Source organism: Tachysurus fulvidraco, chromosome 16, assembly GCF_022655615.1.
Source record: "Tachysurus fulvidraco isolate hzauxx_2018 chromosome 16, HZAU_PFXX_2.0, whole genome shotgun sequence".
NCBI classification, from domain to species: Eukaryota; Metazoa; Chordata; class Actinopteri; order Siluriformes; family Bagridae; genus Tachysurus; species Tachysurus fulvidraco.
In genome coordinates this window covers 6,589,109-6,661,197 of record NC_062533.1, presented here as the reverse complement: position 1 = coordinate 6,661,197, position 72,089 = coordinate 6,589,109, and the positions used below count along the sequence as shown (strand labels likewise).

The 72,089-nt window shown below is 37.0% G+C and overlaps 4 protein-coding genes and 1 long non-coding RNA gene across 5 annotated transcripts in view; 3 read left to right on the top strand and 2 right to left on the bottom strand.

The window, feature by feature from the left end:
- The first annotated feature begins 11,878 nt into the window (after nt 1-11,878).
- Nucleotides 11,879-14,937, top strand: si:dkey-5n18.1 (uncharacterized protein LOC570444 homolog). Its single transcript, XM_027179591.2, has 2 exons — nt 11,879-12,428; nt 14,601-14,937. Exons 1-2 carry the CDS (start codon nt 11,919-11,921, stop codon nt 14,778-14,780), a joined length of 690 nt encoding a protein of 229 aa, XP_027035392.1. The 5' UTR covers nt 11,879-11,918; the 3' UTR covers nt 14,781-14,937.
- Nucleotides 14,938-18,735: 3,798 nt separating this feature from the next.
- On the bottom strand, nt 18,736-32,453 carry dsc2l (desmocollin 2 like). The gene is made up of 16 exons (XM_027179590.2): nt 32,300-32,453; nt 29,106-29,196; nt 28,557-28,753; nt 28,347-28,451; nt 27,969-28,124; nt 27,659-27,803; nt 27,205-27,359; nt 26,729-26,863; nt 25,962-26,147; nt 24,425-24,672; nt 23,919-24,061; nt 22,885-23,106; nt 22,455-22,679; nt 21,338-21,453; nt 20,309-20,593; nt 18,736-19,993 (listed from the first exon to the last, which is right to left on the bottom strand). The coding sequence occupies exons 1-16, from the start codon at nt 32,339-32,341 to the stop codon at nt 19,793-19,795; spliced, it is 2,652 nt and encodes an 883-aa protein (XP_027035391.1). The 5' UTR covers nt 32,342-32,453; the 3' UTR covers nt 18,736-19,792.
- Nucleotides 32,454-36,449: 3,996 nt separating this feature from the next.
- LOC113664026 lies at nt 36,450-39,468 on the bottom strand. Its single transcript, XR_003445576.2, has 2 exons — nt 37,200-39,468; nt 36,450-36,733 (listed from the first exon to the last, which is right to left on the bottom strand). It is a non-coding gene; the product is annotated as an uncharacterized LOC113664026 (long non-coding RNA).
- A 2,930-nt stretch (nt 39,469-42,398) lies between these two features.
- dsg2.1 (desmoglein 2, tandem duplicate 1) lies at nt 42,399-54,315 on the top strand. The gene is made up of 14 exons (XM_027179604.2): nt 42,399-42,607; nt 45,710-45,838; nt 45,952-46,113; nt 46,210-46,351; nt 46,446-46,609; nt 46,774-46,908; nt 47,070-47,255; nt 47,380-47,747; nt 47,857-47,999; nt 49,023-49,247; nt 49,535-49,762; nt 49,990-50,117; nt 50,747-51,022; nt 51,757-54,315. The coding sequence occupies exons 1-14, from the start codon at nt 42,566-42,568 to the stop codon at nt 52,984-52,986; spliced, it is 3,558 nt and encodes a 1,185-aa protein (XP_027035405.1). The 5' UTR covers nt 42,399-42,565; the 3' UTR covers nt 52,987-54,315.
- Nucleotides 54,316-64,554: 10,239 nt separating this feature from the next.
- Nucleotides 64,555-72,089, top strand: part of si:ch73-74h11.1 (desmoglein-2) — a 10,851-nt gene continuing 3,316 nt past the window's right edge. Inside the window, exons 1-11 of the mRNA XM_027179554.2 lie at nt 64,555-64,685; nt 66,112-66,219; nt 67,439-67,597; nt 67,742-67,880; nt 68,424-68,593; nt 68,721-68,855; nt 69,088-69,273; nt 69,414-69,994; nt 70,117-70,259; nt 71,527-71,748; nt 71,904-72,089. The exon at nt 71,904-72,089 is cut by the window's right edge and continues 54 nt beyond it. Coding sequence (XP_027035355.2) covers nt 64,629-64,685; nt 66,112-66,219; nt 67,439-67,597; nt 67,742-67,880; nt 68,424-68,593; nt 68,721-68,855; nt 69,088-69,273; nt 69,414-69,994; nt 70,117-70,259; nt 71,527-71,748; nt 71,904-72,089 — 2,086 coding nt within the window. The 5' untranslated portion in view covers nt 64,555-64,628. The remainder of the gene's footprint in view (nt 64,686-66,111; nt 66,220-67,438; nt 67,598-67,741; nt 67,881-68,423; nt 68,594-68,720; nt 68,856-69,087; nt 69,274-69,413; nt 69,995-70,116; nt 70,260-71,526; nt 71,749-71,903) is intronic.

The following is a 72,089-nucleotide window of genomic DNA, read 5'->3' as shown; positions in this document are numbered from 1 at the left end:
AAAACAATGTAATGTAGCAATCGGTTACAAATATTCGATATTAACATACTTAAATTATGTTTATTAACACAAAACAATATACAATAAAAATGAATTAAATAATTATCAATTGTCAGACTGTTCCACGTCTTCATTAACAACATAGTGACATTCCAGGCATTACTTAATAGTTTCATTCGGTGTTAAACCTCCATATAGGTTTAACAACATTCTGAAGCAATTTATACAACTTCGAGCTATTAAGCTGATTAATCAACTTAAATTCACCTTCTTATTACTTAAAACAGATCAAATAAATGATAATAATAATAATAATAAACTGATCATTAATATTAGCACACCATTTGCTTGTATTGCATAAAACATAGAAGGTATTTCAAAGTATTTTTTTATTTAAACAAAGAAAATTACTGCGACGTCAATGTCATGGTTTTATCATTAATGTTTAGATTAATTACTTTTTTAAATTTACTCACAACATTTTTAACATTTCCTCTGTAAAGTCCATGACCAAGAGAACCAGTATCAGCCTGGATTAGGACCAAAGGCTATACAAGTAAATGTAAAAGTTCAGTGGGAGAATTTACATTTGATTAATGAGAAATTAAAGACAGTGCAAGTCTAATGTTTAAAATATAGTGCTGAACGTTAACTACAGCTGTAGTGCTGTAGTCAAGACTCCCATTGTCAAGTCTAAAAACCAGGCACAGGTCAAGTCTTTACTTTAACTTGTTGTCATTGTTGTTGTTTTTTGCATTTGCCCAATGCTTTCTAGAAGAAGGAATAACTTTTTAAAATTTACAATTTTGTGCATTCAAAGTGCTTTGTTCTTTTTGTATCATTGGAAACCAAGATCATATTTACCGAGACTAATGCCCAGAACCAAAAGAAGTCCGAGTACAAACTGCAATAAATCTGAGACAAATTAAATGAGTACAGAAAATGCCATGAGACTGGTCACTGTCTCAGATCATATGGGTGCAGCAGGTATTACTATACCCATTTCATTCTACCATTTTGAGTTTAGTAGTGTTATAATTTGAACAGGACCACATCAAGGCTGCTGTGTATCACGTGGGCTTCCACTGGATTGCTTGTGTGTTCCCACGAATGGTACACAAATCAGTCTGTGTTACTCTAGACAAATCAATTACTTAGCAGCAGACATGTCTCAGGTGAACTCAAGGATTCAGTATCAGAGACATTGCAATGTGAGGATTTATAGGTCTCAACAGATTATTTCTTATAGCACAATGACAAGTCAGAGGAACAAGAAGGTGTCTACAACAACATCCGGGGGAGTCTTCCATGGCTGATAATAACCTACCAATTGAGCCGCCACTTTCAACTCTAGTCTCAGAAGCATCTGGGGAATGGTCTAGTTCTCACCCTGTCAGTTTTCTAAAATAGCCATGGCAGCCGCTCTAAAATGGTGGAGTCTCAAATTAGGTGTAGTGCAGTGCAACTCTTAACAGTGAATGCACTCTTTTTCACTCTAACATTCTTATACGTTTTCCATGCCACAATGCGAGGACTTTACTGAAAGCTTTCAAGGGTTCAGGATTGTTAAAAAAAAAAAAAAGAGTGTCTCTGAACATTCCCTCTTTGCTATTAATCATTTTATCTAAATGATCTCTTACTCACCCTGTGAATCAGTATAGTGATGTTCCAGCTATGTATATCTTGCTATGCCTGGTATATGCCCAGTTCTTTTCTTGTGTTGTTATTTGTGACAGACAGCAGATGATCCTCAAATCAACAATTTTTTTTTAATGGAGGTAAGACACAGCAGTCTCTTTTCTATGCAGAGGCTGGTCCACTGGGTGACTTCTTCACACCTTAGTCTATAGATCATCTATGACAGCCTCTCTATAAGTAGTGTCTCTTCGTCGTTGGCCTTTAATGGTATGCTGCACCAGGAGGGCTTTGCTGCTACTAATTGGTGTCACCGTGCACAGTCTCAAACTCACCTTTCAGTGTAGTTGTTAGGTGAGACCTATTTTTCATTACAAACACAAATGTTATTCAGGTGCTTCACACTACCACTAGAGGTCAGGAGAGTTCAAACAGAACGATAGCTATGTATTTAACTGGTAAAATGAACCCCAGAAATCACCAAGGTTCCATTGCATTTGAAATATATTTCCTCAATTTTATTTATATATTTATTTATTTTATTTATATATTTATGTCTATTTCACAGGCAGCTTTAGAGAAATTCAGATGCAGGCTTAGATACTTAATGAGCAAGCCTGATGCAACAGTGACAAAGAAAAACTCCCTGGGACAATATGAGGAAGAAACTTTGAGAGCAACCAAACACATCCTCTTCAGGGTGAAAGTAGGATAGTGGGATTATAGAATATTACTCATATAAATGTATACCACAGTATCTAGTCAAACACTACTAGAAAACATGTTGAAAATATGTACAGTGTGAATATCAGTGTATTTATGATCACAGCAGAGATTTTAGATATAGTTTTTGTTAAGTGCGTTCTACAGTGATCTTCATGGTATCTAAAGTTTGACTGTCTATATTGTATTCAAATGTATACAGCAGAAGAAAATGTGAAGCATCAGGATGGGACAGATAGTTTAGAAGGGTATAGGGACTCAAGAGTAAAGGGCATCCAGGTCTAGCTATGACAACATACATAAAACATAGACCCAGAAGGTTACACAGGAATGGGAGCTTGGGACATAAATGCATCCCAATTTACCAAAACTCTCTCCTCACCCATTAACCCGGAGATCTGTAGCTTAACTAAAATGTTCTCTAAACCTATAGGATTTCACCCTAAACATCATTCTAGCCTGCACCTTTTGATTGAAGGGGATTTGGAGGATGATAATACAGTAACAGGTGATGTAGGCAACGTGGATTAGCCAATTAAGAGTTTTCTAGTCATTAATAGTATTACAATCAATTGTAATGCTCAGCTCAATTCTCAGACATATTCAGAGTATTGGAGCGTGCTTCACTAATTATTCTTGGATTGATTTAGTCATGTGTGTGTGTGTGTGTGTGTGTGTGTGTGTGTGTGTGTGTGTGTGTGTGTGTGTGTGTGTGTACAATTAGACAGCACTCCAGAGTCACCACAGTATTGCTCAACATCCTTGCTATCAAAGACACATAAATTGGATGTAGCACCATGATAATGGAAGAAAATATTGCTTGGTATAATTCATTTGCAAAAATTTAATTGGTATATTAAGGTCGTCTATTCCCAACCAGCAAGTGCATTGGCCCTGATAAGAGATTTTTCATTAAGTTTTCTTGTTTACAATGCAATCAGTTTAGCTGCCTATTGTCATACAGGAGAGGAGATGAAGACAGCAGGTGGCTGGTTAGACTCTTGTTTTTCATAGCCTCAGCTTGGTCACAGATAAACAAGGCCTTTTTAATCTAATGCCTTTTCTTATCATTTGTATATGCTAACATGCTGATTAAAGATGTTGGAGTTTGAAAAGATGCAGGTGCTGGTTTCAAGTTCATTTCTCGTTTCAGGTTTTCTTTTCATTTCTGAATTTAAGAGACCAACCATTTTAGTAAATTAAGCAGCCTTTTAAACTTTCAGAATTTGTTTTATTGATTCACTCACAGTCAGGGATCTGAGATTCAGCCCCATGAAATGCACAACAATTTGTGTTTGTAACATTATCTGGTAGCATTTGCACTTAGAATACTAATACAGAATACAAAAAAATTGGCACTCTTGGTTGTGTTTTCGGTGAATGATCAGCCATTAAGTGAAAGTGGCTTCAATTTATTTTCACTAAACTTTAATTTATAGGGTTTGGAATCACCAGCATGGCTGTGTTTTGGGATCATTCTGCTATTTTGTTAGAGTTAGTTTTTTTTTTATTTACATGCTACAATCACTGTCATGCACACTGTGAAAGGGTAATGAATCTGTTTTATTGTTGTTTTAGACAATCGTTATTGGTTAAATGCAAATTAAATGAGATGGGGTGGCATTGCGGGGAGAGAGACGCCAAGCAAAAGTATACAAATACAATTAGTTTGTAGTTTGTAGTAATGGTGAAGTAATGATCTGGCTATGTCACATCATTCACCAGTCGCATTCCAGACAATCTGTTTAGGTTTACATGCTGCCATTGGCAAACATGCTATGCCAAGCTAGAAATCTCCATAAGGGAGAAATGCAGCAGCACAATGAACATATTAATACCAAATGAGTGCCTAGTTTAATTTCAGTCTGAATATTGAGTAGAATTGAATTACTTGTGCCTCTTGTGTCACCACCTAATACCCTGTGGAGAAACATCTACAATGCTTATGAAGCAGAATAGAGTTATGTACTGTATAGGAAAGTGACATACACATAAATCTGTCCAGGATACAGATAGCCCTAGATTTGTTTGTTTGTTTGTTTGGTGCATTTGTGTATTTTTTTTTTGAGCCATTGCAGCTATGCTGTTGATGGAGAAGTGCTATAAATGTAAATGTCTTCATATGGGATATGAATAAATCAACATATAACAAATCACGTAACAGCAGCGCAATGAACAGGAAAAACCTGATCACAGTAAATGTGTCCATGATACAGCTGGATGTCTGGTTCTATTATTTCAGGAGCTTCTGGTCTCCCGTGATCGATATTGTGCAAAAAAAAAAGTATGTGAAAGTTCTGCTGACACAAATGCCTTGTCGATGAGAAAGATGAGAGAGGTCTCTTTACAACTGTGGTTAATAGAAAAGCATCTCTTGAATGCACAACACATCAAACCTGGAGGTTAATAAACTATACAGTCCAGACAAGGTTCCACTCCTATCTTCAGAGAACAAAAATCTGTGCTTTCTCAGACAGTGATGTTGCTTCGAACTTGTCCAGCTTTAGTGATTTTTTTTATTTTCCTTATTTCTCTTTTGCTGGAATGGATAGATGAATCCAGTGGCTGTAATTCACATGCTGGAGGTGTCCATGATAATTGAATGTTCTTATATTCAGAGAGCTTTGATTAACTTTATTATATTAAATGAGAATAAAGCCTCAAATGTCAAAAAAAATCTTCTCTGTCTTGCATAGTGGTGACTTCACTTTTGATAACACAGATTGCTCAGTAGACAACACTGCTAAATCACTATGAATGGGGACATTATTGTGCCTAAAGAAAGTTTATTAAGATTATTCTTACAGCTGTAGCATACAAGGCTAGAGTTCTTACTTAAAGTAAAACATATTAAACAAAACCATAGGGAAAGGTTTCATAGGTAAAGAAGTTAAGGAATTTTTATTATTATTATTATTATTTTGTTTTTTTAATAAAAGACAAAGACAACACTGCCACCCAGTGGACCTATGAGTGCTTCCCACGCACATATGTATGGTAACCATTTTAGACTAAGGGATTTGATTCCAAACAGGAGCCTTTAAAATAATATACCTGCTAAAAAAATAATCTCACGTTAACCCAGACTGACCATTTGACCAAAATCAGGGACTCAAGTTTAATCTTCAGTGGTTCCTTATTGGTTAAACAGTGAATTGAATCTGCCCTGCACAGATCCCTGCCTCCACTAATAATTAGCTAAAAAGCTGAATCAGGTGTTTGGTGAATTTGAAACCTTGAAAGAAGGTTGACAAAATAATGAAATCCTCGACTACTTTTAAGTATCTAATGAAGTGTAAGACAAGCTTTTTTCTCCAAAAAAAAACATGAATCATGTTTTGCTGAAGCCCTGAATGGACTATTCATCAAGAAGAACATCTTTAATGGATGAAGCATATCTTCTTTGAAGTCGCTGGCATTTCAGAACTTCGCATAAACGTTCAATTATATATCATTATAGTGAACGGAGAGTACATAAAAGGCATGTCTTTAATTCTGGTGTACATTAAACCACTCTTGAATCATTTTAGTGAGTTACTTATGAAATATTTTAACAAATGTCTTTCTGTCAGCAAAAGAACACATAAGCCACGAGGAAAGATTTTGAATAATATCAAATAACGCTAACAAAGCTAATTTTGCTCTATATGGGTGTGGACTTTATTATTTCCAAAGGATGTATTGTTGCAAGAACCTATTGGTAGCTATGGAAACAACAAACATTCAACGAATTAAAATATCCAATTAACTCAAAAATAGTTCTAATTATCTTCACTTGCTCTTAGCATAGTTAAATAGTCTGTTGCTTCATTGCCTAAGTTTTAATTTTGAAGACAGCAGCCATGAACTTTGTAAACCTGACATGAAACTTTATTATTAGAGTTTTTGGTAAAGTGCTATGTAAATGTTTGTATAAGTCAAATTGAGCTAAAAAAATCCTCACAAATTTCTGTAAAATATCTGTTAATATCCAGTCTCTCCTGGTGGCAGAGTGTTCTGGCTTTTCCTCTAATGTCAGTGCTGCTATTCTCAGTGAAAAGACCTGTCCAATCTATACAGTGAGATTTCTTTATATTTAACCCACAAATCTTTTTTTCTATTTTTTCTTTCATACTTGATTGATTTTTCTTTATTGCCATTATTACAAAACAAGTATTAAATATATAAAATACATTTGTGTGTAACAAGAAATATAAGTGATTTAAGCTTGACTGCATAATCTATGCATATTTGAAGCTAGTCATTTATTAGTTTATATTAGTGTTCTTTTGGGTAAATTTAGATACACTCAGTAACACAAGTAAAATACAAAAGTTTTAATGATTTTAATGAAAACCAAATATCCTGTCTAAATGCTCCTGTGAACGATTTGCAGATAAATTCCTCATTTGACTCGGTGGAATTATAACAAGATTTTTTTTTGTACACTTTTTACTTTAGACCAAGGCAAATTCAAAAGCTTTCTTGCTGAGCTGTTGGATTGCTGTATGTATTCTACTATTTACTACAGTACAACACTCCCTTCTTTCTTCAAAAAACAGTTCATCTGTTAATCTGTTATAATCTGACACAACCCGAGATTAGTTAATTGTTATTTGAAGGTGTGGCCATCGCACGCAAACTACATGAATGACAGCAAACATCAGAGTAGCCAAGGGTTTTCATGTCATGTGACCTCTAGATAAAACAGGAAGCGAGGTCTTTCTGTACTGAAATACATTTTGAAATACTTTACATACATCTTCTTTGAATAATGAACTCCTAATGAATAATGCATGGAAATAAAATATATTTAAAACATCTACTGCTTCGTGAGTAATTAGACAGTCTGGAAGTCATATCAGAAATGTCCTGAGGTCTAATTTGTTCTAATACAAAGAATAAAACTCTCAACATTTAAACTGAACCTGGACATTAAGCCAAGTTTTTCAGAAATGGCTACAATTCTGGAAAAGACTTGATCACATGATGTTATCGAACTAGATTGGGTTGCATTCACACACACATAAAGGAGGGATCTTGCTAGAGGTACATGATGAAGAGCAACATTGGTACTCTTCATCATTCTTCTTTTAATTACACCGTATTCTCTTTTTCCTCACCACTTCAATCTTATCTGCTCTCTTCTACTGTCCTCTCTCTATCTCTCTCTCTCTCTCTCTCTCTCTCTCTCTCTCTTATTACATACAGCCTGTATCTCTCTACTGCATGGTGTTAGAGAGATTTATGAAATGATCTTCCTCTCCTTACATGCACAAACATGAGCAAACATTTCTCTCATAGTCTCAAAGCAATAAAAATGGCTGGTCGTGCTGCTCTTTTAATAAGTCCCTTAGCCACTGTGAAACTGCTTATAAGAAGCAAAAATTATATGCAGTGTGTTTTTTTTTTCACTGCTTTCCCATGAAACAACAAAAATTGCTTGACTGAAAAGATTTCCCCTATAGATGGCCATAATTTTTTTAAACACTCTTAAAGATACAGTGTATAAAAGCTTTTGGTTATTGAAGAATCTCTAAAACATTATGTAGTGTGTAAGCTGCTTTGTGTTGACAATCTGTAAATCAATCATAGCAGTTCACATATAGAGCTGTCAGGTTTAAAATTTAGAAAACACCTCACAGTCCAGCTCAGACACATTCTGTAATAATGGGCCTGAAAGTAGGACGGCTAAAGACCTACCTCCAAACTGTCAGTATTACTTAGAACTATATCATTGATCAATTTTCTGTAGCACTTATACTATACAGGGTCACATGAAGCCTTGGAGCCTCTCATAGAGGACTCGGGGCACAAGGCAATGGGACTCCCTGGATGTTGTGGCAACCAATAGCAGAGCATGCGAACTCCACACACAGGGCAGAGGCAGGACTCGAACCAGCAAAACTTTAGGTGTGAGGCAAGCATGCAAACCTATAAATCACTGTGTAGCCCAGCACCAAATCAGTGTAAAAAAAAAAGAGTCTTTGAACCAGTAATAATGAGCCTCAGAGATATATTGAGCCCCATGAACAGCTCATAACATAAAGAAGCCTTTGTCCTTGAGTGTGAGGCTTGGGAATCAATGGTTGTTCCACCAGAGAGAGAGAGAGAGAGAGAGAGAGAGAGAGAGAGAGAGAGAGAGAGAGAGAGAGAGAGAGAGAGAGAGAGAGAGAGAGAGAGAGAGAGAGAGACAGAGAGAGAGACAGAGAGAGAGCTATGTTGTAACTTTATTATTTCATATCCATCAGATTTAAAAGCAAAGGCAAACAGCACAGTTGCTATCTCTGCAATCTACAGAAAGCTGCCAGCTCCTCTGACATTTCAACACACCTGGTATGATGGTGAGAATCTGTTCTTTTAAGTAAATTTAAAAATAAAAATTCACATAGAACCCACAGAGTTAATTGAACAGGGACAAGAAGCCAAAAAGGGATACTACAGTCATTGAAACCGGTGGTTTGCCCTAACTACAAGCAGCTCAGGATAGAGTTCTCTACAGAAACTTAATTCATATTTGCACTTGTGGTGGAAATTTCTAATCTAAAGATGTTCATAAAGCGTTGTCCTTCTATGCTTGTACCCTGTGTGTGGTCATGACCAGAGACTGACATTGTCATCAGTAGGTTTTGTTAAGATTATGACAAGGGCAGTAGGGACTGGGGACGAGTTGTCCATAAACAATGTGCAATAGGTCCTCTAGAAGACCTTGGCCTGGTCAGATTAGCTTGATCAGGAGATGAGCATGCGGTGATTTCAAGCCAATGATTGATGATGTTTTGCTTTTACATATTTTCTTTACTTGAGTTCTGTCTATAAAATCTTGATGTAATCAATGATCGGGGCCCTTCATCTCTCATGATATATGCGGAGTGTTGGGTCCTGCTGAGCACCAGTGTTATACTTTATTCTTTAAATCTCTCTAACCTCAGAACTTCCACAACACACTATAATGTCATTGATATTTAAGTGCATGCATGTATATTTAATTATTACATAAGGATAGAATAAGGAGTCTATGACACTTTCCCTCTCTACATAGGAAATGGTTATAATGACTTCTTCTTTCATGGTTTCAGCAATAACACTTACTCAGTAAAAGCTTCTCACCATAATGACTGGAACAATCTCAGTTTGTAAGAAAACTCACAGCTAGCTAAGCTGGCTATTTGCCTTGACTGATTAACCCTGACAAAATATTGGATCACACATAAGTCACAGTGTCATGACATTGCATTTCTAATCCTAATTACTTGCTTCGCACAGCCTTCTGATTAATCCCTATGGTGGAGGAGTGAGCACAATATGGCATGTTAGAAAATCTTCTTCCACATGTAGCTCACTAATCTGGCACTGTGTTTGCAACAGAAATTCTTCCAATTAGAAACAATATTAAAGTTCAAACAAAACCGAGGCTGGAAAACAAGCGTTTTGTTTGTTGTTTTTTTTAATTATTTACATTTCGCTTTATGTCTGTTTGCATGTAAACAAGGTGCATTTGAATCAGACTTTAAATTAAACAAAAACGATCCTCCGCTTATACAAAGACATTTATTTTCATGTGAACGACGTCTTTCTTTCTTTCTCTCTTAATATTTCTTTACTGCCATTAATACAAAAAAAAATTTTAGTTTGTTTGTTTTTTTAAATACATTTTTGTAACTAAAATAAATAATTCATTTAATCTTAATGGTATAATCCATACATTAATATTACATTTACGTTGTAAATATTATTTATGTATTATTTGTAGCCAATCAGTCAAGGATGCATTTAGTTACTTACAAAGTTTACATTAGTTAGTGTTAGTCTAGCCCCCCTTCCCCCCTTCCCCCCTCCACACACACACACACACACACACACACACACACACACACACACACACATATTGCAATTTTGTTCAAGATCACACAACAAAAATGTGTTTTTGGCCAAAAAAAATTTCCCCAAATCTTATTTTCACCAAATTCACAATACGCGTTTGGAAACTCAATAGTAACTTGGGAGGGAGATTAGTTTCATCCTATTATGCAAATACTCTGTTATAAATCACTGCAAAATAATTGATGATATTGTATTACAGTATAAAAAAGAATACCAGCTAAGATCTCAGCTCTCAAGCATGACCAAATCATATTAATCAAACCGCAATGTTAGCCTTCACTCCCTTAACACATCATGTGTACACATAGACACTTTCACTGAGTAAGATATGAAAGTTTTCTTTTTCTGAATTTCATTAAAATTTTTAAAGTTCTTGTGTTAAAGCTCATAGGAACAAATTACAAATACATTTGTTTGTATTCAGCGTAATAATTAAAACCCATTGTCGTCAAAGACGATATTTGACTCGATGGAAATAAAATAAGAAATTGAGCAAGACAAATATAAAATGTTCCTCCACATGCACTATATTCACATGCAATTAGAAAAAATCAAAATAGAGAGAATATTAAAGTGTAAATAAAACATGATGTGTAAGTTAAAAAATAATCGCTTTGTTTTGTTTTCTCATTTTCTCATTCCCTTTCGTTCTACATTTGTCTGCACGTAAGCAGACCACGTTGCATTGAGAGTGGTCATTTAATGCGTGAGTAATGTCTGACTATGAACTCGTACAAAAACGGATAATTAGACACAGTTTTCCACTTATCTATGGGTTGCCATTTTGCATCTGTGTGCACTTGGGTTAAAACTGATTTCTTTAAGTTTCTTAATGAGCCCCTGTGGGAGATTTTATGCACAGAGAGCAGCTTCTCTTCAGGCAAAATCCATTTATTCAAAACAGTTGGCCTGTAGTACTTCATTCTGGAAAAATGCTCTTTCAAAACACTGTTTAGAAGAAGGAAGCATTCATTACATAACCTTTAATTCATTTAAATAGTGGTTAACCTGGCAGCCATTAATTACAGAGGTGAAACCGAGGCAGATATTTTTTGTACTGTAGTTTGCAATTATTTGACACACTGAGACATCTGCTCTAATATACAAAAAGCACTGAAACAATATATGTGATGTTATACAGTATGTTGCATTTTTCAGAGGGTAAAAAAAAAAGAATCTTTAAACAAGTACACAGTGCTTATAGCTCATTTGGGACACAACATAAGAAAAATATAAGTGTGCGCCTGTGCGTTATTGCAATCAATTCATGTCATCATCAAGCATACATTTGGGGGATGTTTGATTTCAGTCTCATTTTCTATGAAATTCTGGAGCATTGTGGTTTTGCAATTTTTTTCTACCATGAGTGTCACTTGTTCCTACCAAAACCACAATGTCTACTGTTCAGAAATGTTCCCAAGTCAACTTTCTATATGCATCTGACCCTCAGTGATAATTCTATTTTAAGAACTGAATTGACCTAGAGTTAAAAGCTTCACAGAACCCTGAGTAAAATTTCAAAAATATTGTTTTTTGAAAGTCTGGTATTGCAAAATAAACCAGCATGTGATTTATGGGGAAGTTTCTCAACACCATTTTTGTTGATGCGAATAATCCAAAAATGTCACATCATGTGAATTTCTATTCCTCCAATCACTTAGTCCAAGCTGCAGCAGTATTCAGAGGTGCAGGGTTTAATGTTTTTTATTTTTCTGACATACTGTAGTAGGACCAACATGGCTGGGTTCAGATCACCAGTGTTGCTAACTGTAGTCATACTCACTTTTAGGACCTTGGAAGGGACAAGCCAGCCTGGATCCTGTAGGCTTGTGTGTGACCCTTTCCAAGGCCAGAGTGGAACACATGAGCTGGGGGCTAATGGTCTGGTCATCCCTCTGTCTTCTTCTGGACAGGGTCCTGTGGGTCCTGCAGGGCCACCAGGAAAAGCAGGACCTCCTGGCATGCCTGGTCCCAAAGGAGAGGGATGTTTCACAAAAAAACCAGTAGCCTTTTACGCAGCACTGAAGGAAGACTTTGGGAAAGAAGACATTCTGAAGTTCAGTACGGTGATGACAAACTTGGGCGGCCGCTACGATGCCTCTACTGGAACGTTCACCTGCAATGTAGCTGGTGTTTACTACTTCAGTTTCCACATAGTGAAGAACGGACTTAGCCTCAGAGCCGACCTGACGCTCAACGATCACCAGGTAGCCAACAGTTCTATTCTGTTTCCTACTTTGCAATGGATGTCATGCTATAATATTATTTCGGTTAGCTGATCAAATGCTCCTTGACACAATTTGCCTCCACACATCAGACAGGCACCCACTATTTCCATGTTTAAAAACCGACTAAAAATATGTTTTGATTCTCTGGCTTTTGTACAAGCATGGAATTATTATTGCTATTATTATACTATATTATATTATATTAATTATTTATTTATTTATTTCATTATCTGTTTTTTATGGTGCACAACACTTTGTGTCTTCTGTGGCTGTTTCTAAAATGCTTTATAAATAAAGTATTTTAAAAAAAAAGTGACGTGACATACGGCGACCCATACTTAGAATTTGATTTCTGCATTTAACCCATCCAAAGTGCGCACACACAGCAGTGAACACACACACACACCGTGAACACACACCCGGAGCAGTGGGCAGCCATTTATGCTGCGGCACCCGGGGAGCAGTTGGGGGGTTCGGTGCCTTGCTCAAGGGCACCTCAGTCGTGGCCGGCCCGAGACTCGAACCCACAACCTTTGGGTTACGAGTCAGACTCTCTAACCATTAGGCCACGACTGCCAATAACCTTATTATTAAGATATATTATTATACGTAATATTATTAAGTATTATTATTTAAAAAAAATTAAGTATTATTAAATTCCAAATATAGCAGAGTTATTCAAATAATAATAACAAATTAATGTTTTTAAAAAATAATTTTTAGAGTAATGGATTATTAATAAACATATACAATAACCCCTTCAAGAATAAGTGTGAATAATAAATAGAAATTCTTTATTTTTACTTAAAAGAAATACAAGAGATGTCTCTTAATCTAAAATCAGTAACAAACAACTTGAAGTTGACAACTTAAGGTGCGTCCCAAAAGCACATATTCGTGCATTAATCTACACCATTTTGTAGTATAAATAGTGAGTAGTGTGTTCACTACTGAATAAGAAGAAGAAGAAAAAGTGCACTTCAAGTACTTACATAGAGGCAGAAGGGCGGAGCTACCAGGTGCTGATTATTGCTAACTTTTAATTACCCATGTTGCAGTATATATTTTTCAGCATTTTGCAACAATTGTCAACACAAAAAGTCGCTGTATTCTGCTAAAGCTCGCAAGTGTTTGATGTCATTTGCCTTCAAGGAATTGTTTTTCACTAACGACTTCTGGTGATTAAGAGAATTGTAGGGTTCCATTTAACAATGCTCCCAGTTTACAATTCACACACTAAGTGATAGAGTACACAGTGCTTAGTGTAAGTGCATATTATGTCATTTGGGTTGCAGTTTAAAAGAAATTAATCCATGGGCGTAAATCCCGGGGGGGGACGGAGGGGACATGCCCCCCCCCCCCCCCCATCCGAGGATTGTCCCCCCGAAAGAAATTATTTGAAAAATATCGCACTCTCTATTGTGAAATATATATGTATATATACCTAAATAATTGTGTAAGTAGAAAAAAACCCCGCAAAACTGCATTTAGAAACAGTTGAGCCCCCCCTCCCCTTCCTCACAGTGGTTTGACCCACTGCCTGCTTTCCCAGTTCATCTCACCTACTCTGCACACACGAGTCAGGTGTGTGGCTGCGGCTCAGTTAATGTTCAACTCCATTAATTAGGGGATTTTATTCACTTTAAATAAAGCGATTCTCTTTAATGTAGTTGATGCATACTCATTAATAAATTAGTTACGGCAAAAATGCTGATTACCGATGTAAATTTCCATGAATCTGCTATATTAGCGATTAAAATATTACTTATCTAGTTAACGTTAGCTTGTTTACAATAGCGTGTTACATTGTGCACTGTAACTAACACGCCAAAGCCGTCGAGAAAAACTTTGAAAACAACCATAATGACGCAGTCTCCATGCTACAATAATAATGATAAAAGCAAAGTTTTTCACCGTATCTTTATAAGTACAATTAGACTGTATTATTTGTGTCCCCCTTCAGAAATTGCTCATGAGAAATTTTATTTTTATGGGACACCCCCCCATGAAATTTACGCCTATGAATGTAACTATAATAAATCTTCAATGAATGACTTGTTTGTTTGTTTGTTTGTGTGTGTGTGTGTGTGTGTGTGTGTGTGTGTGTGTGTGTGTGTGTGTGTGTGTGTGTGTGTGTGTGTGTGTGTGTAGATTGTGGCGAGTGCAGTGGCAGTAGACGCACTTCATACTGACACGGCCAGTAACAGTGCAGTGTTGGAACTGAAGGATGGCGATCGGGTGTATGTGCGTCTGAACAAGAGTCACAGCACGTTTAAAGACACGCAGAACCTCTTCAGCACCTTTTCAGGCCACTTGCTGTATGAGCTGTGAGACCCATGCTGTTACAGCTTCACCTGTACCAGCTTGATCTCTGAATCTGAAGCACATTCCACGCCTGTGTACAATTACCTCTGCTTTTGTGCTGAGAAGCATTCTATTAAGGACATTTTTCTTTTTCAATGAATAAAAGGAAAGTTCTGTTACCACATTCCAAGACTTTTTATTGCCATAGTAGAATCAGTTTTGCGATTAAGCTACAAGTCTTCGACCTTGTTTGGAACAGGACAGGAACAAACATCACACAAAGACGACGGGGAGAGAAATTTTACATACCTATATGTAATTGCTTCTAAAAGTTTGAAGCTCATGATCAGTTGTATATATTATACAACTATATAATCTATTGTAGATTATAGAACACGTATTTTGGGGAAATGCAAGAAGCACACGATGAAAAATACATCTACACAACGATAAAAGACGAGCCATGACTTCCTCAATAACCAATGCTCAGAGAGGAAGCAACACACACCACTACAGCTTCTGTTGCATTCTACTCCAAAGCGCACTACATATAGATTGCCTCTTAATAGTGTCATCAGTCTTTAAAGATAACAGCAGTTAAGTATGTATGTGCTCTTCTCTGCCTTAATGAGCTCCTCTGAGATTCATGACTTTACACTAAAATAGGGCTTGAACCTGTGTTAATGGAAAAAGCTTATTCATGATACCTCCTTACTCATCTCACCTCCTGACCCATGGCTGTTATCTAGCATACCATGCTCAGTCATTTCACTATGAGCTTTCGGCTAATTCTGGACATAAGGTATTTTTTAAAAAAACAGGACTAAAAAGGAGTTTTTCATCAGAAGATTTTCTTTATCTGTAAACTGCATTTAACTCTCACAGCTATTTGCCTTTTTTATTGCACAACAGGCTCAGTTAAACACCCAAAGAATGCTATCCATGGCAAAAGTCATTGAGAAAAAAAGTAAAACTATAACTATAATAGATGACATTAAAATAAATGGCTAAATGGTATTTATTAAGTAATACCTATTCATATAAACTTTATTTATTATAGTGTAGGTGGACTAAACATATATATGGGGACCACTAACAGGGAGCAGCTGGACAGCAACAATAACATGTTTTATCTAAACTAAAAAAAGTGAATATGGCTTTAACTTATTTTAAAACATTTGCCAGTATGGTTTAATTTTCAATTATTAACGTGCTCGTTTATTTCTAATTGTTTCTAAAGTAACTCATTATAACAAAGATGTGTATGGTGGAAGAGCTAAATCAGGGGTTGTCAACCTGTCACTCATCCGTGAATGCAACCATCCGTGTACTTACAATGAAACATCATATAAAATTAAATGTCATGTTTTTTTTACATATTTAATTGGTGGTTTGCAACTGTATTAGTAATAAATAGCCCAAAAAAACACATTCATTCTGACCAATTACAGTGTCACAGCTATTGCCGAGAAGCTACGTAGCTAGATAACGTTGTCTTCCTTTTTGTGCAGTCAATGTTTAGCAAGAAATAAGGCAATAATATATCATATCCATGCATAAGAGTAAAACAAATGTGGTTTTAAAGCGGCATCTGCTTGTTACTGTATGTCACCAAGCTTTAGTGCTGTCAAAAAGGAATTATTAGGAACACTGTCACACCTACCACTGGAAACTCAATGAGTCATTTCCACAGAGTGAAATACAAGAGAAAAGCATTCAAGAGTTCAAAATTGGTTTTGCAAGTCTGCACTTTTCATAAAACTGAGAGCTAAAGCTTTCAACGAGGCTTTACTCACTGTTAGCTGCTTCCTGACCAGGTTTAAGAAGCCCCTCACTTACGGTTTTAAAAGTAAAGACTGTACCGCTGACATCCTTCACAGACAATAAGTAATGAAGAGGGTGAAGTTATCCAAGGACATTTTGGATCAGATTCTCAAGGATTAACAAATGCTTTTTCACACATTTAAATAATTTAAGTGTTAATTCCTGTATTTTTGCACATGTACTGTAGAATATACAGCATGTACACCGGTCAGTGCTTCTTTTGTGTATTGTCTTGTAGTGTTTTTTTATTGTTTGTTTGCACTGTCTTTCATCCAGCACTGTTTGCACTAGGTTGCACAGATGCATTTTATGTGGCTAGGACTGCCTCCCCACACACAATGGAGGAAATGTCCTGCACCTGGTATTCACCTGTCCTTCCCCAGCTACAGACATGCCTGCTGAAGAGAACTTAGATCGGCAGACAGAACGTGGAAGAAATCACAACTGATGCAGATCTTGCTTCTTACTGTACGCTCCTGGCCAAGTTATATTCAGATGTGACTCCTGCCAAGACTTCCTTCTACAAGTAAAAGCTTGAAGCTTTTGCACAAGACCCTCAACCACCCAGCTCCACCTGCTTCATCCTCCCAGACTGCTGAAGACTTTTCTTATTTTTACACCGAGAAGATTGAGAAAATCTGTCAGACCTTCAGTTCTGCCTCAACTGCACCTACTTTCACAGCCAGGATTCCCCTACTCCTTCATTGTCACATTTCTAAACCGTAGCAGCAGAAGAGATCTTGCAACTCATCCAGTCTTTTAATCCTACCACCTGCCCACTGGATCCACTCCCTTCCTCTATGCTCCAGAACATCTCACAAGATCTTCTGGCCTTCACCATGATCATTAATGTATCCCTAACATCTGGCCATGTACCAACTACTTTCAAGAGAGCAAGAGTTATTCCTATCCTGAAGAAACCTGCTCTAGATCCATCAGATGTCAATAACTACAGACTGGTACCACTTCTCTCTTTTCTTTCAAAAATTCTTGAAGGCATTGTGTAAAATCAACTGTCTATCTCTCACAGAACATCCTCCAAGATCCCAAACAGTCTGCCCTTTAAAGCATCTACCAGCACTGCTCCACAGGTCCCACCTTCTCACAGGGTAAGAGGAAGGTGGGATGTGGTAGCGTAGGTGGGAAGTGCTAGCTCAGGGCATAAGGTGTTAGACTACCGATCAGAAGGTCATGAATCCCAGGTTCACGAAGCTGCAACTGCTGGGCCCCTGAGCAAGGCCCTTAACCCTCAATTACTCAGTTGTATAAACTGGAATAAAAATGTAAGTCACTCTGGATAAGGGTGTCTGCTAAATGGCAGAAATGTAATTGTAGGTAAGTATACAAGATTCTTCTTTCTGTTCTGTGCACCGAGGTGGAGGGATTTACTTCCCCTAGAGGACGGAACAGCTGAGTCACTGGCTTAAAACGATGGGTAAAGATCAACCTCTTCCTTAAACACTTGAACTAGCACTTTTCCTTTGTTATGTGCATGTTTAAAAAAAAAACTAAACAGTTTTAGGTTGATAGTATCCTGTCTGTAACCTAGTCAACCAGTGTTAATGTAGTCATCGACAGAGACAAGCACTTTTGTAGATCCCACTGGGTAAGAGCATCTGCCAAATGCCATAAATGTAAATGTAGAACTAACTTACTTTATGTCCTCTGTGTTGTTCTATGTAGCTCTGTTTTTGTTCTATGTAGCACCAGGGTCCCTGAGAAACGTCTCATTTCACAATGTACTATTTCAGCTATATTTGGTTAAAATGAAAATAAAAGCTTCTTAACTTGACTTGGTTCTGTACCTGTAGCTGCCTGTTGATATTTAAACTGTGGACTACGAACTTTTTTACTGTTAGTAAAGTAAAATGAGTTACTATATGATGGTTGTTTCTTTTAGCAGTAGTAGACTTTGTTTCAAATTGTGACTTCCATAGTGAACTTGTGTTCAGGATAAAGACCACCGATCTACATAATCTAAAACTTAAAAGGACAAGAAAAACACATATAATCATTCACATTCTCTGTAAGGAAATAGAAGGAGTCTCAGTCAGGGGTTTTTCTTCCACAAGACAGAAGACTTTCCATTTTTCCCATTTCTTGGGAAATTGACAGTCTGCATTTATTCACTTCAGCAGAAAAAAGTCAGAGGCAGATGTTTGAGCGACAGTTTATAGCTGATATATAAAGTCATAACAGGAACTAATGTATGTGCCACAACATCAAATGCAACCAAAAAAAAAAAAGATAAAAAGCACAGTGAGTCATTTATTAATAAATTAGAAATTGTAACTCTTGTATTTCAAAATGCATATTTTATGATTGTAAAGTTTCTGTAAAAAAAATAAAAATAAAAAAATAATAAAAAAGTTAGCACAAAAAAAAAAAGTTAGCCATTTAGCACAAAAACATGCTAACAAAGCATTAACGGCAGTAGTTTATAAAGAATAGTGGAATGAGTTTGGTTTAATAAATTCTGAATGTTTTACTTCATTCTTCAGACACAGAAACAACTCACAGAAACAAATATTTTGTCAAATATTTTGACAAAATATTAAATTAAATGGTATGAAGAACCCATCAGTATCTTGGTAATACTCAGAATCACCACAAAATGACAGGGTTCTGTTAGACACAAGCAAAATACCAGCACCAACTTCCCCTACCCTTCCCTCTGAAAGCTTTATATTTGTTACATTCATTAGAGTCTAATCATTAAAAGCAAGTTAGCTATAGTAGAAACTAAATGAAGAAATGCTTGTAGCCCATCAAAAATATAGCTGTTGCTGGTGCACATTAGGGCTTCACAGTCCCCACAGAAAGTTGTTTTATTACACAATAGGGAAATAATCATAAAAAAAAAATCCCTTGGCTTTGCAGTGCTTTGACAGGGAGATCAAGCTTACAGTAGAAGATACAGTAAACAGCAAACCAATCAAATATAAAAACACACACACACTCACAAACTCAAAAGAACAGTCCTTTTTCTGGTGTAGACTCCAGATAATAATACATGAGTTATAAATGATTGGGGACAGATTTCAGCTAATGTTCACAATATCCATCAATATCCATGGTACAGTGTCTTCATCGTCCCTTATTGTCCTCTTTGTCTTGGGGAAGACAGATAAGCTCTAATAACCAACTCCAAATGACATCAGGTCATTTCTCCTAGTTTCTTATCTTTAGCTTGTCCCATTTCACTGCCCTCCCCTTTATGATTTGCTTGTACATACATCAGCAAGCGTTTTGAATTTGGGTCCAAGCGTACTGAGGAAATCCACTGACTCGTCTCCATCGATGACACTACAGCACCCAACAGACCCTGCAGGAGAGCCCACTCCTTCAAACCCATAAGGCTTCAGGATATCGTCAGCATACCTCGCCTCTGCCTCATCGCGAAAGTATGTCAGTTTCTGCCACAAAGAAATGGAGTAGGCGCCAATGAAATGAAATGAAAGCAGACAAGAGCAACACCATTTAGGACAAAGATCTTCTTAAAGCAGCAAAAAAGTTTTAAAGTTAGCAGAGGAGAAAGAATAGGAAATGCAAAACCTACAAGGTTACCTCATGCATCAGGGCATTATAATTAATTAATTTACCTAAAGCAACCCCAGAGCACCATAACAAACAAGCAATAAACAGAGCTAAAGAAGATATATAAATTGTAGTGGTTATCTGTGTGTATTGAAGCGTTTGTGAGATGGAATAAAGTCACCACGTCCACTTACTTTATTGAGATGACTCCCATTTACCTGCCACCCATCCACTGCTGAGAGGGTGGCGTAATTCTTAAAGGAATTGCCATACATGGCTGTGCCATACTGTCCAGAAGAAAAGGTGTTGGTCATGAAGCCCTGAATGTTGTTATGGTACATGTTTTCTCCATAAATATGCTTCTGACCAAAGCCTGCTCCGCCCGAGCTCACTGTGGTCTGATGCTCCATGTAGCCTCCTCCTTTAGAGCTGTCCATTATATCTATCCCACTGGTAGGCAGCAGAATCAGTTCCTCTTTCTGTTCATGGTATGCAATTTTACATTATTAGAATAACATAATATAAAATATTCAAAAACACATCTTTACGCACACTATATGACCAGAGGTTTATAGGCACCTGGCCATAACTGCTTGTTGTAACTGCATGTGCTTGTTGAAAATCCCAATCTAGATTTAATCCCCCTTCCCCACTTGCATTCTTCTGGGAAGGTTTTCCACTAGATGTTGAAGTTTGGCTGTGAGGATTTGTGTTCATTCAGCTATAAGAGCATTAGTGAGATCGGACACTGATGATGAGTGAGAGGAAGTCTGGGGTTCAGTCTGTTCCAGGTCATCCCAAAGGTGTTAAGTGGGGTTGAGGTCAGGGCTCTCAAGTTCTTTAACACCAATTTAGACAAACCATGTCTTGGGGAACCGTGTTTAATGCACAGGTGCATTATCATACCGAAACATGTTTTCACCTCTTAGTTCCACTGAAAGGTGTACAAACTGTACAGCTACAGCATAATATGCATCCTTCGCTATTATGTGCTCCACATTTTGTGGCAAAGGTTTGGGTAAGAAACACAAATGAGTGTGATGGTCAGGTGTCCACTTATTTCTGGCCATATAGTGTATAAATTGTACTGTTAAAGGTTTTCTTATGAATTATGTGAGTAAGCAGTAAAACTCTTGTATCAGGCCCCATTTAGCCCTTTAACCAAACAGTTATAAAATGTTTATCTCCTGCCAGTAGGTTAGAGGCTTAAAATGTGTTCTCACCACTTCCTCCCCAGGAGCTTCTAAATTGGACTTGATTAGCATCCCACCAGAAAAATCATCTTCAGCCATAGCCAGTTTCTCTCCCTTTGTGCTGCACACAAATATGCATAGCAGACCTGTCCAACACAGAAAAGCCATTTATAATTAGCATATTAATAATTAATAATATTATGCCAGTCTTTGCACATTATTTTTAGAATTTCATATATATATATATATATATATATATATATATATATATATATATATATATATATATATATATATATATATATGGGGTATATGATCTTTTGATTCAACCTGAATGTGAACGAATAATCTATAAAAACATAAACATCGATTAGACTTCAGGCATAACACAACACTACAGTTTGCATGTTAAAGTGCCTTGCTTGAGACAATGGGCTCTCACGTGACAGACGAGAAAAGTTTTCAATTATATCCAGCTTTTTCCTGTGGGCACTGCTGTCAAAACAACGATCCCGCGGAAGTAGCAGTGCAGCATTGACTTGCTTGCTTTAATAGCAATAGGTGCTGTTTATGTTGTAATTCACATGTGTTAAAAAAAAAAATAAAACTATAAAGTAAAACTATAAATAAACTACTAGACTAATGCCATTATTACTACTACAAATAATATATATATATATATATATCCTTTTTTTATCCTTAATTTATTGACCTTTCACAGTATTGGGGCTAGTGTTTACAAGAGAGCTTTACGGTGTGACGTGATCAGGCTTTGACTTTTAAGTACACAAACTAATTTCCCACACAAGCAACTTTATTACTGTAAAGGCACTAGTAAGCTCTTGAGTAAGTGATCCACAGCCACTTTTTTAAATTGTCCTATCGTTCCTTAATTAAGGAAGGGACAGGTATGCTGATATCCTCCAAATCTTGCTATGAACGAAACAGAAATTACTCCCATCAATGCGACATGGGGTGTAGGAATAAAATGAATAAAGAAATATAACTGTAAAGCAGAAAAATACATCTAGATTGAAGGTTGTGATGAGCACCTATACAAGAAACTGGCACCAATGTCAATAAAGCATTGTGTTGGAAAGTGCTAAAGTGTTTGTAACCTATGGCACGGGCAGCAATTCATACTTACAGAGTAATGGAAGCAGCAGCAGGCCCAGCAGCATGGCGAGGATTCCCCACACTCCTAGTGCCGTGGACAACTTTTTAGGTGCACACAGTCCATCAGGTGTACAGTCACATAGTCGCACAATCAGAGTTTGCTCTTTCCCAAAACCCTGAAGGTCCTTCACTAGTATTGGGACTTGGTAGATATCGTTGGGCAAGTCCAAAGTTGGCTCCAGCACTACAGAGGTATCTAAAGAACAAAGAGGTGCTGCCTTAGAAAAGCACACATTAAACCATTTTTGGACTGACTTTCATTGTACAGTTTAAATCGGCTTCCCCAAAAAATCTTTCACTACACAAATATTTAACATTAACATTTTTTCTATTATAATTTTGAGATATCTGGAATGAACACAAGAAACCCCTTTAGAGGTCTCCTAGTCCTCTTGACATACCTTTTTGACCCTTTAGCCGCCATGACCCATCATTCGGTTTCACCAGTTCAAATAAAAATGGATAGGAGTATGGCTGCTGGTCAAGATCTGTAGCATTAATGACTACGGAGCTTTGACCAGCACCTTTGTTGCATATGGCCGGGGTTAAATTACTGATAACCGGGGTATTGTCATTCACATCCTCAATGAGGATCATTACCGTACCGGTACCAGACTTCTGACCTAGGAGTGGAGTGGAAAAGGAGTATTCAATACGTTGTGTCATAGCATATCATAAACTATTATGACCAACCTTTTGACTGTTCATGTACAGCTTATAATGGTATTTTGATGAGGGAATTGCTAAAATAGTCAGAACCAACCACACCTTATATTGTTCTTTTTAGCAGTTAATACTGGAACATACAGTCACTGAGCACCTTATTAGAAAAACTCCTACTGCACCTACACATTCATGCCTCTAATCAGCCAATCATGTGTCAGCAACACAGGGCATAAAATCCTGTAAATACAGGCTAGCAGTTTCGGGCAATGTCCATAACTTTGGGGAAACATGTGATCTTTGTGACATGATTGTTGGCACCAGACAGGGCTGGTCTAATTATTTGGGATTTCCATGCATAACAGTCTCTATGGTTTACTCAAAACTGTGCAATAAATTAAAAAGCATGTGTGCTGACAGAAAGATTACAGTAACTCGGATAACCACTATGTATAGTCATGGTGAGTAGAAAAGAGCCTTAACAAGTTTCAAAAATTTTCAGGAACTGCGTGACCCAATTGAATCAAAAGGACCATAATTCCAAAAGAATGTTTCCAACATCATGTGGACACCATGTAAGGCTGGTCAGTTAGCAAAGGGAGGCCCTTCCCAGGATTCTTATCATATTTCCAATAAAGTGCTTTGTGAGTGTATTTCGTAAAAACCTGGGCGGAGCCAAACTCCACAATTGTGGATGGCCTGATTCCTGACATTACACAGAATCTGCAATACAATGTGGTTGCATCAATAATTCTGTAATAGATATACTCACTCTTATCCACTGCTTTGACGGTGATGTTATATGTATTATTAACTACAAGAGGAGATTCTCTGTCGATGGTCATTACTGTCTTCAGCTCGCCAGTGTTGCTCACCACACTGATCCAGGAACCTGGGTCACTCAACTTGTAGTACCTGTCAGAGGAAGAATTTGGGGATTTTTTATGTCCACTTCCTGGACTGCACAATGGTTCATGATATCAATGTGTGAATTCTTGCCAAATGTGCAAGAATGGAAAACATAGAACAGGCACTCAATAAATGACTAAATTACAATATAACTAATAAAAGAAAAAAAACAAATACGTCTTAAGACGTAACACTATATAACTCAAAACACTCTTGGATTGTTTATTTTGCTCCATGCCTGAGTGACACTTCTGTGTTCTAATCTGCACACATGAGCAGTATCAAGAGGAAAAAGCACAATTCAAATGAACAGTGCATATGTGAAAGCACCCTAAGAATCCCATAAGTGCACCACAAAACTACCCTTACGTTATGTCCTTGCTGCTTTTGGTCTCTGGGTCAATGGCTGTGTAAACTCCGATTATAGTCCCGTTGGCTACGTTCTCTTTAACTTTAAGCTGGAGTATAGGTGCAGAGAATTCTGGTCCTTCATCCACATTTTCCACCATGATCTCTACAGGCACTTTCTGCCAGGTGGAGCTGGATCGGTCAAGAGGAGCCTCATTACGTGCCATCACCTCCAGGTTCACTGTCTGCTGTTTCTCATAATCCAGAGGCTGATTACCCGAAAAAAACGGAAGAGATCAAAAAGCAAAATTTAGGACAGAAGACCTATACAACAGAGCATGAATAATAAACATCTTAAACGTTTATGAGTATTTTATGTTTAATTTTTTTCTTTAAGATATACAGTATGCTGTTTTGCTGTTGTTCTAGATATGTTTTGAGTTTTATTTATTAAAACTTGGACACATTAAATAGCTAAAAAAAATTTTTTTAAAAATCTATCAGCTGTTATGCACTCTGATGGAATTCAACATGTATTAGCTTGCTGATATGGAGACAGGGTGTGACTGAGCCTAAGAAACACACAAACATGTCTGACAGGGAAGCATTTCACCAAGCTCTCTCACACCCTGCTTACCAACTGAGTCACAACACCGTAATTCTATTATAATTAATACATTCAGAGCCTTACAAAAGTCACTGCACTGTAGTATACTAGGGTTTCAGGACAAATTACACCAAGAGCAAAGAAACTACACCTTAATCGCATTACTAAGCTGGGATAAGGAAGGATTTCAAACAGGCTCATGTCAAGAACAAACAGTACTATAGAAAAACTATAGAAAAACCTCGGTCACATATAAAGAAATTCTGTTCATAAAAGAAGTTCGGAAAAGTTTCAAAATATTTAAACAGAATGCTAAAATAATTGGATTAAGTTTGTCGTTTGTGATGATAGCCAAGTTCAACCAACAAGTGCCTGCTGAAAGCTGATTGGCTGAAGAAAGCCAAGGTTTTTTGGGTGCCATTTCCTTAAATTCCTTAAATTAGAAATCCAATTCCATATTAATCAACATTACAACAACACTTCCAGCACTATTTCAGTTGAGATCCTGAGAAACAGCTCTGTCTCTTTTGATGACCACACACCAAACTTGGCATGGATTTCATGAACATGGATTTCAGTGTTTGATTCCGTGCAACCAATCATTCATTGGTTACAGATGTTTATGTAAACTAAGCTTTGACATGATAAGCTGTTTTGGCAAGCATTAGAATTGTTTACAAAATTCAACACCCATGTTTTTAAGAATTACTGACATCTGATGCCGTGCTATAGTTCCAGCATTAGGCTGATCATTTTCGTCTCTCATGACTGAGTATATCTTTCGACTAAGATTACTAAGCTTTATTGTTTGTAGGCCATAGAGTTTAGTCTGCATGATCCATTTTAGAGGAGGAGGAGGAGGAGAAAGTGGAGAAGAATGCTAAGTCAAAGCACATATGATCGCCCTTTGCCTTCAGAAATATAGTCCAAGCCTATTATCTGTCCTCTTACCTTTGTGACATAGAGCTGCCCTTCGTTTGTGACTGGATCCGTTTTAATCATGAAGTTGCCATTCTCGTTGCCCTTGGTGATTTCGTACACTGCTCTCCAGTTGGGGGTGTTTATCAAGTCCTTGTCGTTGACAGGGATCTTAGCAACCAACACATCTGCTTTGTTCTCTTGAACACCGCCTTTGTACTATAACACAGTAAATAATACTGTATTAGCCATATATAATATTGTGTAGTAATAATAGTACAGTAGTAGGACTTAATATAGTATTTAGGACATATGTTCTCAGAATTAATCTGGTAGCACAGATAAAAATGAGAAGCCGTGGACTTTGGTGAGTGTATCTTAAAAATAAGGCTGAGTCGTGGCCGTTTAAACAATAGAGTGACCTTTGCTCTACAGAAATCCTTTGTTTTAGCTGGACTTGAGGAAATGACTATTACATGCAAACTGTTATGTTAGATATTTTACACAAATGGCCATTTTAAAATCACAGATACACAATCATTACACAGTAGTATTTAATTTAAAAGCCCATATTGAGGAACACAACTTGTTTGGTCCTAACGGTCCAAAGCATAATATCTAACATGTAAATCCTATTGAAAATGTAAAGAATAATGTTGTTGTGTTATTCTCTAACAAAGCTACAATAAACCACACAAATGTTGAGCGAAAAAAGTTCAATTTGAACGGAAAATAATAAACAAGAAAAGAATACAATTGGGATACAATTAACATAAAAAACCTGACTGCAAAGAACTTACTGTGGTTTGTGTAAATGTGGGTGGATTATCATTGATATCCTTCAGAGACACCCTAACTACCCCTTTGCTGAAAAGACCATTAGATGCTCCACCCATGTCTCTGATCTCTACTCCAAGGAAGTATGTCTCTTGAGCCTGAAGACAAAAATTCACAATTTAATTTAGTTCCTTTATAATGTGCCTCATATGCTGTCATTCAAACAGACCACATGTAGAGAGACATTTTTCTAGAGGTGTCAAAGCACATAATTCATCTAGCTTCGAAATGCGTGTGTATTGAGGTTACTTGTTCATTATTTTTGCAATTATTTCCTTTTTTATTTCTGTTTATATATAATTTTGATTATTCTACTTTAGGATTCGTGTTTTTACACTTCAACCCAGATCTCTCCACAATATCTAAACAACCTTGCACACAAAAGGACGATTGCACACCTAGAACATACATCTGTATATAAGGGGTATTTATACAGTACCTCTCTGTCCAATACGTTAGTAGCGGCAGAGATAACTCCAGTGTAGGGGTCAATACGGAACAGGTGCGTGCCATTTTGTAGAGTGAACTTGATCTTGGTGTGAAGGGTGTTCGGTTCGTCTTTATCTGTTGCATTCACTGTGCCTACAACAGTGTCTTAAGATGGAACATAAAATAAAATTAATTCTTTAACTTGATACAGACCAATATAATATACCAGCTTCATAATCCTAGTTAAGATATTTGAGCATTGCATTCCTTTGTCCAAGATCTTCATGTAAAAAGCTGTCAAAATACACACTAGCTGATAGTGGCTCCTGGTGTCTAAAGGACATGAACTGTTGTCAGCAGTAATGATCACTTTCTTTCAAATTGTAAAAAAAATCAGCTTGATCTTAATGGGTAAAAACAGACAGACTTTGTGAGCTTTTGCAGGTTTTACAACCCTCACTTACTCATGGGACATTGCTCCTCAACAGTATAGTCCATAGGTCCAGAGAACTCTGGAGCATTGTCATTCTCATCCTCTATGATCACAATGATTGGAAGAGGATCATCAGTCTGCTTATTGGTCACGGTGTTGTAGGCATAGGCTGTAAACTGATGGAGAAGACTAAGGTACTTAGAGTACTTCTCTTTAATTTCATTAAAAGGTTAAGACATTTATGAATATGATTGTGTAATATATATATTTATTATTTAAATCATTTAAATCTGACCCAGTTTTGTGTTAAGAACAACTGAAGAAAAATATGGGTTACTTACATTAAACTTAGAGTACTCCTCACGGTCAATAGTTTTGTGGACTTTTAACATGCCAGTGTTTGGGATAACTGAAAACAGACCAACGGGAGAAAGAGTAACACCAGGTCCCTTTATCTCGTAATAAAGTGAGTAATTTACTGAGGTGTCCGATGCAATCTAGCATGAAAAAGAGATTAGAAACATTAGAAATACATCCAAATACAGTACAGAAATATATGAGAAAATAACAAAACACAATGTGATGCTGGATACAGGAAAGACAAAAGAAAAAGTCAGGTTCAACAAAGCTTGAGTGTCCAGCAAAATAATAAGAGAAATGCATTACTTACATTTATTTATACTAGAAAACCATCAGAGTGAAAAAACTGAGAGCCTTACCATCTCCATATTCCTTGGGAAAGGACCCTTCTCATTCTCCTTGACGCTGAAAGGTGGAGGACTCCATCTTCTTTTGGAGCGTTTGAGCACAGCATTTTTAGAGCCCTACAATCATAATCGACAGTGAAAATACTTCCACATTCTATCTGTGTGAGCAAGTGATTAATTAACCCTTTATTAAGAAGCATATTGTGTAATACTGTACATTACCTTGTCTGGAGAGGAGAGGCTGACATCAACAAACCACCTGTTACCACTGAGGTCCTTGACAGTTATCCAGAAATACAAGCCATCCTCTGGTACCTTGGTTGCAAGGACAGTCTGGATGGTGCCATCCATTTCTACTCTGAAAGCTGGGTCACTGGAAGTCAAACGCAGAGGCCCGTCGCCACAACCGTCCAAATTCACTACAGAACGAGCACAGTGTTATAACCAGGAGGTCTTAAAAGATCAACTGAAGCTTGCATTTACTGAATGAAAAAATTAGTTATTTACATTTACGGCATTTAGCAGACACCCTTATCCAGAGTGACTTACAACTGAGCAACTGGTGGTTAAGGGCCTTGCTCAGGGGCCCAGCAGTGGCAGCTTGGTGGACGTGGGGTTCGAACCCATGACCTTCCGATCAGTAGCCCAACACCTTAAACACTGAGCTACCACATCCCACTGAGCTACCACATCCCACTGAGCTACCACAGTTATGTATGGCCAATGAAATGTAGTGTGATGTAAAAGAAAATCGTTTAGAAAACTCTGTACCACGAGAAACAACATCTCCGGGCTCCAGGATCACAGGAACCTGTGCTTGGATATGCTTCTGGACAAACGACTCCACGCTATAACACAACAGCTGAGAAAAAAAAGAGAAAAGCATTGACTCAGGTCAAATTATGTCCTGCATGTTTCTGCTATAAACTGGAGCACAAACTGAACTGTGAAGCATCCAAAAAAGCTTTAGTAGCTTTTGTCTCCCTGATTAAATCAGAATTACTGCTTGTACTAATACTGTGTAAAAATCTATTAGCAAAACCTTAGTGTTTTTTCATGTAAAGAAGTGACTTACATATTTATATGAATGACTGACATGTGATGTGTCAGTGTTTTCATTTTTAAAATCTTTTTAAAGAAACAGAGTGTTGCCTTTTCCCAGCATTATAACCACATGCTAATAGCACATTTTTATCATTTTTTACTATTTACATGGAAGCTTGCATGCAAGCTGGTGTTTCCACACGTTTCCAGTTCACAAATAAACACATTAGTAATTTTCATCTGAACAACTGATAACAAAGAACATCTGAACATCTAACCTAAGAAAAACACACCTCTGTATTTTGTAATAAGAAAACTCACACTCCACCCAAGAAGAAATGTTTTTGTTCTGGTAAGTGAATCAGATTTGTTTCATCATACTAGAAAATTTCAAAATAATGATATATAATTGTTATTACATATTATACACAATAATCATTAAAATAAATTTGATAATCAGAGGCTCTTTTGGGCTCGGCAGCATTATGTAATGGCATCGTATTTTAATAGATTTTGTAATGATGACGGTCAGTTTGTTTTTGAAGTTGATAAATGAGATGAAATCACTGAAATCAAGACGTGGAGTATCACTAAATTCAAAATGTCACTAGATATGGTGAAAATGTCTTCAAGAATGAAGTGTATTATATAAAGTATTATATGAGACCTCTAGTTACATGTCTAATCTGTTGTGCAATGCATTGAAAGCTAAATAAATTCCAGTACTTCATTAAAGAAATGATTGTAATAATAACTAAATTAAAGTGTTTTTTATAAATTCAGTCGTAAACCATCTTTGTTTTTCTAAGTTCCGATTTTTATAAGGTTCTGCTTCTGTAAATGTTTTAATAATATTCAAAACATTTTGGAGGGAAATCGAACATCTATCGACATCCAGATGTTTAAGTGCGTGTATAAAAGCAGACTTTCGACAACATGTAAGCTTCCACACCGTCTAACTATGATAGTTAATTTATCTACTTGGCTGTGCTATAGTCATAAATCTGCAAAAGCGTAACAAAGATAGCAAACAAAGTGACTTTGTGACACTAGAAATTCATTGTTTGTGAATGCCATGTCCAGGAATTTTGTTTCAAAGGTACCGACTGACACAGCTTATATCTTTAGTTATACACCAAAGGCTATGAAACACAAATCAAGTTCTTTTGTATTAAATTGTATGTCAGGGTTATACACTGATTTGATAGGACAATCAGTGTTCCCTGAGCACTGATATTTAGTATAACACAACAAGGTTATTTCACTGTTCGTATCACTCCACTTGTCTGTGTTTGCTAGATTAAATTCCAATTCTGGTAATTGTTTGTCACATTGAAACAGATACTACATTTACTAGTCTGTCAATGCTCAAACAATGCTCAAACCAGTTGTGACCTCTTTGGGAACTATTTTCATGGACAGAAACCAAATAAATATTATTTGGTTATATTGTGTCTGATATATCGGTTGAATGACAATAAAATCGTGTTGAGAGATCGGTTGAATATAAGTGAGACAATGATACTCAATACACTCTCAACAGTATGATGATGCTTAAATATATTCTCGAGCATTATACATTATGGCATTATTATTGGTTCACTTTATTAAAAACTATGAATCACACCTCTTTTTATTTTTCAGTGCAAAGCCACTGTTAGAGCTCAATAAGTACCTGGAACTGGTTCAAAACTGACATCTTAGTAACCAAGCCGACTCTTTCACAACCTTATATTTAAACAATGTTATGTCCTGTGTAGAGCTGCATAATTTGACTCACTGAAAGCACATACTTTCAGACACTGTGTGGATATTAAGCATCATGTACCAGTTTGTATCTGGTTAGGTTCAACGTTATGACTCATCGATCTGATACTGAGTACTATGCTACTGTACCATGACACAAATTACGCAATTGTACACAAGATATAACTTTGTTTAAGTATAAATGAAATATTAAATATAAACAAAGTTATGTCTTGTGTACAATTGTTTAATTTGTGTCATGGCAGCATTATTAATGCCATAGAATATGCAATCTACTACATGATGCTTAATAACCACACAGTTTCTGAAAGTATGTACTTTCAGTTTACTGTAAAATCAGATATAACTGTACCCGAATATCCAACTTGGTTAATTTTTATTTGAAAACACACCAGTCACATTTACAAAACTCGTGCCATTTGTTAAGCCAAAATAACTAACCAGGACCCATTAAAAAAGGGCTTAAATAGGGGTCTGGGTGCAATATTCTCTCTGTAATGTCTGATGAATTTGATCTGCATAATAATACAAAAGACTAACGGATTAAACTAAACACACATTTCTCCTGGTTATTTATTAAACAGTTGAGGGAGTGACCAGATAAACAATCATGATATTTTATTTCATTCAACACGATACTGTGGAATAAAATAACCCCTAACATATCTCAACTCTCTGAAAAGTCAGAATAAACACCTGTAGACACAGATACACAGAAAAACCAGCAGACCTAAAAGATCATTCAGCTTAATAATTAAACCCTGAAAGTTTTAAACCAGCTTTGTTGGGACCTCACACTCTTCCTATGATACATTCCTAAAGTGATCCTACCACCAAGCTAACAAGCTCAAATACTTTCATTTACTCCGTGTGTGTGTGTGTGTGTGTGTGTGTGTGTGTGTGTGTGTGTGTGTGTGTGTGTGTGTGTGTGTGTGTGTGTGTGTGTGTGTGTGTGTGTGTGTGTGTGTGTGTGAACGTATAATACACTCTTATACATGATACTGTGCTTGTTTTTTGAGGTAAACCGGTATAAACAAACAGGTAATTAATTCATCGCCCTCGGGTAGCGTTAACCTAATGGCTAACTTTATTTACAAAGGCTTTTCGACTACTAATAATAACAAAAGAAATAGTTTTTTTCGAAGTAGACTTACCAAAAGAAACAGAACATGACAGAAATCGCAGACCCGGGACATGTTGAACACCGAGTAGTTTCTGTAGACCGGAAAAGAATGGCGCAGTGAGACGAGGTGAAATGTCCTCTCTCTGGGCGGTGAGGAGAGAGTAGTGGAGTGCAGTGGGCGTGGATACTAGCTGTAAAAAGACTCGGGCGTTGGCGCGGTAATACATTAGACTCGTACATGCTGGGTACCCTTTGCATACATAATACACTGGGGATGGTTGTGCACTTTAAATGTGTTTGATTTGTACTGTATATGGCCGAAAGTTTGTCGACGCCTGACCTTTACACTATACTACTATGTGTTCCTTCGCCAAAGGAGCTATTTGTCTATTTGTGTGTGTGTGTGTGTGTGTGTGTGTGTGTGTGTGTGTGTGTGTGTGTGTGTGTGTGTGTGTGTGTGTGTAATATTTATTTGTTAAGTAGTTTATTTTTTGGTCTTTTGTGTTCATTTTTTTATGTTAATTAAAATATGTATACTTTTCTTAGTATTCTTCTAATTGGATTGGTTTAGTACTGTATTTCTTTTCTATTCCATGTGGACCTAGAGGATAAAAGGGGATTCAGTTGTAACAGCCCAGAATGCACCACGGTGGGCCTATGGTTGTTGTTTTTTTTACCAGTTTTGTCAAGCCAGTTTGGCACAAGGAGCAGGAGATGCAAAATTGTTTGTTTGCTTGTAAACCCTTTATTAACGCTCACCAAACACATCATCTGGCTTGGACTCAATCTTTTAACTGCATAAACCACAACCCATGGTGTATCTTGGTGATTATTTGAGTTATTTTGGAGTTAAGTTTGATTCATTTTTTTAATTTCATTTCATTTGACAAATGGTCATTAGAACTATATGCATTGTATGTTGTAGCATTTCAAATTCACTGGAGCACAAACCTGTTCCAGCGTTACACTGTTACTGTATCAGTGCGAGGTTCAAGAAGTGGAAGAATGTGAGTGTCCTGTACAAAATCCTGACCTCAGCCACACTGAACGCATTTGAGCACAAGTGGAATGCTGAATATGTGCAGTTCTTCACGCCCAACATCGGTGCCTGACCTCACTAATGCTCACTGGTGCTTTGGGGTTTTTTTCTGCAAAGAAAAAAACCTGTGGCTACAGGTTTGTTGCACAGAAGCATAAGGGGCGCAAACCTGTTCCAGACGGACACTGCAACGATGCACCGGTGCAAGGTGTGGAAGAACTTTAGTGTCCTACAGAGAACATCAACCCCACTGAACACCTTTGAGATGAACTGGAAAACTGACTATGGGGTCAGTCCTCAATCAATCAATGCCTGAACTCACTAATGCGATGGTGCAGCTTCAGGCTTGTTGATGAAGACTAAGTTCCACTGATTGATTTAGTGACATAAGGTGTGGTTCCTGCTTGTTTGGATTGAAAGCCTGCTGCCAAACTGGCCCATTGTGGGAAAGACTGAAAACCCCGACTCTAGTGGCTGAAAATCCAAAAGCCTTCCTAGAAAAGTGGATGTTATATCTTTATATTTCAAATACAAAGTTCAATAAGGACATATGATCAGGAGTCTTTTTTTGTTGTTGTTGTTTTTAGTTACTAGGCTGTGTGCCTACATGTTTGTGGTTCTGTCTTTGTCTGGGCATACATTTCCACTCATAGTTTAATCAAGATGAATGGTGTGTCTTCAGGGAAAAAGTCAGTGTGGTGAAAAAGCTGGGAGTGTCCAGATTTTATGATACAGTATGCAGATCATAGCAGATCTCTAACTGTGTGTGTCTGGTGAGAGCTGACCTTAGACATAATTAGACTCTGAGTCTTCATTATCATCATCATCATCATCATCATCATCATCATTATCATCACCAATATAGGCCATGATTTTTTAGTATATGTTGAACTTCATTCAGCATTTTGACTGAATTTTGTTCATTTACTGGCTTTTTCCTCAGTATTTTCAGTACTTTCATTCCAGGAACAGAAGGATCAATAGTGCATAAAAAAGCTTCTTATACACTGGAATGCTGTAATAAAGTCTCCAGTATCCTCAACACAAGTAAGGAAAGAGCTGATGGAATCATCATTGGCAAAATAAACAGTTCAAGAAAATATTTATCACATATCAGTGTTTGCCAGAGCAGTGCGTTTTGATATATGATGGCTTTATCACGTTTGGGTAGTGTACTAGAATGGGGCCTGACGGTGAAGCTGTGGAATTTGGCATGTTGCTGTGAGTAACACACCCTTATCCAGAGCTCCTGTATGCCTGGTTAAAGTGTATAAAGGGCAATGGGCTGTAAAGTAGTGTAGACAAACACAAAATCCATTATCTCCAGCTAATCAAGGTTAATTAAATTTGATTTTTTTTTGTATTTGTCCTGCATGTTATCGGATTCCTCCTGTGTACCTACAAAATTCTTTAAAAATATAACACTGATGACTACTTATTAATTATTAAACCCATAACACAACATAATGTACTATATGAACCAGGGGCACCAAATGACATTAAAATACAAGTCTGGGTGTGTCTAGCTGGGCTTCAGGCACACCTGGTTACACCCTAATACAGAATGTCCCATGATTACTACACTGATTCAGGTTGGCATCACTAGGTGACAGTGTGTGTGTCTGCATATGTGGAAAAGTGAGAGTGCGAGAGGAAGTATTGCACAATACAACTTATGTCACACATTTATTATGTTGTTTTTTTTATGATGAAATGTCTTCTCAGATGTTCATGATAATATTTGATGTGATTTATTACTAAGTAAATATAAATAAATGCTGCACTTTTCCTTATAAACCACACAGAGTTGCCATACAAGTTAAAGAAGTATAATAGAGATTTTTTAAGTGAGTTGTTTCATAATAGGCTTTTGCAGTCTGTGGTTTTCTGCTTAAGCAATGATGTGTGCTGGTAATTCTAGAGCCAAAACCTCAACACACTCTCTGTTTACACATGCTCTCTCACAGCCCCCCTTTTGGAGCTCGGGTAACCGTAGTAGCTCGCATCACAGAAAGCGTTAATGCCTCTTTCTGTTCCTCTCTCCTGCTCATTGTGTCCTATGAGTGGACAGGGCACAGAGTCAGAATGGATTCAGATGCAATGTGCGGTTTATTCTCCTACCTCACCTGATCAGCCTGAAAACGAAGGCTTGTGGATAAACTGGTTCTGTTGGTCAAAAGTGCTGAGATAAGGTGTTAAAATACACGTTTAAATAAAACTGTTAACACTGAGATTTCTCCAAAAAAAGCCTCAGCTCAGTTAAGATGTCAGAAACACTGTGCAAAGTCTCAAATTAATCAGTACCAGGATGTGTGGGCTGAATTTTATGGTTTTATGTTTAAATTTAAATACTTAAAATGAAGTATTTAATTAGACCCTCGACGGGAATTATAAATCAAGCCATAATTATGTAAAATGTGATTATATTCATGTTTATCTAAAATTTCTGACTATAACAGGGTCTGAAAAGTCAGGAACCGATGGGAGTAAAATTAAATATACTTTTTTGTGTTACAATATATTCTCTTCATGTTTGCGTGTACGCTCTATCATTTTCTCAGTCGCTGTATCATGTGTTTGTGGATATTGCCCGACACTTGGATCAACGCTGACTTTTCGGATTGTATATAAGAAATGCGATGTAAGCGCACGTCAAACACACATACTTTGCACAATATGTTGCTTAGCACATGAGTTGTAATACATAGTTATGTATGTGTGCATGTGTGTGTGTTTGTCAGGGCAGGAACAGGTGTGAACACAGACAGGTACCCTACAGGTTTATGACAAACACATTATCTGATATTGGTCATCAAATACGATCATGAAAATATTCTCACATTCACAAACACTAAGTAAACATTTTCTATGACTCATACTTTCTGTCATTAGAGTGATGAATCACTGCCAAGCTGTCTCCTGCATTATGAGACAATGACGGTTTGTGTCAGACTGTGATTTTTTAAAAAATGCACCTGGTCTGTTAGTTGTTGTTTTTTTTCAGCATTTTTACTTAAGGTAAGTCTGAACAAAGTAGTCATACAGGGCAAATAAAATCGGAATAATTTAACATAGAATTCATAATTTAAAACGAACTTGAAGGAAAAGGAAATTATAGTCAATGAAGTGATGTACTGTATCGTTTGTATAACCTTTATTTCTACATTTTATCTCGCACCTTCAGAGTCTGGGGTTCACTTCCTGTGCACGTGTGGAGTTTACATGTTCTCCCAGTTTGGTGGGTTTCCTCAGGGTACTCTGGTTTCCTCCCACAGTCTGACGAGATATGTTGTGAGATGACCTTTATAGCATTTCTAAATTGCCCTAGTGTCAGACTGTGTGTAATTGTGCCCTGAGATGGTTCGGCACCCCAACCGGTTTCCCCTGCCTTGGACACCTGGGATAGGTTCGAGGATCCCCACAACCCTGTGTGGGATAAGCAGTACAGAAAATACATTTTACTTTAACATTCAACTCGAATGGCAAATAATTCTGCATGACTTCCCAATTGTTACTGTTGTTTATGGATTGGTTATATTTCAATGTGTTTCCTTGTGTGGTTTTGTTTATTGCAGTGTTTATAGTATTCTTTTGGATTATTTGTGTTATCTGCCTTACTGGTACATTAAGGCCTTTTATTTTATTTTCCCTTTTATTGAATGTAAGATCACTGTGCGGTGTGTTGGTTATCTGTTACTGTATTTACATACATTGTGTTATATAGTTATAAGTTTTACATATAAGGAAACATGCTTTTAACAAATTACTGACATGCTTAAATATTTTAAACCTTTTAAACACATTTGAGCTTTCAGACACAAGAAACATGCAGCAGAACTGTCAATGAACGATATCCATTGATTTAACTTTGGTACACTTTTTAATACTGTACCTTAACTTTTCTTTTTTTTTCTGTGTGAATTCAGGGGACAAAACAGAGAAATTCCTCTCTCTCTCTCTCTCACTTCCTTATCTTCTTCTCAAGTTTCACTCCGTGCTGTTGCTATGGAGAGCTGGGGTTGTTTTGTGTTGAATGGCTGCTGTTAAAGTGGCACACACACACTCACACACTCACACACACATGCACGCACATGCACAGGAAAGGAAAAAGAAGTGGGGGAAAAAAGGAAGGAGGATCTATCTGGATAGAAACAAAAGATTTTGTGTTTTAATGAGAGATCATGTGATTCAATCCTTCAAATGTAAAAGTCTGTATCCAGATTTATATTGTATAATTTATTGTGGTGATTATAACCGGCTAAATGTTTTCAAAATGCCTATTCCTGTTCCCTGTATCAGTTACGAAATGGTCCCTAGTAATACCATACATTCCTAAATCTACTCTCTCACCACTCCTTTAAAAAGTTATATCACAGTTCTGCCCTGCTTCTGGCATTTACTACCTACTATAATCTTTGCCTGACCTTAAATTACCTAGAGCTAGAGAGGGAGAGTGAGAGACCGACTGCAGAGGGAAAGAAGGAGTCAAAAGAAAGTGTTCCATTGTGGGCGTCACTAAAGAGTCCAGAGAGTCAGAAACCAACAGATATTTTGCCCGCATAGATACTTTGAAGCCAATGCATTATTTAACAGCTTCAATACAACACCTAAACAGAGAATCTATTGTCACTCTGATGTAACCGTCTATCTATCTATCTATCTATCTATCTATCTATCTATCTATCTATCTATCTATCTATCTATCTATCTATCTATCTATCTATCTATCTATCTATCTATCTATCTATCTATCTATCTATCTATCTATCTATCTATCTATCTATCTATCTATCTATCTATCTATCTATACTGTTTAAGTTATGTATTTAGCCACTCTTTGTCGGGAACCAATAATGTTTTCTGATCTTGGAAAAATGACACTATGCACCACAAACAATAAAAAAAAAAATCCCTGAATTGCTTGACGTGACTTGCAAAGCTGACTACATGTCATCCAGACAATAAGTGATTATGTGGGAAAAGATTTAAAGCAAAGCTTACTAAAGCAACATGACAGGCATTTAAGTGCCCCAGTGTTCACAGTGAGTCTGGGTGTAACTGAACACAACAGAATGTACTAGAAGAGTTCTAGGGAGATTTCGCTGTTTTAGACATCTTATGTTTTCTAAGGTACACACTAATTAAGCAATGACTATTAAGAGGAACAGGAACGAGTCATAAACAACATAATAAAAGCTAAAGGTCTAGCATTGCCAATTTTCACTTTAAACACAACTTGTTTAGGCAAGTTATTTATCTCTGGTGTTGGCAAATTGTATTTCATGTTAATTTTGGAGACCTGTGTGTAAGCCAGAAACTTACATGATCTGAAGCACCTTTAGTCTATAATACATGAATACATCTGCGTAGTAGGGTACAATAACCATCAAAATGTGAATTGACATGAGACTCTATGCCATTATGCCATTATAGCAACACCCTTGGACACACACCCAGTTGAAAGTCAGCTGCCACACCTACTACCTATTTCTATTTTTCTGTTCTTCCCGTCCGTAATCTGTGAGTCATCGCAACATTCTGAACATGTAAAAGGCATGTCTGTATGCTGACGGCAACGGCAGGCCAGGCCATATTTGTGGCTGTTTACTGCTCCAAGGGAGTTTCCAGATAGACTGGTTTTGTCCGTGCATCTTTGTCTGCTTTGTTTCTTTTACTTGAACTGTCTTTCTTTTCCTGTCCAGAAGCTAACTCTTAGGAACCGATTTATGGAGGATCAACCCTAGTTAACATGCAGCTCTTGTTCACGTTGTAAATTTCGAACCTTATTCTAATGACCGTGTGTTATTCCAACCTTATTCTAAAGACCTTATTCTAATGGCTAATGGCTACATTGGGCAGGGTGAAACAAGTAAATAATATGTGTGATAATATATACAATAACTAATATTGTTTGTGCAATGGAAAAAATAGAGATGGAATGAGAAGGATGGAAGGGAATGCTGAAAGTAAAAATTGTCTGTTTCAGCATGCCTAAAAGGCAAGGCAGGTGAAGTAGGAGCCTTATTTGTGTCTTTCTCTCTTTTCACTACCTTATCTGCTTTTCAGCTTTTCTCACTTCCCAGCCAAATCCCTCCAGCAAGCAGACAACACCTAAATGCAACAAGGCACGCCCTGAGTCGCGCCCTTTTTCTCTCACACTTTGTTTGTCAGAATATCTATTGCACTCTCCCCCCCCCCAACGCACACACCCTTTTTGTCGGTTCAAAATACAATCACAAATATTTTTTTTCTGATGACATGACAATGTGTCATTATAATAATACTTGAGTTTCTGTGTGAACACTGAATTTGTTTTAAGATAAAACTGGTCCTCACAAGGCAGTTAAAAAGTAATGAATTTTTTAAGTATATATTTATATTATATATTATAATTTAATGAGCATTAAGTGTGTGTGTGTCTGAGAGACAGATAGAGTTAGTGGGTAAGTGAGTGCATGTCGGCAAGCTTAAGAGAGCATGTATTGCCTATGGGGGTTTCTGTCCTGAGATTACCTGAAGAGCTTTAAAATAAAAACTCTATAAACATGCTGCACAATCCTGAGGCACCATAAAGTTCGAGACATAGTTACATAGCAACTGTGTACTCGTAAAATTGTCTTTATATATGTAACTACCTTCTTATTATTAGGTTTTCACTACAAAGGTCATTCAGAGGAAAAAAGTCAGTAAATAAACAATATTAAGAACAATTGTAATGTAATTTAATCATTGCATACAGTGTACAAATAATCTTTTAACTACAGTATGTTCTTCCTTATACTGTAAAAGATCTTGCGAAATAAATTTCACTGATTTTATGCATAGATTTCTTTTAAAGTCCCCTGATGAGCTTAAATGAAACCGAAACACTTAAGAAGAAGGAAAAACTGACTGTAACCTGGGTTTATTTATGTACTGTACATGATGCTGTTTTTATACAAGACCAGGTGCTAAGCTACCTGGTGCTGTTTCAGGATACAAACATATGCTCTCCTTATTGCCAGACATTTGTAGGTTAAAATGTTTGCATATGTGTATATGGGTGTGTTCATAACACCTGGCCTGACAAAACCAAACTTTCTTGATATGTATAAGATCAGTTTATAATTTGCTCTGGGACATTCCCTATTATTGATTGTTCCTCATCAAGATTGTGCAAGAATCTTCTAAGAAATAACCCATGGTTGGATTACATGACAGATTTGTGGTTATTCAGCCAGATTCCACATTTGTTTAGTTGTTTGTTTATGGCAATGGTAATCATGGCGATGGTAATCATTTTATGATGTTAACTAAAGTAAAATAGGAAAAAACATATTAATGATCACAATTCAGAGCAGCTGGAAATACTTTATATTATAAATTAATCCTCAAAATAATTTTCTCTTCAATTGATATGTACTGTAACTCTATATAGATACTACTATTTTAAATCAAAATGATAAAATCAGCCACTGTCTCATAGACACCATATCAATTAAATGGCATATGTATCAAATATAGTTGAATTCGTATTATATAGCATAATACATAAAAAGATCTTTGTTCATGGATAAAGACCTTGTTCTGAAAGGGCTTTTATATTTCAGTGAATCTGAGGGCAATGTCAATGGGAAGACCCTTTAGATACCCCTTTTATGATAAACAGATTTTAGGGGAAAGGTTAGAAAACAACATGATGAGGTGTGTGAATGGCTGCTTGCTCTCACATCCAGGGTATAGTCCTGCCTCTTGTGCATTTGTTTGGAACAATCATGACTTACCTAGGATAAAAGTGGTTACTGAAAATGATTGAAGTTGACAAAGAGCATACTAAAGACCCCATGAAAAACACTATGTTTCTCATGGAACGTTTCCGGATTAACAGAATACTGTACACTAGATACAGAACTGGGGGTTTGGTGTGACCAGACAAGCCTCCACTGTGATGTGGCCGACTCTGTGAGAATCCTGAGGCATCTAGAGATCTACCAGCTTCAGTTAGACTCGACAATACTAAAGAGAAGATGCCAACTCCATGTGGTCTTTTGCATCAATACAACATTTGTCAGACTGTATATTTATAATCACACCCTCCAGTGTCGCCAATATGAGGATGAGGTTCCCCTTTTAGTCTGCTTCCTCTCAAGGTTTCTTCCTTCCATTCAAGGGAGTTTTTCCTCATCACTGCTGCCTGAGTCACCTCAGACTTGCTCACTGGGGATAAATACAAACAAATTTAAATATATCTAATATTGATCTTGAATTTTGTATTTTATTAATCTTTATATTATTCTTTAAATGAACCTTTTGTTCTATGGTTATGTTCTGTAAAGCTGCTTTGAGACAATGTCAATTGTAAAAAGCGCTATACAAATAAACTTGAATTGAATTGAATAGTGACCATGTCACACATACAGCCGAGTCAGGCTCATTCTGAACTAGCAACAGAGTGAACTTTTGGCCATGACGAAGGGTAGGAATCAGACGTAATGCTAATTGGTGGACAAGCCCAAGCTAAGTTTTTGGTTTGTCTGGATCTGTTTTGTTTTAACAGTCTAGATCATATCCCATATATTATGACATTATGAGATCACAGTTGTCTTGGGAATTTCTAAGGAACCTGAATCAAATTCAGATTCTCACATACACAGACATGCAGTGAAATGCTTTTAAGTTTTCACATATCCCAGGTTACCATGAGCCTGGGGTCAGAGCTTTGCTCAAGACCCAACATTTCAGGGTTGTGGGCTCAAACCCCGAACTTCTTATCATTAACCCGAAGCCTTAACCACTGAACCATCACGTCCGCACAGCCAGAGCACGCAAGCTCTGGAAAAATCTTTTCAACCTGTGAACACAAACAGGAAAATGAAATAAAGTAAACATATCCCTGGATTTTCAGTTAATCTCTCAAATATTTTGAATGTTACAAAAACTGTTATTGGCTGATAAAACTGGGATTAATGCTGGGTAATGTAAAAGGCTAGCATGTTTGAGAATCGTGCCATGGATACACACAACAAACAAGAGAGAGAGAGAGAGAGAGAGAGAGAGAGAGAGAGAATGTGTGTGTGTGAGAGAGAGGAGGGGGGGAGGGGGGTTGTCGTTTAGAACCTCCTCTCAACTAAGGTGTGTGTGGAGGTTTTCAAAGCGCTGACTTCCTCCTATGCCATGTAGACGCACAGCACCTGTGTTAGACGTGTTTAACCAACTAGACCCAAACAACCGTATTTTCTACGCCGTGTGTTGGATTTGAAGACCGCGAGCTCCCCGGAAATGGCCCGGTCGTTCCGCTTGCTGATTGGTTTCGTTTTGTTAGTAAGTTCAGACTTCTATATTCATTTTATTTCTTTTCATTTTTATCACGTAGTCCCTGTATACATACTTTAGGTACGTTTACAAAAAAGTTTCCGGTATTGCCTTGCTCTTGTTAAAATAACCATCGACGTGCTTCTTTTACGGATAATATATTGAACTTTTTATCGATCGAGAACGAGTCGGTTATTCGAGTCGGCTCTTTTAGATGAACTCCGGGAGCCGACTCGCTAAAAACGGACCAATGTTATTAGTCGCATTAAATACAGATGTAATTGACTTTGATCATCTTCTTTGGTACAACATTAAGATGTAGAGCCAGTTTTAGCAAGAATTTAGCAAGAAATAATACATAATTAAAGGTTATGAGTAGACAAATACCAGACTAAAAGATGTTTCACCAGAGCTCACCTAATATTAATAAAAATATTAATAGTAATTAATTAATTATATTAATTAATAAGGAACATAGATGCCTTTATTATTGCCACATATACATTACATCACAGTGGAATTCTTTTTTTCACATATCCACCTGAGGAGGTTGGGGTGGGCGTGCATCACAATAATATTAATGCAGAAACAATTGCCTTAGGTTTATTACTAATCAAGGTAAATCTGTAGCACCTTGCTATTTTGCATTTATTATAAGAGACGCAATGCAAAATAAGATAATCGTTTTAGAATCAACGAGGAATTACAATTGATATGCAAAGATTAAAAGTATAGCCTGGTTTTGGGGAAGTCTAAAAGTTTTCAAAGAGAAAGTACCTGCTGTGGTTAGCTGAAGAGAGTACAGTGAACAGAGCAAAGTACAATGAAAAGAGATAAAACTACATTGAACCATTGAGGTTTTAATGTTACATTATGTTTAGCCTATTGGAAATAGATAAATAGGCTAAATCTGCTTTCTGTTGACCCAGTTCAGGCGGTTCTTCCACTGTACCCAGTAGGTGTTAGATCACTCTGCATGCCATTCTTTTCTGACATTTGTTCATTTTTGGTCCCATAGGAACAATATAACATAACGTAGATATTTCAGTTATGTCTTCATTTTAAGTGGACTTGACTGGGGAAAATATTGTCGTTCATGTCATTTTGCCATCACCTTTTTTTTTGTGAAATCAGTTTACAGAATCGAAGAAGCCCATACAGCTGTTTATTGTATACATTTAAATATTTTGCTAATACCCATAAGGATTCATTAGGATATACAGTATATAATTGAGTATATCATGTATATGTAATAATAATTAATTTTATGTAATTGCTATCCGTCAAAAGCGATGCATTTCACCTAAAATCTTGATTTGAGATGGAATATTTAGAGAAGTAGTACGCTATTATGTTGCCTGATGTTGTCCTACATCAATTTTGACCACTCCCAAAAAAGCACAATTAAAGTCTTTCGCATTATATAATGCTGTAGGGTTTGGCTACTTAGTCACCTACAGTTAATAATTAGACCAAATATTAAATGGGTCAATCTGGAAATAACTGTAATATTAACGCAATGCAGTTAAAACATTTTAAACTATGAGTGAAAATGCTTCTGCTCTTGCTTTAATGACACAGACTCTACAAGTGTGTGTTAAACACCGTGATGCGTCTGAGATCAAATCCATGAAAGTGTATATTAAAGGACAGTGGCAGTACAAGCAAATCATAAAACAAAGGCGAGAGTCACAAAACAGGCAAGAGGCTGTGTGATGTATAAACATGTTATTAAAGCACAAGGCAAGACTCACAAAGAGGGAAAAAACATTTCAAAATCAAGAACAGGAGACAGAAGCCTTTATTTTTGTCACATACACATTACAGCACAGTGAAATTGTTTTTTTGGTTTTTTTTTGCATATACCAGCTTTGAAGGTTGTGGTCAGAGCACAGGGTCAGCCATTATGCATCACTCCAGAACAGGGAGGGTTAAGGGCCTTGCTCAAGGGCCCAACAGTGGCAGCTTGACGGTGCTTGAACCCTGATCTTCCGATTAACAACCCAGAGCCTTAACCAATTAGATAACAAATAAATACTTTGCATGTCAGATGTGTGAACTGAGTTGAACAAATACTGTGCGTGTGCTTACTGTATATACAGTATGTGTTGGTAATGCACAGAGAACTTAACAGAGTCCGTAAACATATGACATGCTGTGGCTGATGGTTATTGTGGTTCATTATCGGCACCATCATAGTGTTTTCTGATCACTTCAATGAAGGAATTAGATTCACAGATAATCTGACCTTTTTTTAAAAAATTTTTTTCAAAGGAGTTAACCTGGTTAATTTCACTTCAAATTGTGACAAATTCGCTATGTCTGGAATTTGTAATTAATTCATACATCTTTAATTTTGAATAAGAAATGCTGTTGCATGTTTCCCTTTTTTGTGCAAGACATTTCAAACATTCTGTTTGTTTTCTCTTTTTTTGTTTTTTTGTTTGAGTGTTTTTAATATATCCCAGATCTCCAGATTTTTGGACTTTTGGATCCCACTGTATATTGCTGGTCATTTTAAAACTGTGGGATTTCAAACCTTTTTTTTTTTATAAAGCTATATAAGATTTACCCCAAAAAAGAACTCACAATGAGAATACAACAAACACAGCTTATTAATGTCAACCCTTAACACATATCGTGCTCTGCGTTAGTATAGCTGCATTAATGGAGCCCATTTTGTGCGGTGTGGTGTTTCATTTGGTTTAGCAGATCTGAATAGGGCTCTAAGCACTAGTCTGGCTTGTCTGTGTACTGTGTAGTATTTGCTGTGAGGGATATTTGGATGAGATGAAAGCGGTGTTGTAAGGACAAATAAGCAGTGAAGCAGACGCTTGTTTTCACAGAATTGTAGCTGTTCTGAATGTGTCCACCATTTTGTCTTCTGCGTTGTGGCAAACAAGCCGCGTAATGTCGCCTCATGCACTTTCAGGAAAATCTACATTTTCAGCACAACACAAGCAAGTTTAAGTCCACAGGTTAAATAGCAGTCTTGTTGCAGTCTGAACAGAGAAGACTGACATTAACTTCACTATAAATAAAGCATTTAAGCAACCATACAAAAAGCTAATGAGCTACTTTGCAAATGCCTCTCTGTCTTTCCCCACCCAGAGTGTGTTTGGAGCTGAAGCCAAAACAGTCCATTCCGGATCTCTCAGAAGATACAAGAGAGAATGGATCGTCCCTCCACAAATTTTGGAAGAGAATGTAGACTATACTAAACAGAACTATATTGCTAGGGTGAGAATGCAATCTAATTTGTTTTTATTTTCTAACTAGACCTATAAAAAATATAACACATTTTTCCACTTTAGTCTTTATTTAATAATTGACAGTCATTTTGTTTCTTTTAGATTCGTTCAGACAAGGAGAATCCAAGTAAAGGTCCAATAAAATACTCCTTAAAGGGCATTGGAGCAGATCAGGAACCCTATAACCTGTTCGTTGTGGATGCTAACACCGGCAATGTTCGAATAACTGGGATCCTAGACCGAGAGGAAATTTCCCAGTACAATGTAAGTTAAAAATCCCTGAGCACTGATATTAACTGTAAACAGGTTAATAATGGAATAATGATAACTATACCTTTCTGATGACGATGGGCTTTACAGCTCTCAGGAACTGCTCTGTACCCCGATGGCTCAGTGGCAGAGAATGATATTCAGCTAAGAATAAAGGTGAAAGATCAGAATGACAATGCGCCCATCTTCTTGCCCATCACCACAGGATCTGTGAAAGAGCTCAGCACTATAGGTAAGTCCATACCAAATTACTTTTTTTTTTTTTGATAAATTGGAGGTGACGAGATAAAAACCAATGGTGATAACATTGCTAATGAAATGTTTAGGTACAACTGTAATGAAAATAACAGCGATGGATGCTGATGAACCTGAGAACATGAACTCTAAAATCCGCTATGAGATAGTTGATCAGAAGCCTGCAGGAGCCATGATGTTTAGAATCAATCAGGATGGAGAAGTGATCGTTAACAATCCTAACTTGGACCGAGAGGTGAGGTGCCACACATATAAACAAATGTGTTATAGCCAATCCATTAAAATAAATGGCTATTCCTTATGAATTTTAGCACAGAATAAAAAAATAAAAAACAACATACAACAAACTGTCTTTATTGTAACATAACTCGTCTCACTATAATACTCATCTCTCTGCAGACCATTGACCAGTATGTACTTACTGTAAAAGCCTCAGACCTTGATGGGGGTCCAGGTTGCAAATCAGGGATGGCAACGTTTAATATCCAGATCGAGGACGTCAACGATAACCCCCCAGTACTGGAAAAGGAATCTGTAAGGCAGCACCTGTTTGATCCTTGTGTTCTTACTTGTTCTAGTGTACTGAAATTAGACAGTGCTTCTCTAAAATATTTCATATACAAGATACAGAAATGTATGACTCTTGTATAGCCAATGAGACAGTTAATCCTATATGTTTCTCTTTCTGTGTACAGTATGAAGCCAGTATTGAGGAGAACACAGACAACGTGGAGGTGATGAGATTTAAAACCACCGATAAGGACCTGCAAGGCACTGAAAACTGGCAGGCCGATTACCAAATTGTGTCGGGCAATGGGGGAGGGCATTTTAAGATTGTCACTGATCCAAAGACCAACGATGGAGTCCTGATGCTTGTCAAGGTTGTATTAAGCTTATATTGCTATAGATGATGACAAACATGCCACATTGTTACATTGCCTTAGTGATATTATTAGACTACTTTTACTGTGCAGAAGAAGTAACATATATACATGTTGTTTTCAGGCTGTAGATTACGAGGAAATAAAAGACATGAATCTGGGCATCGTAGTGAACAATGTGGCTCCATATAGCGGCGCTGCGTCTAGTGCGATGACTGGAGTGTCAATGTCAGGAGGAGGAGGAGGAGGAGGAGGAGGAGGAGGAGGAGGAGCGGCGGCATGGGGGGCTACAGGAATGGCAGGCAGTGGAGGCTTCAGTAAAATCTACAACATGCATGTTAATGTAAAGAACCAGCCTGAAGGTCCGCGCTTCATTCCCAGAGTGAAGGCCATTCCAATTTCTGAAAATGGCAAGGGGACTGATATATCAAAAGCCATCACAACGTATTATGCTACCGATTCAGACACAGGATTGCCTGCTAAGGGAGTCAAGTGAGTCCTCTACATATTTCATAAACAGAATGTCTTCTCAGTTACATATTTTTTTCATCCATCTTTGATATCTCCATATCTGAACTATACTTTTGGTTTTCCTCTCCAGATATGTTAAAGGCTCTGACCGAGACAACTGGCTAACCATTGACGAGAACACCGGTGCTATCAAACTGAACAAAATCCCAGATCGAGAGTCTCCATATCTGGTCAATGGGACTTACATGGCAGAAATCCTCTGTATTAGCCAAGGTACATGACTTATCTGCTTAAATTATCTTTTAATGTATTCGCTAGTAATACAAGATACACAAAGAACATATACAGTGCGGCCCAAAAGTCCGAGGGCATCTGTGAAAATGCTTTTGTTTTGCACAAAACTATTACAAATAACATTATCAGAAACAAATTTTAGGGAAAAGAAGAAATTGTAAAATATTTGCATTTACTATTTCTCAATTTCTCTGTATTTGGTACGTCCCCATGACCTGTGGAAAATCTGAGTTTTTCTGCACAGCACTTGTGGTCAGTCTGGTCAAAGCAACATGGTCACTTTTGCTTACATTTAAATAGAGAGCTAAATATACATCAGACTAGTCAAGATGTAGTTTTCCTTTTCGGTTCTGAAAACTTTTTATTTATTTCCAGTATTTAATTTCAGAGCAATAGCTAGATTTTCAGTGTTTAGGTTTTTGCACCCAACTGTATTTGTTTATATACTGTGTATATAATGTACACACCATATTTCACTTGTAGAGTGTAGAAAGGTTTAGTCATGCTTCACTAGGGGGAGCTATGGTCCCTATATACACTGCTCCTGTGCAACATGGTGATAGAAGGCAATTTAAGTGCCATGTAGGAGGAGCAATTTGTAAATCTGACAAAAGAAATAGCGTATAATGATAACCATTTATTTGTGTTTCTTCTTCTATACTTATAGAAAGAAGGCAACTGATGCTGATAATCTATTAGCATATGACTTTAAACATAGCATTTGTAGTTTTAATGAAGACCAGGCAGCGCAGTTATACTGTATAATAACTAGTAGAGCATATGGGCATTATGGCACAAATTGTCCAACAGTCGGAGATAAAAATATCGTAAAGAAATAGTAATATCACACATTGATAATAGTCTCCCTTACAACGTTTAAGATATTATTGTTTGTCTTTTTTTTTTTTACCTCAATATATAATTTAATAAAAATATGTATACTAATTAGGTGAAAATGTGCTTTTCAAAATGTAATACTTAATCTGTAATCTGTCCTTATAGACATGCCCTCAAAGACAGCCACGGGCACTGTTGCCATCCAGGTGGAGGACTATAATGACCACTGCCCCACTCTGATTAATAAGACTCAGACTATGTGTACCACTCAGGAAGTTTTGTATGTTAGTGCAGAGGACATTGATGATTTTCCCAATGGAGCACCCTTTACATTCAACATTATTCCTGAAGAGACAGATGGAAAATGGACTGTGGTGGAGAATATCAATGGTATGTATTTTTAGTGATCTGCCCTGACATTCAGGGCGATGTGTCATATTTCATGGTACAAAAGACGCTAAAAGAATTAAATGATCGTTGGTTCCTTCAAGAAATTTGGATTTAGGTAAAATGTATACTGTTTGTCAGTTTGCCAGCTTGTCAGCTTTTGCCTATTATTGCAAAATATTAATGTAAGAATAAATTGATCGATTAAGGAAAATGACTGTGGACTGTATCTAATGTTTGTTCATGAGATTGTATAATGCAGTAATGTTGATTTTATCGTGTTATTGTAGAAACAACAGCCATGTTGAAGCCTGAAGGCACATTGTGGCCAGGTCCTCGTCAAGTGACTCTGGAAATAAAGGACCAACAAGGAATATCGTGTCCAGACAAGCAAGTGCTCACGTTAGACGTATGCACATGTGATAAATCAGCAACATGTTCCCTTATTGCTACGAAGAGCTCGAAACTCGGTGGTGCCGGAATTGGTTTGCTTCTCTTGGGAATCCTCCTTTTATTACGTGAGCATAATTTTTGTGTCTTTTAAATTAGTTTTAAACCAAGGATGTGCTTAAAGTTTGAAAAAGGAAATCTTTGAGGAAAAGTATGGAAATTAATATTTACATCCAAAGCATTCTTAAGGAGGAAAAATGGCTTCACTCAATCTCTGTAATGACGCAGCCTGTAGGACAAAGAAGTAAGCAGTAGGTAATTACGTTTTAGTGATCAGTCCCGTCTGTCTTTACAGTTATTCCACTCCTACTGCTGCTCTGTCAGTGTGGCGCAGCCGGCATGACCGGAGCCTTCGCTGATATTCCATACGACACTAAAGAGCATCTGATTTCCTACCATACAGAAGGGCAAGGAGAAGACCGGGTAAGAGAGATAACTCAACTTCTGTACTAAAACATTTGTATTTGCATAGTCCAAAGTAGACACTCCCTTTACAATCCATCTACAATCCACGAACCAGTCTATAAACTGATTCTCAACAATGACTCAAATGATGCTTGGTGTCTTTTAACGTCATACAGTGAAACTCGAGCTCACGTGATCTCAGTATGAAACAGGGAAAGGACAAGATGAGCGATGAGTCTAGAAATAATCTTCAAATATCACAAGCTCTAAAAAAAAAAACAAAAAAAAACAAACAAACAAAAAAGAATTATTTTATATTAAATTAAATTATTATATTAAAATTTATTCAATATCATTATCCGTAAATGTAATTATTATTAGTAAAATACTTAGTAATCTTAGTTATTAACTGTTGTTGAATATTGGTTAAGGAGCTGTTGTTTATACTGTATATGGTTTGTTGACCGCTTTATCAAAATAAATTGTTACCATTTATCCTAAATTGGTAATGGTATGATTCATGCAAAGGATAAAATCCAGCTGCAGTACAAAATCTTCATGAGAATTTGAAAAATGTTTATTTGAAAATGTTCAGTTCAAAATGTCCAACGCTGTTATTCTAATCATTTATATTCTAAATTTGACAGGATGTGCCCTCAATCCTGAATGAAACTGATGGCATTGGAATAGGCCACATGAAAGGTGCCATTGGGACGATGATGGGAGGTGCTTTTGGATCTTCTGGTTACAGACTCCCCGGAGGAGGAGACATGAACTCTGGAGGTCACACCTATAACCGAATGGAAATGACCTCTATGGATCATGGGATAAGCAGACTTCTTGGGATGATGAGGGATGGGTTTTCAACAGTTGACAGTGGAATGGCCCTCGATGAAGAATACTTAAATTCTTACTACTCAGATGTAAGTAAAGCACACACACAAAAGAAAAAATAGGATTCATATCATAGAGTAGATTTATCAATAGTCGAGAAAGTCAAATGAAATTTTGCAAATTTCTTTTCACACATTATTTTCTATTCTGGATTGTATAGCACACCGCGGTACATACTAATCGAGAATAATCCAAAAAAAGTCATTAAAACATTTTGACAATATACACTATTGTGAATGTGTAACGAGAAGAACATTTATTTCTTTTTTTATATCCAATATTAGTCAACGACCATTAATCTCTTTGGTGTTAACAATGACTTTCTGCATTGTACATTTAGTCAACCTTGTATAAATCTTTAATAGAAACCAAGATTGTTTTGCACACCTACATTTTACCAACTGCAATAGTGTGTGTCTGGAATTGTACGTGTAAAGACGGAAGAAATGTAGCAAGTTCTCAAAGAAGTCTTGGAGACTAATAATGAGGAAGCTGTGCTATCTTTTAAAATAACATTAATGCTTTAAAATAATATATCCCTAAATAATAAGAAGTAGTAGTGACTTTGAAATCCTACTGTTTATGCTTCAACTTTGTCAGCTATCAAGCTAACTTCAGCACAGTCTTTTAGTTTGTTAGGATTATTGCTACATAACCATTGTGCTTTCAATTTTAGAAGTTTTATATGCAGAAAAAGCACGTCAATTCTTGTAAGATGCCACATAATGTTCAGAGCTTTGACATGCCTTTTTGTCTGTTGCAGAGAAGTCAGCAGTTACATGTTGAAACCGAAGACAATCTTGTGCCATACGGGTTTGAGGGCACAGGCTCATCAGCTGGTTCTGTAGGGTGCTGCAGCGACATTATGGAGAATAATGATCTAGGGTTACTTGATGACTTGGGGCTAAAGTTCACTACTCTAGCTGAAATTTGTGGTGGTACAAAGTTTACAGCGCCTGCTCCTAACCTTCCTCCTCCATTAAAACCTGTCATGGATCACACCAAATCAGTTTCCATGCACACCAACTTTGCCAACACTGTCAACACGGCCTCCAATGTTGCATCAACCTCTACCACACGCATGGAGGAGAACACGCTAATTAAAAACACCCAAGTAGTGTCTGATGTGCAGCCGGTACAGACTATGATGGTGCAGCAGCAGCCAATGTACTACATGGTAGAGCCGCAGGTCTCCAACACTGTGCTATTGGCCGAGAGACCAGCCATGGGACTGACCCAGGGGATGTATGTGCTGAACAGTGCTCCAGTGACCGAAAGAGTCCTGGTCCAGGGTGCTATGCCAGCACAAGCCACGATTGGTGGAGGTGACAGAATGGTATTGTTGGAAACTCATGGAGGATCCAACATGACACAGAACACAGGCCTGATCCAGTCAGCTCATCTGTCTGGATCGCAAGTGTTGCTCCTTGATGCAGGTGCACAAGGCGGCCACGTCCTTCAAGGAACACTACAGAGAGGGGGCATCTCTGGCTCTCAAGGCATAATGCTGGTGGAGGGGCAAGGAACACATCAGAGAGGGGGCATCTCTGGCTCTCAAGGCATAATGGTGATGGAAGGGCAAGGAACACTGCAGAGAGGGGGCATCTCTGGCTCTCAAGGCATAATGCTGGTGGAAGGGCAAGGGACACTGCAGAGAGGGGGCATATCTGGCTCTCAAGGCATAATGCTGGTGGAAGAGCAAGGAACACTGCAGAGAGGGGGCATCTCTGGCTCTCAAGGCATAATGGTGATGGAAGGGCAAGGAGGGTCCACAATTAATGGATCCCTCCAAAGAAGTGTTCCTGTAGCCGGAGCTTCTCAGAGTATGGTGCATGTAGTGGAGAGGCAAGGGGGTACTTCAGGATTCACCCAAGGATCCCTGCAGGGAGGATTACAATCCACTGCCCTGTCCCAGAATGGCACTGTACATGGACTTCCCAGCTCACGGAAAGTTGTCATCCAAGAGAAAAAGGTTGTGAAAACCAACCTGTAATTACGGTTTAATTTTTCTAACACTGAACACAACAACAGGAGCCTGAGGTAATTTCCTCAATGCTTTAACATGGAAAAAGTACAAGCATTTTGACACCCAAAGGCGCTTATTGTCAATAATGCATACACTGTACACACATTTACCTGAGTATTGGTTCATTGCTGTTTTCTTCTTTATTTTTAAGCTGTTTTAGGGTAACTGTGTTTTTTGTGTGGTATTACTAAGTATCTCTATCCTGTTAAATTTCATATCAGAAATAATACTACTTCTTAAGGGTTACACACTTTGCTTCTAACACTGAATTCAGTGTTTCAATCTATAAAAAAGTAGTTTTATCATTCTGTATTGTCAATGCATATTTCAGGAAAACAAATCTCACAAACAAAAACAAACATGCTGGGAGGAGTTCATCTTGCTCCAAGGCTCCCTTTGTAAAAAACACATAAAATAAGTTACTATAAAAAAAAAATGCACAAAGACCGTTGACCAGTGTAGGACTGTTGAACAGTTAAATTATTAACAAGCCACTTATCATAGCGGTATGGAAAACGTGTACTAGGTTTGGAGTTTTTTCAAAATAAAAGTTTTGAAATTTTTAGAGCACCACTGTCATTTAAGCTAGTTTAGTATTGTAATGTTAAAATTACATTATGATAAATGAATTAAGGTATACTTTATTATTACTTTTTTTGGAAAGTTTTTACCAAGATCACAAATGACAAAAACAATATATCTGCTTTCATGCAACTAAATATTCACAAGTTACTGTTGCATTTATAACAGAAAGGAACAGTGATAGTGACCTTACATATGATTTATTGTGCAGTCACAATTTAGCTCCTCTAACATTTCATAATGTTAGTTTGAGGTGTCTTTTTTTTTTTTTTTTTCAAAATAACAATGTAAAGAGGCTTTTGACCTGTAAAATTGTGGTAGTTTTGTATCTTCCTTTTTCTGTTAAAAGCTAATAGACAGTTACAAGTCCTTTTGCTTAATGGGTTTGTACTTTCACTTTGTTTCCACAAGTGACAAAGCAATACCGGGACTGGATTAATATTCAATCATGCACATGTATTGTTCTCTTCACATTAAATAGTAGTTGCTGGTAAATGGTTTAAGGGCAATTTAACTCAAAAAAGAGACTTTATTACTTTTTATTTTTTAAATAAAGTTTTTCAAGATTTGCAACAGTGACATGAATGTGCTTCCTATTAAACGGCTCAAAGTGAATGCTTTAGCTTTGAAATGTGGGGTTTAAACTGGAACCACTTGGATTTAATATCTCACTTATTGTATATTTTAATAAAATAAACAAGGTTTTGAGAAATATTTGTTATTTTCATGCCTCATGTATTGTTAGTCTGGTAAACCTTTTACACAATCAAAAACAAGCTTAAAAAATTGTCTTGGACTATAAATTATTCATCGTTTGTGTAATATAATTGTTTCGGTTGCTGTGTTGCGCAATGGATGTTTCGAGAGCAAGTCGTTCAAGCAATAATTCAAATTGAGACAACACACACACACACACACACACCACACACAAACACACACACCCTTTCATATGAGTAAAAGGACTCTTTCCCTCTTATATGCAATATCACACTCGCTCACACACACACACACACACACACACACACACACACACACACACACACACACACACACACACTCAAACACAATCAAACATTCACACATTGTCAAATCCTCTCAGTATTCAAAATCATTATTTCTTTCACAGACTATCAATTGCACAAAAAAGTTATGAGAGTGAGTCAAAGGTTGGAGAAGAGAGGCAGTTTAGGCAATAAATCATCTGACATAATGTCATACTCTCATACAAACTCTGTTACTCTCTCTCTCACACACACCCTTTCTCACATACACACACTATTATACTCTTACACCATCATATAACTTACAAACACACTATTATATCTCCTAATACATACTCTCACCTATTATACCTCTTGATGCACATCATACTCTTGTATACACACTCGTCCATATAGGTCTTTTGTTTTTAAATGTGCTCTAAATAAAGGCTGATTTGACTTACACTACCATGCTGTCCCTCACACACTGTCATACACTGTCTCACATGGAAACAATCATATTTTCTCACACTAACAAACCCTAAAATAGACACACATACAAACACAAAGTCATACTTTCTCACCATCTCAGTCCTCAGTCTGACACACACAGGCACATGCATGCTTTCTTTTCCGCATCTGTGACAGTGACGATGCTTTGGCCATTTTTTTTTTTTTTTTTAGCACCAAGCGAGCGATGTAAACAAAACAGAGCAGATAAAAGCTTTTTGTTCTGTAATGGGACTAGGTAATGAGATTTGTGTGACTGACATTTTGACAGGGAGAGAGACAGAGAAAGAGGGAGTTGACTGGAATACATGCAGAGAGGTTGTTTAGCATCAGATGTGTATTCTGCATTTGTTTTAATCATCAATATAAAAGCTAGTCAGGATCTTTAAAAAAAAAAAAAAAAAAAGAGGTGAACGCACAGGTGACATTAGATAATCTTAGTGGTAAGAAAATAAATCAGTATTTCATTCTCCAAGCTACAGGCAATGGTTTAAAGTAGCAGGAGTTGAGCTTTTCAACTTCTGCTTTCAACTTTTGGGTGGGAAAACATAATACTGGTGACTATGTTACAAGAGTTGAATTGTATTTGAGCAAAGATTGGCAAGTTCTGTTTGTGTGTGAACGGGCATGCCACTTCGGCATTAAAAAAAAGAATAACATTTGCAGGGCAGCATTGCAAAACGATATCAAAATGGTCCTCCACACCTAGGACTTGGATTAAATAGGATTCTATAAACATTTTAAACACAATACCTCATCACTAATGGTAAAATAAAGCATTCAATCACATGGTTTTGGTCCAATAAGATAGCTAAATATAATAATATTTTAGAATATTATACAATATAATATATGGGGCAGAGGAGACTCAAGTGGATAAGGCTTCTGGTTGTTGACTGGAGGATCATGGTTCAAGACCCATCACTGCCAAGCTGCCACTGTTGGACCCGTGAGCAAGACCCTCAACCCTGCCTGCTCCAGCGGCGCTGTATCATAGCTCCCCCTACACCAGGGGTCGGCAACCTTAAACACTTAAAGAGCCATTAGGACCCGTTTCCCACAGAAAAAAACCACAGGGAGCCACAAAACCCATTTGACATCTAAAATGAAGATAACACTGTATATATCGTTTTTTACCTTTATGGAAAGTATAGAAAAAACTGTAGTGTGTTGCATTTATGAAATCAATGAACTGCTACCGAGTAAACACAATTTTATTTCTGCAGGCAAACAGAAATATTTTGAACAGTTTGAACTAACCTTAAGTAAAAAGACGCTGGGCTGAAGGTTACTTTCAAATAAAATGTTCAATGTCTAATTGAGTCCTCTTCGGCTCTCAAGTTTTGAAGACAGGCAATCGTGACATCTCCAACCCACCCCCCAATTTTTTTCATTGGTTGTTGGGTTAAATCTTTCCCAGGTATTGCTATTTTCTGATTGGCTAATGTGTAGCCTCTTTTTTGATTGGCTGATGTGTCAGGCTTGACTGACTAATAACTTCAGGGGAGACGCGCTTGATTCCTGCGCGGTTCCAGACAGCAGTGCGGACTGATACATTTTGGGCGTTGCAGCTTATTAAATATATGATAAATAGTGAAAAAGTTTTTCAGCATGAGAAATACGATGTGTGGCGGGAGAGCGTGATAAAAGACCCAAATGCGTGACTGTCACTCTCAATGCGTGACACCTGACAGTCCTGCATGACATCAAAATTTTAAGTGGCGGCTGCAGCAAACCAAAAATGCGTCTCCTTCTGTGTCGGATTTCATAAGTCGGCAGTTATGACGCATATTTTGAGCGACAAAAAAAATTAAGCACGGTTTATTTTAATGTTACAAGAGCATCATAATCTTAGAATTTAGAATTACTTTTTTTAAACTAACTAACTAACTAAAATAAAATAAATCTAAATAAAATTTTTATTTTCCAAATCTACAGGGAGCCGCAGCAGAGGGATGAAAGCCACTCCGGAGCCGCGGGTTGCCGACCCCCTGCCCTACACTCTGACACCAACCTCCTCAGTTGGGATATGTGAAGAAAATAATTCCTCTGTGCTGTAATGTATATGTGACGATAATAAAGGCTTCTATGCCCCCGTTCTTTTGGTAATAAATAATTTAGTCCCTCAGAGTAATTTGATGACCTGTTAATTTTTTTTAAAGCTGAGAGCATTAAAAACTTTTTCACAGCACTGTATAAATACACATTTTGGTGGGGCTTTGTGAGGCAAATTAGGTATGGCCATTTCACATTATAGGCAAATGAAGCCCTGTTTTGTATAAAGGTTTGGTCCTGTCATAAAACTCTACCCTCACTCTGAATGGTTTTTCAGATGCTATGTAATCTGTGTAACGCTTTATTATCCTGACTAAAGTCCCAGGTTTGGCCTTGGCAAGAGATTATCCTCCATCCTTTTTAGATCTGCTAAAGGGGTATTCCTCCTAACTTACATTGCATCAGCAACCTCTTCCTAATATCTCTATGTTTGTCCAGTTACAACAGGAACGTCTCTCCCAGTAGCAGTGCAGTAGATCTAATCTAATCCCATCTAGACCAAACCTACCATAATTAAAGCTCATTATTTTCATTCGAAGAGTTGTCATGGCTGAAATTAGCTTTGCAGAGAATTTTAAGTTATAAGAAGCAGGAAAAAATGGTTTCATGTCAATCAATCAAAGGGTATTTTAAAAGGTCTCTTCCTTACAATGTCAGACCCTCAGTAATGTTTAGGGAATAAATGTTTTTGCAGGCTCCAAAAACTAGGCCAGCTCCCATGTGTTAATACAAAACAAACCAGAACCACACCTCGCCATGATACAAGATGTTTACTCCTGTAATGTTTAGTACTTATTGTTCAACAATAATCATCTTAAGCAACTTAATCCGTCGAATTGCTGTATGTGGAATTCAAACCTTATTTGAAGCTGATGCTGTTTTTTCATTGACATTTTTATCTTCTAGCGATTATTTTACTTCCTCTTATTTTTATGTTTACATTCCTCCAAATGAAAGATTATGTAGGAAGACTTCATTGAATAATAAACAAAGTGGAGATTTTTATTTATTTATTTGTTTGTTTGTTTGTTTATTATCTTTTTATATTTATCTCAGCATTAAATTGCTTTCAAAGTCTTTCAACACCTTGTCCAGGTCATAAATCTGTACAGGTCAAGAAGCTGTCAAAATCTGTGTTCTTTTATGTGCATGCTTTGCATTGCTCTCCTGTTTGTGTATATGTACTCATCATTATGCTTAAGGGCAGCATTGTCTGTTCTTAAAGGCACCGAAAATAATTTTTAAATTCAAGAATTAAAAAAATCAGAATTATAAACTCATGCCTATTTATGTATTTATGTATTTATGTATGTATGTATGTATGTATGTATGTATGTATGTATGTATGTATGTATTTTTTATTTATTTAATTTATTTGTTTGTTTGTTTGTTTATTTATTTAATTAAAAGTACATTGTTTGAAATTTTATTATTTCATTGACTAAAGCCAAGCTAATAGGAATAAGTAAGAAAGGTAAGAAGTAGGTAAGAGGGAGTAATACAATAGTAAGAAATACAAGTCTTTATCCACTGGTATGACACCTATCTTGTAAAAAGAGAGAACAGGAATGAGAGAAAATGTCACCTGAAATAATAGCTTTGTATTCAGGTAATTCTCTGCCCTGCTTAAAATGTGGTCATGCCTGTATAATCATTGTTAGTATTGTACCTTATGTCGTTTTCATGCTTTAATGCACCTCATTTCTCCTATACCACATTAATAGTAGATTTCTATCTCTGTTTGCTTTCATTTTTCTTCCATTTACTAGAAAGCCATTATCTGGTGTTTAAATATATCCAACACCTATTCTCATCTTTTCACTAAACATTAAATAATACTAAATCGTTGACTACAATAATTTCCAGATAGCTCAGCTACACTGGTGGAGAATGATATTCACCTGTTCTGAAACTGTGTACAACACAAGAGAGGATTGCACAAGCAGAGACTAGATTAACCAAAGTAGATCCATAATCATAAACCACAAGGTCAATAGCAGAAAGCAAACAACAACCAAGTACAACTGATTATCTTGGGGAGGGACCAGAGGAGAGTTGGAAAAGTTGTGAAATAATCTTTGTGATGTTTGTGAGTCAAACATCCATTTAAAACCTTGTTCACCTAGTCAGAGACTGTTTAGCAAGTTTGGCCAGTACACTACACTCGAAATACATTCTAAGTATTGATGGATGAACACTGGCTACACCTTAAATAAGTTATTTAAGATACCAAAGAGTACTGTAACTTCCAAAAGTCAAGTCAATTCAAGAAGCTTTTATTGTCATTTCAACCATATACAGTATAGATGTTGCAGTACACAGTGAAATGAGACAACGTTACTCCATGATCCTCTGTATGATTACTATAATTTCTTTGTATTAGAAGACATGCAGTTACAACCACAGTTTGTGTGGTTTTAACTGCGTCTTCTAATCCAAAGAAAGTGTAGTAATCATATAGACTCTGACCTTTTACATTGGCAGCACTTTCTTTATGTTGTGCTTCCGGATCATGAATACGTTAATTTACTTTTTACACAGAGGTAGGATTGAATGATCAGTATAATAACTTTGTGCATTTCCATGAAGCAATTTGTAAAAATCTGTCATGTGTGTATCTGACCACGTCATGACTGTAAGTGTACAGAGCAGTTGAGTAAGAATGGGTGTGGAGATTTTAAAATAGTTCACAGACCGGTATTGGTGCGAGTTCATTAGAAGAGTTTGACGAATATGGAAACTTTATGATATAACGAATGCATAACTCTTTTATTCATACATGATTTGAATTGTATCGTGAATTTGCTATGCTGGCTGAAAAAGCGGTTTAGTGTTGTAGTGTTATGAGATCTGCTTTACATACTGTATAATACTTCAAACCATAGTGTAACTTAACAGTTTTAACAGCTGTCGTTTTCCTTATTCGGTATCTAGTGTCTTAGTAAAAAATCATACAAGTTTTGTACAGAAAAATGAAATCATATCTCATCAATATGTTTAAATTTGTGTCTATTGTACTATGATGTCTCTTTTCCTTCTGTTTCTTGGAATTAACCTCTCCCTATTTTTGGGTGTGGTTGTTAAAGCATGTCATTGCAGGAGGGGTGGGAAATGTCTTCAGGGCTTCTGCTAGGCTGAGGGGGTTTTGGAGGTGGAGCAGGAGAAGCAGGTGGAGCTGCACGGCTAATCACAAGCCTAGTGCAAGTGTGCAATTCTCTCCAGAGGTTAATGTGTATGGTGAGATAATTGACCCTTGGTACAGCCGTATTCTAAAATTGTGTGAATTTCTGTTTTAAAATGCAGTTATGATCCCCATTTTTTTAGTGATTATGCCTCTTTTTGTGTCATTCACATTTTCTAATAGTACATTAGTTGTGACACAAAGTCAGAAAACAGAATACTGTAGCTGAATGTTTTTCTAGAGTTTAGATTGTTCGTGCTTCAGTATGCAGTCATGTCTAAAAAGTGTAATCTGCAACAGATGAACAATAGTTTCAATTAGATTTGTCTATAAATGATTGACCACATACTGTATTTCATGGTTATGACTCATGAATAAATTATCAGTAGATTTATAATGTATTGTATAATGATTCTGATTTAATCTGTCAATATGACCCTAAATAAACAAGGCTCTAATTGATGGATTTCAGATAGTAAAGGCATCCGGGATCCAGGTGTTACGGTCGGCGCACCTGCCACGCCTCCCGAACGCCAACACAGAGAATCGTCTCCAGAATATTAGTTACTTCCGGACTACACTTCCCAGAACCCACTACAGAAGTCTTCGCCACCAAGCGATCCAGCAGCTGTCCTCCAGCTCGTGACACAGCTCTCTGGCCAGGAGATGACTGGATTGTGGAGCTTGAGCCATGGTAATCCCAGGATGAGCTCGTGGATAATGTGGGCGAAGTATGCACAAAACTCCCTCATCAAACAGCAAAGGCAATCGAACTGCCACCACATCAACCCTGCGAGTGGCTCCCGACGCGAGGGCGTGTGTGGCGCAGGGGTCTCCTTCGAGAACGGGGGCCTGGCTTGTCTGGATCCCACTGGTGGAAGGTGGTTGTGAGTGAGGGATCCAGGATGTCCCTCGCCTTCACCCATGATCGTTCCTCTTAGCCGTATCCCTCCCAATCGACCAGATATTCCAGGTTACGTTAGCACTGCCCCCGGCCTACCATATCTCGCCCACCTTCCATGCGTCCCTTCTAAAGCCCGCTGACGGGCTGGGGAAGACCCTGAGAATCCTACTGACCCTCCGGATCCACCGCTTCTTCTAATCGAGGGCGAGGAGGCATACCGAGACCGCGACCTGCTGGATTCCAGATGCCATGGAGGTACCCAGAGGAACGATCATGGGTGAAGGCGAGGGAAATATGTAACTGAGTCCTGCCAAGTCAAAGTTTATACATTTTGAATGGATTTGTATGTTTTCATTAAAGAAAATAGCTATCATACACCAAATGTGCTGCTTTGACTTCATTAGTATGCTTTTTTGGGTTATGGGTTCTTTCCTCATAATCCCAAGCATGTTAAAAAAACTCTGGAGGGATTTTATAAACTTGACTTATACAACACGTCCTATGTACAGTATTTACACCTCTAATCTTCTTTGGGGTAAAGATGGTAAAGTAACCAATAGAAAGGATAATCAATGTACAAGTATGTCATGAAAATATGTAAGATCCTGTCATGCTGGAGACGAAGGGTGGAGATTAGTTTTATAAGCTCCTAGTTCTCATGATTGTAATGGAACTACTGCAAGTAACAACTTGTCCTTCTATCCCGAGGCCTCCAGCTCCTCACTTGGCACATGTTTTTAAGATGTTTTGAAGTTGGAAATCAGACAGCTATCTGCTGTTCACTGTTTGCTATTTTTGAAACTTTTAAGTTAATTTTACTATCAAAAATATCACTGCTTCTTAAAACTTTAGAGCTTAGTCCTTTGAATAATGATTGTCGATAACAAGTCTGTATATTGTGATCTGTTTGTTGTATTGCTTGTTTGGAAACTCTTATGTGAAGAGGTTAAAATAAAAAATAAGGGTGTATGAATTACAACGTGGAACATTTTTTTTTTTTTTACATTTTCTTTTAAACAGTAAATTAGCAGACAATGATGCACACACCATAAAACCCAAGAGAATGAAACACATTTGAGCAACAGTTGCTTACAGACTGGAATGTGATAAACTGAACAATTTGTTCTTTATTTGACAGGTGATTTTAGTGCTTATTTTAGTCTTAGTGCTTATTTTTACTTAATTTACAATCTACTCATGAAAAAATACATTTACTCTGTTCTAAAGTTCAAAAGATTACCTTTTCTTTCTCTAATGACTACTTCTAGTGTTTAAAGGAATGAATGTGCAGAAAGACCTCAGACATAGTTGTAAAAATGAGCTCCAACGTTTCAGCCACACCCAGTAGGTTTGGAATTACAATCACATAATCAAGAAAACTTACAAAACCACACAATCTGATGGCTATTATTTAAAAGATAATTACTTGAGTCTGTTTTATAACTTCTTTCGGATTACAATCTATCTGTAATTTAAGTTTAATGAAACGTTGCTCAGTGTATGAGATGTTCAGATTTCAATTTCTCAGTGACGGTCTTCTGAAGTGAATCAGTCGATCAAAGCGTTATAACAAAGCTTGATTTATTGCAAAGTAACAAACATCATTGTGTACTGTGTGTGTTCTGATTTCTACATCATTTCACAGATAAAACGTACAAAAGATATACTAAAAATGTAGATATACTGAAAGCAGACGTCACTATGGAAGCGATGAACCCTACACATAGAGGAAGATCCATCATAACCATTTGTAATGAGGTTACTTCAAACGCTTAAGATTCAGTGGGATGTTTTTTGGATAGATGAAGAAACGGTTGGAATAAATGTAGGCCATGGCAAAGTAGGACATATATTTAGTTGATTGGAATATCATATTAGAAAAAAAGTGCAGATGAAAGTGCAACCCACAGTATAAGATTTGTGATATAGTTCTGCCAAGAAGAGGCTGGGCTTCATTTAGTTCCTCTCAGAGATTGTTCTTACTGCCATTCATAGGAAATTTCTTCTTTTCAGTGGCACTCTTTACACATTAGAGCTCTGGGCTGGGATTTCTGTAAAGCTGCTTTATGCAGTAGGCATCATCATTCAGCAGTCTATCAAATGGCAATTTTGACACATTGGTATATTTAAGATTGTCAAATTCAAAGAAAACTGCTGTACAAGCTGCTGAACATCTCCTCGGTATTACTTACTTATGGACTCACATTCACATTACTTTATTTAAAGAAATTAAGATTTATACATAAAAATACTTGGTAAAATGTTAACCAGAGCATTTATTATAGTGGTTAGTTTAATATATACAAAAATATAAGTCTGATCTTGGATTTAATCAGGATCGGTTATTATTCAAAAATCATTCAAGCTGTAATGCTTAAATGGAACAAAATACATTCACAGAAACGTGATGTCACAAATAATATGTTAGCAATCGCAATAATATATGAAATATGTCTCATCGTGTGATTACTATGAAACATGATTATTAAATCTATTTCCATGACATTTCTATGACATGAATAATATCTAAATGTTTTATTGACAGACAAATTCAACAGTATAAAGGAAGATGTTTAAGATTTGGCTTTAGTGCTGTGAATGGCAGCTCGGGGCCTAATATGAGAAACTATTCTAGCACCTGAGTGCTATGTTCATTGCAAGTTTTTTTTTTATAAAACCATCTCCGAGCTTCTCAACAGAAATCACAAGCTTTCAGTAGATGACATCTGCGCTCATTACACTGGACTGTACGAGTTCTTCGAGTGTGTATTTCAGTCTACGAGGAGCTGCAGAGCATAGTTTACCCCTGTTTTGATGACTCCGTTCTGGTTACTAAGTGCAGATCTGTAAATAAAACTGTACATTCCTCTGTGAAGAAAGAAAGTGATTCTTCCACAATCTTAACATCTAGCTTCCACTTGTTATCCTTCTCAGACACCATACAGGTGATTAGATGTTTTACAGTAAAACTCACATGCAGTTGAGACTCATCTTAAGAAATAATATATATAATATATATCTTAAGAAATAATATATATATAATATATATATATAGATTTTTTTGAACGTCATGCCAAAAGTGAGTGTGATGAAACAACAGAGCAAACTAATGATAGGGTGAGAAAGAGAACGAGCGTATGGATATACTGTAAGAAGATGGTACACAGTATAGGAATTGCGGAGAGGGGAGTGGCATAAGGACCCTATAGAAATGAACATTTCTGTACCTGTAGGTGTGTCTAAACCAAGAGTGTTTAATTTAGAGGCCCAGCATCTTAGCTTAGCATCCCCCCCTCTAACTGACAGACAACCAGTTCTTAGAAGCCAGAAGCAATCAAGTGGAGGGAAGCAAGAGAAGCGGAGAGTCATTGCTGTAAACTGCAGGCCTTCAGTGATCATGGCTTTCCTTAAGCTTGGAAGACTTTGTTTGGTTTCGCTAATGTTCATGACTATGGTGAGTTACATTAATTCACTTAATACAGCATTAATAGTTTGAATAGGTATTTTGTTCAGCTGTTCTGAGCATTCACACAATTCTGAATGTCTCCGAGCAGTTTTGGTGCTCGTTATTCAAATATAGATTTTGTGAACAAATAAAATGCTATTAAATGTGAACGTTAAATCGTTAATACGAGCACAAACATTTCGAAGTAATGTATTACTTTGCATACTTTGCATTTATTTACTTTGCATTTATCGCATATATATTCTGTGCTTCTTGGGTAAACACTATTCGTTGAAACTACACAAGCTAATATGATTACTTAATCAATTAAACAATTATCTGCATATGTAATCAGTCAATTTTCATTAATCAATCATCAGTACAAATTGTGTTATGTTCCCTCTTGTACATCAAACAAGAAAAACAACTTACAAGGCATTGAAATCATCACAGCACAAGAGATGCAGCTGTTTCGTAAAAAAAAAAAAAAGAAAGAAAGAAAGAAAAAAATATATAGATCAGCATTCCTGTGGCCCTGACATGTCATATAGAGACATAGATAAATAGTCTGTGTACGGAAATCTGAGTACAGTATTACTGGCTAAGAGATAACATGATCTCTTTATTATTTATTTTGGAGAATGAGGCAGGACATCTATAGGATGTAGGGTTTGTTCATGTGTTTGATGGTAAACAGTAAAGACAGACCGAGTATGTAGGTAGCTAAAAAAAAGTCCATAATTTGCATAAAAGAAGATAAACAGAGTTGATCTTGTTATCAACGACTTAATCCGTTCTCGTTATTTTATTTTATAAAGTGTATGTAACGATCTGGGAGACAAAGTTAGGGATGCCAGATTAAGATGGTTTGGACATGTTCAGAGGAAGGAGAGTGAGTATATTGGTAGGAGAATGTTGGACATGGAGCTGCCAGGCAGGAGGCAAAGAGGAGGTATATGGGTGTAATTACTGAGGATATGAAGCTAGTGGGTGCAGAAGATAGGGTGCAGAAGATAGGGATAGGTGTAGAGAGATGAAAAAGCCGAAAGAAGAAGAAGAGATACAACAATTATTTAATAGCATAGAGAACACTTTGTGGACACATTTGAATCAGGTGTCTGCTTATCAAACTGCAATACATTATACATTCTTTCATTCTTCACCAGTAGGTGGTTTATCTTGATCAGGGTGATGGTGGAAGGGGAGGCTTTGGCAGAAAAACTGGGCGTAAGGCAGGAATACACCCTGAATAAGAGATTAAAACTAAGTTAGTCATTAGGGCATTACGCAAATTGTAGTCTGGAAAAGCCGGTCCTAAAAAAGAAAAAAAAAACCTATCAACACAATTCCCAGCCAACATACTAAAATACTCCAATGAATATAGTCACACAAATTCACAATCACATTTATAATAACTAAAATATTGATGTTTTAGGCAGCACAATCTGCAGCTGGATTCAAGAGAAAGAAACGGGAGTGGATTCTCCCGCCAACGAAACTCAAAGAAAATGTTGACTACACAAAGCAAGAATTCATTTCGAAGGTAAGCGTTCACTGTTCAGTCATGTAACTGAAATGTAAGCCTGTGAAAGTATGTAAAAGGAGAACTTCGAAGAAGAGTGTTAGTGAGATTAGTTTTCTCACATAACTTTGACATGTTAAGATCAGTTCTGTAGTTCAGAGAAAGACTCAACCCATGAAATATGCCCCTGAGACATCAGAGAGGAACCTGACTTACAAGTTTTTCAAACTTGAACATGTCAAGTGCGTTCCATTCGCAAATAAATAAAACCTTTTATTTTCTACTTTCAGCCAAAAGTATGAGACAGAAATATGATCAGACTTATAGCCGTACGTCACGTCACTGTCACTTATGGTGAATAATTTAATAACTGTCATGTTTTACCAAAAAGAGTTCTTGAGATCTTCGGGTTATTTTAACACCCTGGGTATACCTATAGGATTATAGGTACAGATCACCTGTATATTTCCACTTAGCGTAATCCTTGTTATTATTGTTTGTAATTCAACAGTATAAAGGAAGATGTTAAAGGTTTGGCTTTAGTGCTAAGTGAATGGCAGCTCGGGACCTAATATGAGACTATTCTAGCACCTGAGTGCTATGTTTGTTTTTAATATTTAATAATGATTCAAAAATGTATTTACAGAAACAATAACCAATTTTAAATAGCGAAATGCAAAGACCAGTTTTATCCTCCTTTTTTTCAGCTTAAACATGATTTTTGACATAAGGTGACCTTCATAAAAGTTTAAAATTTTTGGATTCACCAAACTAAAGCTACTTATCACTGAAACAAAATCTATTTTTATAAAGATTGCATTTAGGGATCTGACACTTTTATGTATATGATATATTTATATATAAAATGAGTCTATTAAATTAAAACATCCCCTGTGCAGTCAGCATTTGATTTCTTTACAAAGCGAATTGTCTAAACAAATAGCAGAGACAGAGCGACAATCAACCAAAAGGTCTACTCAGTCACACTAAAATAGCTTTTTTCAGACTTTGAAATAGCATCTTATTTTGAGGGAAAATCTAAGCATAAAAAAATGTTGCTTATAAAATTTTTTGGGGTTGCTTCACGGTCCAATGCTCCACCTTGTGGAAGAGCTTTTGCTTGTTAAACCTGAGTGACTGAATGAATAAGACACAAGCCAGGAGCTGGGAGTTTATTATATGCCTGTATGTATATATATAACTGGATAGAAGTATGTTTTTTTTTTTTTTTTTTTTATAGATCAGATCTGATAAAGATTCTGAAGGAAAGCCATTTCATTACAGCCTGCGAGGGCATGGTGCTGACAAGGAGCCTTTTAACCTGTTTGTCGTCAACCCCTTAAACGGCTATGTGAGAATCACAGGGATTCTGGACAGAGAGTCGTTATCACAATACAACGTAAGTTGGAAGACATCAAAAACATTCTTAATCTATTATAAAACACTGATGACTTTTTAGTCTTAGTCTTTTTTAGTATGTACAATTTTGAGCATTATTTATCATTTTGAGTAGGAGTGATACCTGTGTGATATTTGATTGTAGCTCACTGGGATTGCTAAGTACAAAGATGGAAGTCTGGTTGAGGAAGAAATCCAGCTAAAAATCCAGGTTGAAGATGAAAATGACAATCCTCCAAAGTTCAAGTTATTTAAAGGGTCTGTAAGCGAATGCAGCAAAACAGGTACATATGCACTTTGAATCCTTCCCTTCATTAAAATCCATTTCCCCATAAAATAGATTACGATGGATTTTCCCTCCTTATATCATTTAATTTAATTTTTTTTTTTTTTTTTTTTAGCAGAGGCCAACATGTGTATGTTTGTATATATTTTCAGCATACAATTCCTTTGTCATGTCATTCCACAGTGATGCTTAATGGCTCGTATGAAATTAGACACTCAGGTTTTTTTCAGGAAATATTTTTTGTAGCCTATGAGATATATATATATATATATATATATATACATACATAATATATATATATATATACATACATACACACACACACACACACACACACACACACACACACACACACACATACTCTGTAAACAGTTATCCCAACAGAGGGAAAGACATCTCATTTTCAGACTCATTTTCTAATTAATATTCTTCAATAATTTGATTTTGATTCCACCGATGAAACAAATGGCAGGTTCAAATGTTTCAAATGTATTGTATTGTGTTCCTTAACCTCTAATATATGATTCCTGCAACACTTTAGGAACTCCTGTCATGCAGATAACTGCTGATGATGCAGATGCAAAGGACACAATCAATGCGAAGATTGCATACAGTATACTGAAGCAAATTCCAGACAGCTCCGGCAACATGTTCACCATTGACAGAGATACTGGGAAGATCTATGTCAAAAAACACACCCTGGACAGGGAGGTATGTGGTATTAATAAAATCCGTCGACTCATTTTGAACCATATAACCACCGTCTGCGCGTCACCTGTTAAGCAATTATACCTTTAAAGTTTTATTGTCTAATGAATGGAAGTCTTTTCGCTTGTAGGAGTTTGATTCATACACTTTAATAGTGCAAGGTGTAGATATGGATGGAGCTCCAAATGGCAACACAGGAACTGGTACAGTGGAAATTAAAGTTCTGGACATCAATGACAATGTCCCTACTCTTGAAAAAGATGAGGTAACAAATTCGCTTGATAATATTTTAATGTAGAATAGATGCATTTCTATAGTAATCACGCCTACCGCTCAAGTCAGCATTATTTCTATGGCATGTTTCACATAAAGCAATAAATGCTTGAACAATAGAATAATACAATAGTACCAAATAAAGTATAATGAATTAATTTCCTACTGAAGAATTATACTGAGCTACTTGTGGTAACGATGTCTTTGTCTCCTACTTTATTTAGTATGCTGGTTCTATAGATGAAGGTGCAGCTGATGTGGTTGTGATGAGAATCAAAGCTCTGGATAAAGATTTGCAGAATACTGATAACTGGCTTGCTGTCTTTAACATTGTCAAGGGTAACGAAGATGAACTCTTTTCTATCAAAACAGACCCCAAAACAAATGAGGGCATTTTAAAGCTTATCAAGGTATACATGTTTTTATACATGTTGCTGTTGTTGTCCTTATTATTGCTGTAGAGTTTTTTTAAATTTTTTTTACTCTATTGAATTTCATTTTTTCTTTTTTTTTCCCCCCTCACCTTTGCCATCTTACTTGATGCCTTAAGCCTGTGGATTATGAAAAGGTTAAAACGCTGGATCTTGACTTGGCCATTTCAAATGTAGCTCCGTTTATAAATGGAACCGCACTGTCTTTGGGCATCAGTTTCGATCTGGACAGACCTGGAGGATCCGGAATCAGTGCTGGAGCAGGAGCTGGGGCAGGGGCAGGGGCAGGGGTAGGAGTAGACGTAGGTGTAGATGTAGAAGCAGGGGCTGGATTAGGGGTTGGAGTGGGTGGGAATACAGACGTAGATGCAGGTGTAGATGTTGAGGTAGGAGCAGGTGCTGGTGTTGGAGTTAAACCTGGTGTCAAACCTGACACTAAGCCTGGATCTAAACCTATCAGTTATCCTAGTGGCAAACGTGGAATTAAACGTGGTTCTAAACCTGGCAAAAAGCCATCACCTGGAGGAAAGAGCTATCCAATAAAAATCAGCATAAACAACCTGCCTGAAGGTCCAGGCTTTTCACCAAAGACGAAGGAGTTGCCTGTGTCAGAGAACCCAGAGGAAATACACGTTCCCATGGTCATTGGTTCCTTTCCTGCCTTGGATCTTGATACTGGAGAAATTGCTGAGAATGTCAGGCAGGTTTCACAATAAATTTGCTAAATCAACTTTAGGATCTACAATCTGAGCTTCAAACTTCTGAATGTAGAGTTTGGGGTGTTTTTATGGCTTTATTGACATATACTAAATTGTATCCCAGGTATGCGAAAGGATATGATCCAGACAACTGGCTATCCATTGATGAGGAGACATCAGAAATTAAACTGATGAAGATACCAGATCGAGAGTCAAAGTCTCTGGTTAATGGATCGTACATCGCAAAGATACTCTGCATGACACAAGGCAAGACCATTTTTCTTTGAGAAAATAAGAATTTAGTATTTAAATTCATTGTAAATATAAATCGAGATAGAGATTTACAATTCACATCAAACATCAAAATGAAGAAAGAAGTTGACTTTGGTGAGAATGTTGGTGCCAGGCAAGCTTTTGGAGTATTTTAGAAACTGCAGAAATCACCTGGGATTTTCAAATACAAGAGTAAATATAGTTTACACAGAATTGTGCACAACAACAACAACAACAACAACAAAAATCCCATGAGTGGCGGATATGTGGGTGGAAATGAATTGCTAATGAAAGAATTCAGTGGAGCCGAGACACATGGACTAGTATAATATAAGAATTGCTTTGAATTTCAGATCCATTATATACTCTAAAAGCAGCAAGCAAACACATTAGACCTCCACAATCAGTAATGGAAGTGCTGAATATCGAACCTCTAACTAAATACCTGTCAATTCTAAATAAAATAATTTATATCCTACTCTGAATTTCCATTACATGCTATGGTAATTACAGACCCAGAGAATATTTTTACAGAAGATGTCCTATGTAGCTAATAAAACTAGTCTGCACCTGATACAAAATAATCTACAGACGTCACTACACACGGATAAGCGGTAGAAAATGAATGATTAATAATGTAAAACCTCTCTGCCTCAATCAAGAATAAAATGACCAAATTGCACTCTATTTGGACACTAACACTAAATTCATCATCTACTGTACAGTATATACACCAAGTAATCACTTCACAATAGCTAATAGACGACACAGCTTGGATGGATGGATGGATGGATGGATGGATGGATGGATGGATGGATGGATGGAAAGGAAGGAAGAATGAGCGAATGAGTGAATGAATAAAAGACTGACTGACTGACCAAACTGGTTTGAGATCACAGGAAGACCTCGGTACCTCGAAGGAAAAAATGTGTGTTTTTCCAAAATTCATCTTTCCAGTTTTATTAAGTCTGCGTCCATTTGCAAAACTGAGACTAATTAGATTTATTTTTTGTTATTTTTTGTTTGTTTTTTGCTCCGTTCTCTGTAAACTCTAGGCACATCAGACAAACAATAACTGAAGCTCTTGACCAGCAACTGGATGATTTAATGCATTGTGTTGTTACCTTATGATTAGATATTTGCATGAATGGGCAGGAGTACAGTTGTGTCTATTAAGACACATCTCCTGTAAATGTCCTGTCAGACTCATCACACTTTAAACATGCTATAGAAGTTAAAAAAAACTTTTTTTTTTAATTAGATGTGCCACCCAAGACAGCTACCGGAACAATATCTCTAAAGGTGCAGGATTCCAATGACCAGTGTCCTACACTGACCAGCACCTACCAGAGTACCTGCTCTCATAATACTGTAGTAAACGTGACTGCGTTTGATGAGGATGCCTTTCCCAATGGAGTGCCTTATAAATTTGTTCTGATAGAGGAGGAGACTCGCGGAAAATGGGAGATGCTTCCAGTAAACGGTAAAGCAGACAGCCATTATTGTGTACGATTTACATTCCTGTACATGCTAAGGACAATAAACAGTAAAACATGGTTCATTCTAACTATTAAAGCAGAGCTATGGATACTATTTTCTAAAATGTTGGATACTGATTGGCTAATTTCACTTTTTAAGAAACAACAGTGAGCTTCCATGCTAAGGAGCTTCTGTGGCCAGGATTTTACCAGCTCAGTTTGGAGATTTTCGACAAGCAGGGTCTTGCCTGTAAAGACAAACAAAAACTTCAATTAGAGGTTTGTACTTGTGAAGGCAGCAACATCTGTGAGGTCAAACTAGCCCATCAACGTGATACTTCAGCCA

What these genes read in the sequence shown, in the direction of transcription:
- si:dkey-5n18.1 (XM_027179591.2), top strand. Translation starts at nt 11,919, where the DNA reads ATGTTTTTTATTTTTCTGACATACTGTAGTAGGACCAACATGGCTGGG. An exon ending in TGACGCTCAACGATCACCAG is followed by an intron (nt 12,429 to 14,600) that starts GTAGCCAACAGT and finishes GTGTGTGTGTAG; the next exon opens with ATTGTGGCGAGTGCAGTGGC.
- dsc2l (XM_027179590.2), bottom strand. Translation starts at nt 32,341, where the DNA reads ATGTCCCGGGTCTGCGATTTCTGTCATGTTCTGTTTCTTTTG. An exon ending in CCACATTTACACAAACCACA is followed by an intron (nt 26,148 to 26,728) that starts GTAAGTTCTTTG and finishes ACTGTGTTATAG; the next exon opens with TACAAAGGCGGTGTTCAAGA. An exon ending in GCGGCTAAAGGGTCAAAAAG is followed by an intron (nt 22,680 to 22,884) that starts GTATGTCAAGAG and finishes TTTGTTCTTTAG; the next exon opens with ATACCTCTGTAGTGCTGGAG.
- dsg2.1 (XM_027179604.2), top strand. Translation starts at nt 42,566, where the DNA reads ATGGCCCGGTCGTTCCGCTTGCTGATTGGTTTCGTTTTGTTA. An exon ending in GAGTCCTGATGCTTGTCAAG is followed by an intron (nt 47,256 to 47,379) that starts GTTGTATTAAGC and finishes TGTTGTTTTCAG; the next exon opens with GCTGTAGATTACGAGGAAAT. An exon ending in TAAATTCTTACTACTCAGAT is followed by an intron (nt 51,023 to 51,756) that starts GTAAGTAAAGCA and finishes TGTCTGTTGCAG; the next exon opens with AGAAGTCAGCAGTTACATGT.